This window comes from Meles meles, chromosome 1 (genome assembly GCF_922984935.1).
Source record: "Meles meles chromosome 1, mMelMel3.1 paternal haplotype, whole genome shotgun sequence".
NCBI lineage: Eukaryota > Metazoa > Chordata > Mammalia > Carnivora > Mustelidae > Meles > Meles meles.
Genome location: NC_060066.1, coordinates 160,276,151 through 160,348,239, shown reverse-complemented (window position 1 = coordinate 160,348,239; position 72,089 = coordinate 160,276,151). Strand labels below are relative to the sequence as shown.

General features: G+C 37.6%; 1 protein-coding gene across 1 annotated transcript; it reads right to left on the bottom strand.

The window, feature by feature from the left end:
- Window positions 1-32,271: 32,271 nt before the first annotated feature.
- Window positions 32,272-53,262, bottom strand: RPE65 (retinoid isomerohydrolase RPE65). The gene is made up of 14 exons (XM_046017655.1): window positions 53,221-53,262; window positions 52,070-52,152; window positions 50,310-50,460; window positions 48,678-48,785; window positions 48,434-48,575; window positions 45,527-45,674; window positions 44,259-44,340; window positions 43,900-44,032; window positions 43,653-43,792; window positions 42,564-42,693; window positions 34,833-34,947; window positions 34,655-34,749; window positions 34,440-34,551; window positions 32,272-33,284 (listed from the first exon to the last, which is right to left on the bottom strand). The coding sequence occupies exons 1-14, from the start codon at window positions 53,229-53,231 to the stop codon at window positions 33,133-33,135; spliced, it is 1,602 nt and encodes a 533-aa protein (XP_045873611.1). The 5' UTR covers window positions 53,232-53,262; the 3' UTR covers window positions 32,272-33,132.
- Window positions 53,263-72,089: the final 18,827 nt, after the last annotated feature.

Here is a 72,089-nt window from a genome sequence, read left to right as displayed (position 1 = left end):
GCTTTATCTTTCTTCAATACTGAAATAAAAAGGTAAAAAAACTACAGTCAACCAAACAAAATAATCTTGTACTTAAAAATTAATGGAATGGGGGTACCTGGTTGGCGCATGGGTTAAGCCTCTGTCTTCGGTTCAGGTCATGATCTCAGGGTCCTAGGATGGAGCCCTGCATCAGACTCTCTGCTCAGCGGAGAGCCTGCTTTCCCCTCTTTTTCTGCCTGCCTCTCTGCCTACTTGTGATCTCTCTCTGTCAAATAAATAATAAAATCTTGAAATAATTAATGGAATGTATTAATTTAAAAGTTGTCACTAGTTCTCATTAATTTTTTTAAACTTTGATACTCCAAGTAACTGACAGCATGTAAAGAATGAAAAAAAGACATCCTGAGATGAGGGCAATAATCACAAGCTGTTAGTGAATGAGCAACTCAGGTTAGTCCTATATAATTAATACTTTCTGAGACTGACACCCTGAGCAAGCCATGACCTACTCTGTGGCAAGATCCAGGATTCAGGCATCTTTATGGGTGAGATGTGGGGCTGTCTCTTACCCCCATTCTTATCTCACTAAAAAAAGAGGAGCAAATTCTTGATTTTCTTGTTTTTGTTGATTTCTCTACTACAATATAAACTTCTTGAGGGCAGGAACTTTACATATCTCATTCATAACTATGTTGTTACCACCTAGAACTAAAGGAACATTTGTTGAATGATCATATGGGTATCCAAATGGAGATGTGTATTTAGCATTTGCATCCATGGGTCCAGAGACTAGAAGGTAAATAAAGACTATTTGTGTTTAGATGATCCCTAACATTGCCAGTGGCTTTGTGGATTAATTTTATATGTGGACCTTGTAATTACCCATAAAGGAGACAGTAGTTAAATAAAAGGAAGGCCTGAGTCAAATGTCAGAGAGCTCAGTGAATGAGGCAGAGTAGCTAGGATGTCTGTAAATGATAATTTGGAAGAGAGAGCAGTATAGACGGATATCAAAGTGATAAGTGATTTAGCCTGAGCATGGAAAATTAATGATTTATAAAACAATGTAGAAGAACCATCCTTCCCCTTACCTCCCAGTTTCCTGGTAAGACTAGGAAGGTGGTGGAGGAACATTGTAAAATTAGGTTGGGAATATAAGAAGGATTGTTGGAGGAACTCAAGGGTTCTGTAGAACACTGAGAAGTAGGATAGCTATGGAAAGAAGAATCACAGTGCGGAAGGAACATAGGATGATGGCATGGAACATGTGAGGGAATAGTGGATTACAGAGGCTTGCATTTTGGCCAATTACCAAAGATAGCAGAGATGAGGACCACAGGTACATTGACTGTTCTTAAGGGAAGGACCATACTTAATCTGCAACTACGTCCCACAATGTTAATTCTTTCTACAGATATTTACTGAGGATTTGCCAGCTATGTTCCAGTCATTGTGAATACATAGGAGAGTCAAATGGCTCTGGTCCCTTTTCTGGTGTATGCTATATAGTCTGGCAGAACAGATGGATTTAAACTTAGATATTTATGTAATTGTAAATGCAATAGATTCAATGAGAAAATATGTAGAGTGCAGTGAGAATTTATAATAAAGGAATCTACCTTAATCTAGAGATTCTGGGAAATTTATTCCTAAAAGATACATAATGTTAAACCAGATTATAAGGGCAGAGTCTTTGAGTCAAGACGGAGGAGCTGCCTGCCATTGTTATTACACAGACAGTGTTCTCTAAAATGTAGCGCTCAGTAAAGATTTAGTACTCTGTTATGTATTACAGCATGGAAAAGTGTGATTTTTGTGTTCAGTGTGGTATTAGGTTAAGTTCCTGGTGCAGACATTTAAAGTGCTTGCAAGTACTGTTGTCATTTGTACGTTCTCAATAGATTGGCTTTGACATTTTCCTTCAACATCATAGGTCTGTCTTTGTGACTGACACAGAAAATTGAAAGAATCATTTTTTTAAAAAAAACTTTAAATTGAATTCAGTCAGCTCAATGAAATTACAATGTTATTAAAATGCAATATACAAAAATAAGGAGATGAATGATAATACAATATAACAATATAGTAGGTGTTACAAAACAGTGTATAACACTTGAGAGGTATAAACAAGAGATACTCTAGAGTCATAAGATGGTGATAATACTGTTTCCTGGAGTTGTTTGAGAATGTTTTATGATGGACTTGGGCTTGAGATAGTCTTCGAAATATCTCCAAATAGATGCTATAGCCAGATATTTTGATTTTGAAAAAAACCTCTTAGAGTTTGTAGTAGTTAGGATTATTTTGGTTGCAATATATATATATATTTTGCAACAAAAATATATTGTAGATATCTATATATATAAAATTATAGATATTATATATTTTTATATATTTTATATATTAGATATAAAATCTCCCAAAGTGACTTAAATGAGAAAGAAATAGATTGGCTTACAAAACGAAAAACTCCACTAGTAATGCAGACAGCAAGTACAGTTTGATTAAGGACCTGGTTTTATTTCTCTACATCTTTGTTCTTAGGCTGCTTTCTTTCATGGTTGCTAGATGACCATCCTTTACAAGAAGAAGGGAAGAAGGTTGCACTCTTCTTTACTAATAATGGGGTATATCTTTGCACAATGTTTTAGTGGACAGTTATGCACTATCTAGTAAAATTTGTTATCTTTTTTTTACTTTTATTTTTCATGGAGATGTCTATGTTCTAAGGCAATAAAGTAGACTGATATTGGTTATGCAATTTACTGATTTTTTTTACACATGTATGATATTGTGTAATTATTATCAGAATTAAGATATAGTAACTTCCCATCATCACAGATCAGTTTCACCTAGTCTTGAATTTCATGTAAAAGAAATCATAGTTCATGTTCTTTTGTGTCTTGTTTGTTTCAATAAATTGTCTGGGAGATTCATCCATATAGTTGAATGTATCAGTAGTTCAAGTTTTTTTGTCTATTACCTGTTGATATACATTTAGATAATTTCTAGTTCAAGGCTGTTCAGAATAAAGTTATTTTGAACATTCTTGCATATGTCTCTTGGTGGATATATATCCTCATTGCTATTGTGATTGCTGTCTCTTAGAGTTGGAAGATCTTTAACTTAAATGGGTATTTCCAAACCAATTTCCCGAGTGCTGTTACAATTTATATTCTCACAGAGTATGAGAGTTCCAGTTGCACCATATAATTCCCAAGGTTTTTTATTGCCAGTCTTTTAATTTAGCCATTCTCATGCAGGTTTGATGGTATCTCCTTGTGGCTTTAATTTGTGTTTCCCAGGTGGGTAATGATGTTAAGCACCTTTTCATACACTATTGGTCATTTTCATTTCCCTCTTCTTTGTGATCTGTAATACATCTCAAATTCATTTTTGTGTATTATGGGAGATAGAAACCTGATATTTTTTCTCAAAAGATAGGAAATTTTCCCACTGATTTGAAGTACCACTTTTATTTTATATTAACCAATCATATATGCATGTGTCTTTCTCGGAACCAACTATTTAGCTCCCCTGATTCATTTGTTTATCAATAATTGAATACTGCACAGTTTTAATTACTATGGATTTGTTGTATGTTTTGATATCTGATAGGACATCCTCCTTCCTCCTCCCCTTTCTTTCTCTTCCTTTCCTTTTCTCTTCCTCCGCATACTCTTCCTCTCCCTTCTCTTTCTCCCCTCCCTCCTTCTTCCCTTCCTCACCTCCTCTTCCTCTTCCTTTTTCCTTTTCTTCTTCTCATCCTTCCTCCTCTTCTCTGCAATATTTAAGCTATTCTTTGACATTTCTCTTCCAAGATGAACTTTGGAATCAGTTTTTTATGACAAGTCTTCCTATTCAGAATGCAGTTTACTTCTCTAGTTACTCTAGTTATGTCTTCCATAAAATTCTAGAATTGACTTTAGAGAGGTGTTCATCTTTTTAATTTTATTCTGAGCTACTACATAAAATCTGCTTTAATGGGACCTATTTTCATTATTAACCTTTTTAAAAAGCGAACGTTGCTTCTGTATAAGAAGAAAATATCTCTCTCTCAATCTGTTCCACAAATTTTTTATGTATTCTAAAACTTGCTGTTGATTATCTTGGATATTCTAGGTAGACCATTATGTCTCTTATATGTAGAAATAAAAATCCCTTTACTTTGTAATATTTTGTGATATTTATTTCTTTATATTCTTTTTTCTTATATTTCCTAACACAACCAGGCAATATTAACTACTAATGCTAATAGTATTCCTGTCTTAGATTTTATTAGAATGCATCTACAGTTTAAGAGTTAATAAATATATTCTGCTGGTTTGTAATAGATGACTTTTGTTAGGTTAAGGATGTTTCCAGTATTGTTAATTTACTAGGAGCTTTCATCACATTCATTTTAGAATGTATGTAAGTACCTTTTAATTCTGAAATTATTTTAAACAAAAGGAAAAAAAGAAGTTACTAGTCAGTTTTCCTTGAATTTATAACTGTTCCCATTTTAAAAAACTCCATTTTAATGGTATCCTAAAAGTATTTTAATATTTTAAAGTTTAGAATATAATTTTATAGCTTATAATCTTAGAGTGCTGAGTCAAAAGCTTGAGGATGTACAAGACATGGTTATTAGTTTGTGTTTCAACTTGGAAATATTTTTAAAAAGATTTATTTATTTTAGAGAGTGAATGTGTACGTGAGTGGGGTTGGGAGAGACAGAAGGAGAGGGAGAGAGAGAATCTCAAGCAGACTCTCCACTGAGTGGGAAGTCCAGTGTGGGGCTTGATCTCATGATCGCGAGATCATGACCTGAGCCAAAATCAAGAGGTGGGTGCTGAATTGACTGAGTCACTCAACTCATAAGTTTTTTTTAATAGAAACTGATTTTTCTTTTATAAGTCTTTGTTGAAGTCTTTTGGGGAACTTTTTAGTTTATGTCTGTTTGAGTCTGTTCTTAGGCAGACATTTTTTTGGATGATAAGCATAGTTGTAGAATGATATGTACCATAACATTACTATCTTCAGTAAAAATTCCACAGGTAACCAGAAGATTTTTAATTTTTTTAATGTAAGATTTAAAAAATTATATTTTAATAAATTATTTCTATAATATATTACATTCTATTTATAAAACTGTTCCCTAAAAATCAGTTTTAATATTTGAATTTTTTCTTTCCTTTGAAAACTTATGTATTTTTTCTTACAAAAATATCACAGTAACTTTGAAAACAAAATCAAAATTCAAAGAAAAGGAAAACAACCTACAACAGTGACAAGCATCATTATTATTCTGACATGTTTCTTTCTGATCTTTTCTTCATATATATGTTTATATATTTGTAATCAGAGTTTTGCAGGTTGTATGTTATACTTTAAATCAGTATCATCTGCATTTTTCTAAGTTTCTATGTTATCTTCATTGTCATCATCAATGGCCACGTAACATTAAATTTTATAAGTGTACTATAATTTTCTCAACCATTTTTCTTTTGTGGGAAATTTAGGTTATCCCTAATATTTCACTATAATAAAGCAAATAGGGAAAATTTTTAAAGATGAGATTCTTAACAGTGAAATTAATGAATCAAAGTGTTATTTTCTCATTTCTCTTGATACATTCTTACAAATTGTTTTCAGAAGGTTTATGCCACTCTGTACTTTCACTTGATACAGGATGCCAACTTATTTTAATGAGGGGTATGCCTATTGATAATTCTTCCAAAAATATAGGACAGGACCAGTTTCACCAGATCCTTGCCAGCACTGGGTATTATCATGTTTTTGAAAGTTTTATTTTACTGTTTCGTAAGATGAAATTTTCAGATCTTGACCTTGAAGATAAATATATCAATATAATCTTAAGGCCTGAAAAATAATATATTTTGTTTGTTTCTCTCACTCATTTTAGCAGTATGGTATGTAGTTTTGTAAGCAGGAGCTGCTTACATTTCTAGCCTGACTGAGGAACGTAAAATTGTAAAGCTGGGCCAGCTTTAGTAAAAACTGCTACAGAAGAAGATACTTCTGTTGGAGAACTGGGAGAAGCCACTCTGAATTCATGGTAGAAAAGGAGATGAAAAACAAATTAATTGTTCTCAAAAGGTGATATTCAAAACCCAGGGTAAACTGCAGGCTATTGTGATGGAGACTGAGTAATTATAATCTGAGGATTATATGGAAGGATCAGTTTTTTTTTTTTTTTAAAGATTTTATTTATTTATTTTGAGAGATTGAGCAGGGAGGGTTGGGGAGGGGCAGAGGGAAAAAGAGAATCTCAAGCAGACTCCATGTTGAGCATGGAGCCCAATGTGGAGCTTGATCTCAAGACCCCGAGTTCATGGCCTGAGCCAAGATCAGAAGTCAGATGCTTAACCAACTGAGCCATCCAGGTGCCCTGGGAAGGATCAGTTTTTTCTGATCTGTTCATGTTGAGCATTATGCAATGACTACAACTTCAGTGATCATCCTGGTTTTGGGATAAGACTGGGAGCTTCTCAAACAAAATCTAAAATATTGAAATCATACAAAGAACAGTCCAGGATGTTAGAAATACCAACAAATTGAAAACAAAATAAGCCAGAAAAAGAAAATAAATAATAAAAGCAGAAAATATTGAAATGGAAAACAAGTATATAATAAAATCAATAGAGTAAAAAATTGCCTCTTTAAAAAAACAATAAAATTGGTAAGTATCACATAAAAATTTCCAAGACAAAAGTGAGAAGTTTAAAAAGTGAGAAAGAATGTAAAAGAGGATGTTGAAAAGATCACAGGGGAACTTATGAACAAATTCATGTCAGTGAATTTGGAAATTTAAATAAAATATCCAAATTTCTAGGAAAACAAAACTCACCAAAAGTAATGGAAGACATACAAAATCAGGGAATTCTATAACTGCTAAAAAAACTTAATGTGTAATTAAACACCTTCCTATAGAAGAAACTTCAAGTTGAAATAGCATCGCTAATGAGTTTTTTATAACCTATAAAGGAAGAAATAATGCATGTCACACAAGCTTTTCTAGAATATGGAGGAAAAAAAAAAAAAACCACTTCCCAACTTTTTTGGTGAGACTTGCATAACTTTAATAACAAAACTCAACAAGAGCTTGAAAACAAATAAACAAAAGCCCCTCAGGCCAATCTTTTTTACTGAGTGTAGATATAAAAATCCTAAATCAAGTATTGGGACACCAATATCAAGGAATTTATAAAAAGAATAATAAAACCAACCAACCTGGGTTTATTTCCATTAATGCAAATTTGGAAAATCAATGGAATTCCTCACATCAACAAAATATAGAGGACACATATGTTGATGGACACAGAAAAATCATTTGATAAAAGTCAACATCCATTTATAATAAAAACTCTCAGGAAACCTGAAATAGAAGGAACAGTCCTTCATCTGATGAAGGGTATTTACCAAAACAAACAAATAAACAAAAATCCTATTGAAAGCCATCCCTCTGAGATTGTAGATAAGAATGTTTGGTATCATTACTTTAGCCTGATTCTGGTCATTCTTCCCAGCATAATAAAATGAGAATAAAAAAAGACTGGAGAGGAAGAAATAAGTTATATTAAAAAGTATTTTAAAGCACTTTACTAAGTTATATGAAATACAAGGAATAAATAAATGAAGAGAAATGAAAAGAAGATGGCAGAGGGGCGCAAAATAGAACCAGTGATGAGTCCATAAAAGACATACCACAACACCATATTCTCCCAATCACTGGGACACAAATCTGATTCTAACTTTTCTAGCAACCAGCAGTAAAAGGAATTCGAGTAAATTCTATAGGTCACATAAGATAGACACAGTCTAGTTGTTCAAGAGAAACATGATTTTTTTTTTTTTAAGATTTTATTTATTTACTTGACAGAGAGAGAGAGAGGAAACACAAGCAGGGGGAGTAGGAGTCGGAGAAGCAGGCTCCCTGCTGAGCAGGGAGACCGATGTGGGACTCAATCCCAGGATTCTGGGATCATGACCTGAGCTGAAGGCAGAAGCTTAACGACTGAGCCACCCAGGTGCCCCACATGATTCTTTCTGATGCCAAGACCAGGTAGGATTTTTTTTCTTGATGTAAAATATGCACAAAATATGCACTGCGTATGTGAGGATATAATTATCTTCTAATCTACAGGCTTAAATTTTTGTCTGTGATTTGATGTCTTGAAGTATAGTTTTTCCTGTTTGTAATTTTATTTGGTTCCTTTTCGTGTTAGTGGTGGTATTGACCATTTTGCATCTACTGAACAGGAAGCCTGTAATCAGGTTAAAAATATTTTTCTCAAAGAATTTTTTTTCCACATTAAATTATGGATACCTGAAGAGCCTGTGGAATGTGATGATCTTTTATATAGCCCCTTTTATATAGCCTGGCAACTTAAGATATTGAGTCTCACTAGATCTTAAATTGGCAAGGGAAGAAAAGTAAACGTGTTTTTAGGTGGATTACTTAGAAAAGTGATTAATTATTTTCAAAAATTATGGTGCATTTTGGGCTCCTGGATGGCTTAGTCGGTTAAATGACCAACTCTTTTTTTTTTTTTTTTAAATGACCAACTCTTGATTTTGGCTCAGGTCATGATCTCAGGGTTGTTAGATGGAGCCCCGCCTTCGGCTCTGCACTGAGTGTGGAGCCTGCTTAAGATTCTCTTTCTCCCTTTCTCTCTGCCTGTCTCTCCCCCGCCTGCCTGCTTGCACTCTCTCTCTCTCTCTTTCTCTCAAAAAAAAAAAAAAAATTATGGTGCATTTATTTATTCTAAGTATTTAGATGAGGTTTAAAATGTGGCACTGGAGGCGCCTGGGTGGCTCAGTGGGTTAAAGCCTCTGCCTTCCCCTCGGGTCATGATCCCAGGGTCCTGGGATCGAGCCCCGCATCGGGCTCTCTGCTCAGTGGGGAGCCTGCTTCCTCCTCTCTCTCTGCCTGTCTCTCTGCCTACGTGTGATCTCTGTCTGTCAAATAAATAAATAAAATCTTAAAAGAAAATGTGGCACTGGAAGTTAAAGCTTAGTGATATGGAATGAGTATTCTTTTCATGAAGACATGATATAAATAATTTTGTATTTAATCAATTAGAGGCTAGTGAGTTAGAAGTCTGAGTCTAATATATTTTCAAGCTCATGCCAATTAATGGGATTTTATGACTCCTGCAGATGTGTGATTTTTATCTTTAAATTCTGTTAGTATATTTTAAATACCTAGGCAAAAGAAAATGTTAGAAAAGTTTGAGAATCTATGACTGCCTAGTCCCAGGATTTTCTGGAAGTAGAGAAATAATTAATGGCAGGAAAGGGATCTTTGAAATGTAGAAGTTCTGAGAGGATTTTTCAAGCAGGGGTGAACTCTTAGAAAAAGAAAAACCACTGTAGTCACAAACAGCCTTTGGAATTCAACAATCCTGGTTTTGAATCTCCTTTCAACCACTTATAATGGTTGACCTTTAGTAAGTTATTTACTCTCTAGGTCTGTTTATCTATAAAATGCTTATAGTGATAATGTCTATTTCATAAGGTTATTTTAAGAACTTAATCAAATATTCATGGAAATTGCCTGGCACCATGTTAAAAAGCAATAGCTATTATAATTGGTGGTTTTATAGGTGCTAGAACTCTCAGGCAGAGAATTATTATTATTTGATGAAACAAGAACGAAAACTCCAAAGATTTCTGTCCTTTGGCGTGAATAAAATACATTTGTTAAGTAAACGAATGAGTATCTGGATACAATGAGTTTTTAAACTGTTAATTCTTTCAATAATATATTCAGTGCAGGCTCACTGAATATTTAATATGTGACACATGAACTTACTTGGCAGTGGAGGAGGCAGACCTTAACAATATTAAATTACACGTGAGTTTTTAAACTATCACTAGATTTCTGCAAAGTACACCATAAGGACATTTAAACTAGTTGAGTTATGAAGGCATAGCATCATGTGTCTTTTGTCGATTTTGAATTGGTTGACAGATGGAAGTTGATTCCATCAGTTCGAGGCAGAATGTGGAACAACACTTGTAACAGGTTTTACTCATCTGGGAGGGTAAGAATTCTTTCTTTTTCTTTTCTTTTTTTTTGAGAGTGAGAGTGAGAGAAAGAGCGAGCATGCATGCGTGGTAGCAAGGGAAAGGGGCAGAGGGAGAGAGGGAGAGAATCTTAAGCAGGCTCCACAGCCAGCGGAGAGCCCAACATGGGGCGATCTCACAACCCTGAGATCATGACCTGAGCCTAAATCAAGAATAGGATGCTAAACCAACTGAGCCTGCCAGGCACCCTGAGGGAGGGTAAGATTTACTTTGCAGGAGCACATCTTTCTTGTAAAGCTGAGCTACAGGAGGACAAAGCACTCCTCCTTTCCGCTAAGGCTGATCTTTTCAATTGTAATCTAGATCTAGTTCTTCTAAATCCCATTTTATCAGCCGTGTGAGAAACCTAAGCATCTTCAAGATGCTTACTTCAAGGAAAATTCCTTCAGGGAGAATGATATGATGTACATATGAGTCCTATCCCAGGTTTTAAGAGAGTTCTGCAGTGGGAAACTTCTTTCAGCATCCCAATATTCCATAGCCCAAGTTAAAAATTCAGGCCACACTGAGTGCTATACCAGTTGCTTTACAATACTATGCTTTAGTTCTGTCAGGCAAATTCATTTTCTCCAGAGGAAGCTCATTGTTTCTTGCCTAAGTTAAAAATTTTCAAGGTAATTTAGAGGCAAATTATACTGTATCATGTATCATCATAGATATTTAATGAATATCCACTGTGTAGGTTTAACATGCCAGACACATGATCAATTCTGAGTTTGTAGAGAGGTGTGAGAACAACTGGTTTAATAAATCCACTGTTGTTATTAAAATGTGTCATTGGTTATATTATTCCAGAGGGACACCTGAACCTGTTGGATCAAGAATGAATGATTTTCCCTGATTGGATGTTCTAAGAAATAACTGAAATAGATGCCATTAAAATAAACAGACTTTCAGATGACTCTTTGAATTGCCCCAACTGAGACGGAAACAAAAGAACATGTATTGAATTCTTACTGTGTGTCAGGACCTGTTCTAAATGTTATATATATGTCACTTTATTTAATAATCAGAATAATCCTACAAAGCAGATACCACAATCACCCTCATGTTATGGATGAGACCAAGGCACAGAATAGTTATTTGTCAAGTCAGTGCTAGTGAGTGGTGATGTTGGACTTGAAACCTAGTCAGTCTGACCTCAGACCCTGTGTGCTTACCCAGGAGAATGCAGAAGTCGTAGCAGTAATTGTAGTAGTTTAATGTATTAATCGTATAATGTAATAGGAGGAGGACAGGGAGAAGGAAGAGGAGAATAGCTAGAGGTAGAATTAGTAAAATAGTAGCAGCTGCTGAATGAGCAAAGAGAGGAGCAGTGGAACTGGTGGGTGAGAGTGAAGACTGCAGCTAGCCTGCCTTGATCCAAATCCTCTCTTCTATCCCAACAAGTGAGACCTTAGGTAAGCCACTTAATATCTTTTTTTTAAAGATTTTATTTATTTATTTGACAGAGAGATCACAAGTAGGCAGAGAGACAGGCAGAGAAAGGGAAAAGCAGGCTCCGTGCTGTGCAGAGAGCCGGATGCAAGGCTCGATCCCAGGACCCTGAGATCATGACCTGCGCTGAAGGCAGCGGCTTAACCCACTGAGCCACCCAGGCGCCCCATTTAATATCTTTGTGCCTCCGTTTTCTCACCTGTGGAATAGTTACTGGGGAAAGGTTCAATGATATAATTTCATATACTTAGAGTGGAGCCTGGCACATGATGTGTACTCAGTGAATGTTGTTAATATTTATATTATTTCTGTGTTGTGTCTCCTTAGGAAAGACATGCACAAGGAATCCTTTCCTATTTTTCTTTTCTCTTTGCTCATCTTGAAAATCCCATCACATGATCTTTTTTTTTTTTTAATTTATTTATTTTTATTTGTTTATTTACAGCATAACAGTGTTCATTGTTTTGGCATCACACCCAGTGCTCCATGCAGTACGTGCCCTCCCCATTACCCACCACCTGGTCCCTCAACCTCCCAACCCCCCCACCCCCCCTGCCGCCCCTTCATAACCCTCTGGTTGTTTTTCAGAGTCCATAGTCTCTCATGGTTCATCTCCCCTTCCAGTTTCCCTCAACTCCCTCTCCTCTCCATCTCCCCATGTCCTCCATGTTATTTGTTATGCTCCACAAATAAGTGAGACCATATGATACTTGACTCTCTCTGCTTGACTTATTTCGCTCAGCATAATTTCTTCCAGTCCCGTCCATGTTGCTACAAAAGTTGGGTATTCGTCCTTTCTGATGGAGGCATAATACTCCATTGTGTATATGGACCACATCTTCCTTATCCATTCATCCGTTGAAGGGCATCTTGGTTCTTTCCACAGTTTGGCGACCGTAGCCATTGCTGCAATAAACATTGGGGTACAAATGGCCCTTCTTTTCACTACATCTGTATCTTTGGGGTAAATACCCAGCAGTGCAATTGCAGGGTCATAGGGAAACTCTATTTTTAATTTCTTCAGGAATCTCCACACTGTTCTCCAAAGTGGCTGCACTAACTTGCATTCCCACCAACAGTGTAAGAGGGTTCCTCTTTCTCCACATCCTCTCCAACACACGTTGTTTCCTGTCTTGCTAATTTTGGCCATTCTAACTGGTGTCAGGTGGTATCTCAATGTGGTTTTAATTTGAATCTCCCTGATGGCTAGTGCCATCACATGATCTTTTCTTAGTTGAGCATGCTTCTCTTTCCTCTTATCCTAGGATGAAATTTTCAGGACAATCTGAATTCTTGGCTTCTGGAGATTTATCCCTCACATGTCTAGATATATTATACGTTTCTCCAGAGTGTGGTCAGCAACACATTGAAATACTGAGACAAACCAGTCTTGGCTTACTCCGCATCTGGAGACTATCCTGAGGGAACAAGCAGACTTCTCTTATGGGTATGAAGGGAGAGGTTTCTCAGCTAATTAGAGCAAGTGGGCCTTCCACATGGACACATGAAAATTAGAGTAAGGCAAAGAGAGTGGCTTCAGGGCTGTGCTTTGATCCTGGAGAAGAAAATGTGGGAGTAGAGAGAGGAGATTTTGATTAAAGCAGGTAATATGCTTGTTGAGACTGGGTTTCTTTGTTTACAAACAAGCCAATTAAAAATTCAGTTTCTTAGTTACAGTAGCCACACTTAAAGTGCTCAGTCGCCATATGTGGCCAGTGGTTACACTATTGGACAACACAAGATAGAACATTTCCATCATCGCAGAAGCTTCTATTGGTCTAGGCAGTACTTGGAACAAAGCGGTTGCTCAGTAAATATTAGCTGAGTGAAAGGGTTGAATCACAAAGAATGCTTACCTTGCTGACTTTGCAGAGTGTTTGGAGAATCAAAAGCTCTTTTTCAATGATGAATGATTGGGAACATTGAAGAGCTTTCATTTCTATTATGTCTTCCAAACAAATACTTCAGCGGCTAACCTTTTGTTCTCTGGATGCATGATAAATTTTTATCATTGGTTATGTTTTAGGAATGGTGTTTCCTCAGGGCCACTATCCCTGCAATTAAACAAACTTCCTTTTTGACTACAGGAAATGGGGTGAACTTGACCTAACTGTATGGCCCTGTTTGTTCCTCCTCTTTTCAGCAGGTTCCCTCAACCTTTTGATTGTCTGTTCAAAACCCCTTTGGGACCACTCCTAGGAACATTTTGTGAAGTTAGTCTGTGTTAGGGAACTAATGTGAAGTAAGTGTGTGTGTGTGTGTGTGTGTGTGTGTGTTTGCATGGTGGTAGTGGTGGTGGTTGTGAGCAGAGCTGGCAGTCCAGGATTTGTAATCAGCTTGCAGTGGTTTCCTGAGCAACCTGTGTGGATAACAAGAAATCGCTTTCAACAGCAGGAGTAAACTTGACTTTACTTTTTTGGTATTTCCCTTTAGCTTTTTATTAAGTTTTTAGTATTTAAGCTTTATGCCTATTTGAGACATTTAATACTCTCAGAATTATTTGAGCCAGTGCCTTACATTTAGATCCTTCTCAATTACCAAAGATGTTCATATGTGTCCTCCTACATGTCTACCAACAGACTTAGAGGGCTGATAGGGCAGATATAATTCTTCCGACTCTGTGGACAAAGTTCAGAACAGAGCATTTTATGTAAGTGGCTCGCTTCGGATTACATAGCTTATAAGAAGCAAAACAGGGCTAGCACCCAGGGCTTCTGACCCTTACTCCTTTACCCTCTGCTGCCTAATTTACTTTATGGGGAGACGAAACTATTGATCAGTTTTTGCATATGTAGACATTAACGTGATTCCATCCAAGTTTCTTCTAATACCCTTTTAACTGGGTTGTGCTTTTGCCTTTCTTTTATCTTCACTTATTTCAATACAGTGAAGAATGATAGAAAAGGATGGACTTTGAAGTCAGACAAGCGTGACTCCTCCACTACCCTCTCCTCCCCTCCTTACTAGATGAGTACATTTGGGCAACTTACTTACATTTTATAAACTTTGGTTTACTCATTTAAAAAAATACAGAAGGGGCAGAGTGCCTGGGTGGCTCAGTTGGTTAAGCCTCCAACTCTTGTTTCCTCTTCAGGTTGTGATCTCAGGGTCATTAGAGATCAAGTCCTGTGTTGGGCTCTGTCCTCAGCATGGAGTCTGCTTAAGACTCTCTCTCTCTCCCTCACCCTTTGACCCCCCCCACACTCTTTTTCTCTAAAATAAATAAAAAAGGCTTTAAAAAAATAGAGAAGCAAATAAGGAAATTAGTAATACTGTCTACATCACCAGTATGACAGTCATATCTTGAAACTTAGCAAGCTTTTTATAAATACAGTAGTTGTTTTCCCTCCTTAGAACTAAAAATTGAATGCAGATCTCAGATAATGTTTAGGCAGTCCATAGGCTCTTGAAAGATCTTAGAGTGAACATTTAGATTAAGTAAAATTCCATTGAAACCAGTAAGTATTTATTAAGTAACAACCCTGTGCCTGGAAATGTCCTATGCAAGGCTCTTTGGAATGTAGTTCTTGGGCCCCATCTTTTGAGATTTTGAGTACAGGCTATTGATTAGCAAATAAATACTATTTATTGAGAACTCAGATTGGGCAGTATGTCAAGATGATCTGAAAAAGAATAAAACTTGACCCTTCTCTTGAATGTGCTTTACTTTCTAGAGAAGAAAGCAAGGTATTTAGCACTATTATTCCCATTTTATAGATAAAGATATTAAATAAACTATTAAAGTTTGCAAAGGCAGTATGTAGAAAAATAGGAATTCTGATCCAGATCACCTGACTGGCTCTGAAACCCTCTCTGCTACTTGAAGGAAAATCTGGTATAACTCAAAACCAGTGATTTCAACAGGAACCAGCATCTGTTTAGCACTCCCAAGTCCCAGATACCACTTGACCCTTGACATGCTTTCTTCCTTTATCCTCACAGTAAACGTGTGAAGTTGATACTCCCATTGGCCCCTTTCTACCAATGGGACACCGGGATTAGCTCAGAATTGGCACAGCCAGTACTGAAACCTACGTCTATCTCCAAGTCCCAACCCTTAACCACTCACTAGATGAGAAATTGCCTCCGCCTTCCTGTCACCTTGCACACATGGAGTAGCAGCTCCCTCAGAGTCTGGGCACTGAAATGTGTGTGACATCTTGTCTCATTCACAGTTCAGAATATCATTCCAGGGTGCCTGGGTGGCTCAGGTGTTGGGTGTCTGCCTTTGGCTTGGGTCATGATCCCAGGGTCCTGGAATTGAGTCCCACATCGGGCTCCCTGCTTGGCAGGAAGCCTGCTTCTCCCTCTCCAACTCCCCCTGCTTGTGTTCCCTCTCTCCCTGTGTCTCTCTCTGTCAAGTAAATAAATAAAAATATTTACCAAAAAATATTCCTTCGGGGCGCCTGGATGGCTCAGCGGGTTAAAGCCTCTGCCTTCAGCTCAGGTCATGATCCCAGGGTCCTGGTGATCGAGCCCCGCATCGGGGTCTGGGAGCCTGCTTCCTTCTCTCTCTCTCTGCCTGCCTCTCTGCCTACTTGTGATCTCTCTCTGTCAAATAAATAAATCTTAAAAAAAAAATCATTCCCTCAGATAACCGATGAAAGGTATTTATAGCTATTATGCAGGAGATTTAAGTTATGAAGTAGACAAAGCATTCAACACAAAGCCAGTATTTTGGTTTTTTGTCTTTTCTATAGATGATCAAAATCTGGATTACCAGAGAAGCAGTGATTATTTCTTATACATGCTTCGGTTATAGGTATATGTTCTTTATTCTAGGAGATAGGAATTTTCAGTGATGATTTATAGCAATAGGACAGATTCATCTATGCAATTTCATCTGTATTCTTTTCTGTCAAAAAACAACTAGTAGGTAATAGTTCTAACCATAATGAAAAAGAGACTAGGCTGAATCTGGCCTGATACTGTGCAAATAATGATTCATTTGTTGAAGAATCAACAATGACTCTCCATATCCTAGCAGATAAAACCCCACATCCTCACCCAAGTCCCTCTGAATTTGTCCAGACATATCCATCACTTTTCTCTGTCATGAACCCTGTTTATGCTTTTCAATATCCTTGAAAGGATGCTGACACTGGATTTTTGCTATAAAAATGCCAATTAAAAATTCAGTTCCTCACACACTAGCTACACTCAAAGTTGTTTTGCCAACAGTGACATATGAAATGACTGACAGTCAAAATTTCAAACCAATAAAGGATAATCTTTCCTCATTACAAATTATCATGTATTCCTGGAAAATTCTGTGTATATTGAAATCAATAAAAAAAATATACTACTAGGTTTTTTTTTTTTTTTTGTGAAATTGAGTTATGTTCCAGGCTCTAATAGTTATAAATAAGTTTTGCACTCACCTAGATGTCAGCTTATTTGGTTATGAATAGTACAGAGTTATTCTTCTTTGATCAAACTGTCCCCTAAATTACAGAAAAACTGGATTGGCTTACATGTCATCAGTGTTCATGATGGCCCAATGTATGTCACATATTTCCAAACCCCCCTGGCAGTTGTTTCATCCCTTTGGAGACCTCCTGCTCTAGAGTATTTTGGGCTCTGACATCATGACTGTTTAGATAATGCCTGTTTGGTTCTATTGAAAACTCTAACAGTTCTGGGATGGCTCTACCATGAAAGCTATAGCTGTAACCACAATGCGAAAGGGCTAATATACTGACAGTCAGTTTGCTTCTTAGGATGTTTAAGCTTTAACCTTTTATTTTCTTAGATGCTACTAATACTACTCTAACAGCACATGCTTAGTAATTGAAGATTCCTTTAAGCATTGTAAATATACAGAAATATGGATTATTAGCAATTCTCATGACAAGGGAATAGCAAATGGAGACCGAGTCTATGTTTAGAGAATGATGTGGATAACCTTGTAAGTTTCTTGCACATTTGGCCTTTGGAAATTGTCGAGTGGATATTTAAGGTCAAGAAACTTATATTTAAAATTTTATGTGTGGTTTTTCTTCATAGATACGAATAGCAATTTGGTCTTTATTCACTGTTCATTTATGCATTCATCAATGACAAATATTTAAGTCCTTATTAAGTACTATGCACTGTGCTAGCTCCAGACACACAACGATGAGTAAAACATGGCTCCTATTCTCAAGAAGTTTATAATCTAGTGGAGAAGACAGACAGAGAAACAATTAATTATAAAACAGTAGGTGAGTGCTTTAACAAAAAGGTGTATGGGCATATGGGGACAAAGAAAAGACTTCGCTACTAAGAGGATATCTGTGTGTGTGTGTGTGTGTTGTGGATGGCTTGTTGGGTAAGTCACAAAGGACTTCTCTGAGAAGGTGATGTTTATGCTGAATTTTAAATGAAGGGTAGAAGTAACAAGTAAAATGCAGAGGAATGTGTGGGATTGGGCTTCTCAGGCAAGAGGGAAGCAGAGTGTGGGAAAGCAAAGAGGTAAGAAAAAACATGATCAGTAAGGGAAACTATACTGGGGCACCTGGGTGGCTCAGTTTGTTGGGCATCTGCGTTCGGCTCAGGTCATGATCCTGGGGTCTTTGGGTGAGCCCTGCACTGGGCTCCCTGCTCAGTAGAGAGTCTGCTTCTCCCTCTGCTTTTCCCCTTGCTTATGCTCTCTCTCTCATAATAAATAAATCTTAAAAATCCTAAAAAAATCTTAAAAAAAATAAGGGAAACTATAAGAATTATGATGTCACTGAAAGTTAAGTTTTTTTTTTTTAAACTTTACTTTAAAGCTTTATTTTATTTTATATTTTATTTATTTGACAGAGAGAAATCATAACTAGGCAGAGAGGCAGGCAGAGAGAGAGAAGAGGAAGCAGGCTCCCTGCGGAGCAGAGAGCCCGATATGGGGCTCGATCCCAGGATCCTGGGATCATGACCTGAGCTAAAGGCAGAGGCTTTAACCCACTGAGCCACCCAGGCACCCCGAAAGTTAAGTTTTGAGATGAGACTATGGAGGTAAGCTGTGAGTGAGATTATGAATGCTTGAAATTCTTGTACTTGATCCCGAATGCAGTGAGGAACAATTAAGAGTTTGAAGTGTGAGAGACTATGGACTCTGAAAAACAACCAGAGGGTTTTGAAGGGCGGGGGGGGCGGGGGGTGGGAGGTTGAGGAACCAGGTGGTGGGTAATAGGGAGGGCACTTACTGCATGGAGCACTGGGTGTGATGCCAAAACAATGAACACTGTTATGCTGTAAATAAACAAATAAACAAAAAAACAAAACAAAAAAAAAACAAAACAAACAAAAAAAGAGTTTGAAGTGTGGAATGACATGGGTAGACCTAACATTTCATTGTGTTGTGAGAGCAAAAGACCACTTGGAAAGTTGGTCAAGACTAGTGTGAAGTTAAAATGTTTTAATTTACTGCAGAGTAAATGTGGACAACAATTCTGTATCAGAAGTTTAAGGGGAAAGTTAATCCACTTGTACATTGGTCTCGTGCTTTCTGGAACGTAACCTAAGTAAAAAATTAGTTATTCATGAAAATGTTCTCTAGCCCATAAATTTCAACCTTTCTGCTTCCTATCATAATTTTTTTTAGATCTAAAGCTTAAGATAATTTTTGGTAAATAGGCAAAAGGGCACATTATTATGACTGTAACATTCTTTTAAAAAATTAAATCCTTGTGGTAGTTTATAAATAATTTTGGCATAACCAAAGCAAAAATGGCTTTATTTTTCCACAATAGTACTTAGTCTTCTTAGAATCAAAGTGATCATATACTTAAAAGAATCTTGAGTTTGTGTTTTAAAGTAATTACTTTTATTTGAATATAATATTTGATATTAAATATTGAAAATAATATTGACCTTGATATTAAAATATTGAAAGTAATATTGAAAATATTTTCTTATTTGTCAGATGGACTAATTTACATTTGTTGTTTATATCTTTGAAAATGTCAATTTGACATTTGATAAGCACCAAAAAGAAAAAGTAGAATAAGTAATGATTGGTTAATGCTTTGTCAATTTTCAATATTGGACGTAATAATTTTAATTAGTTTAAATGCATTCTCTTTGAGAATAAGATGAAGCTACAAAATTACCTACCACTGTATTTGAGAAACCATCCCTGATTTAACTCTACTGAATCTCAATTCCATTATTGAAATATCTAAAAAGTTTTTTGTTAGTATTCATGTTACTTTTTGGGAAAAAAATTTTTATATATGTATGTGCCCATTATATATAGATGAATATGCTTGTCTATATAAGCATATACTCACATAAACGTGTAAATAATACATCGTGAATATAAAAATAAACCTGGGTGCCCTGGAACCCAGGACTTTGGTGATGATCTGGCACTGGGGTCAGGCCTAGAGCCTGGGACCATGAATGTCAGCACCTGCAGACCATGAATGTCTGCAGGTGCTGGCCTGGCTTCTGGGACTGTGGGGGAGTGAGTTTCAGTATTGTATCCATTCTTTTTCCATTTTTTCCTTTTCCTTTTTTTTTTTTTTTTTTAAGTAGGCTCCATGCTTTGCATGGAGCCCAACGCAGGACTTGATCTCACAACCCTGAGACTAAGACCTGAGCTGAGATCAAGAGTTGGATGCTTAATTGATTGAGCTGCCCTGGTACCCCTCTTTTCCCATCTCATTGCTCCTCCTAGCCTAGCCTTTTGCTTAATCTGCAGGGTGTAACATGTCTTCATGCCATGCCCTCCCTGGAGATAGTAGGAAAGAAAAAAAGAGGTAGAAGAAGATAAATCACTTACTTTTTGTTAGGGGCAAGACCTAATCTCATACTCTGCTCATGTCCCATTGTTCAGAAGTTAACAAAGCTGGAAGGGAAGCTGAGAATTGTCGTCATTACCTTGGGCAGCCATTTACTTCTAACATTTAGAGAGAGTCTGTGACTTTGGTGGAATTCAGAGATATATGGCAATTCATTCGTTTTTTTTTTTTTTTTTTTTTCTATCTTTATTGTGCCCTCTAGCTTTCCTTTGAAATTTTCTTGTCTTTTAGCAGGGTTTTAAATATCTTTGTAAAAATCTCACATATTTCTTGTTAATTGTGTTTTACTCCATGGTACCTTTTGTGGTGAGTTTCATTTCTTGGTAAAGTTTTGTTACAATTTTCAGCCTTTTTTTCTTCCATCAATGTCACGATAGTCTCCTCTTAGTATTCACTGTTATGGATTGAATTATATCCTCTCAAATGATATTTTGAAATCCTAACCCCTATACCTCTGAATGTGACCTTATTTGGAAAATAGGGTCTTTAAAAGGCAACCACGTTAAAGTCGTTAGAGTGGGTTCTAATTCAATATGATGGCTCTCCTTATAAAAAGGGGACATTTGGGCACAGAAAAAGACATGCGTAGAGGGAAGCTAATGTGAAGATTCACAGGGAGATTGCCTTCTGAAGACTGAGGATCCCAGTTATGCCATCAGGAGCCGAGAAACATCTGGGACCACCAGAAGCTAGGAAGATACAAGGAAGAATTAATTCCCTTTGTAGGTTAGAGGGAAACTGGTCCTAGTGATACCTTGATTTCAGACTTCTGGCCTCTAGAACTGAGATGATACACTTCTATTATTTTGAGCACCCAGTTTGGGGCACTTTGTTATAGCAGTCCTGGTTGAGCTGGATTAACTATTGCATCGGATTTTCCTGAATTAACAATTTTCAGGGGATTTATTTTTGTGTACTTGAGGAGAGTTGGCAGAGGACCAATTCTAGCACACCAGCTTTGTGCCTTAATGATGTTCGTCTTTGTTGTTCCTCCAGAGACAGATAGTTTCCACAAATGTGGCTTGACTGTGCATGTAGCCCTACTTTTAAGCTGATTTTTACCAAATAAATCTAGGAAAGCTTAGATTGCCAGCCCTTCTTACCTTAGTTTTTGCACTGATTTTTGCAAGCATTGTGCATACCATAAAGGCCATGCTAATTGATATGTGATATATTGGATACCAAAACCTCTTTTTACTCTTTTTCCTTCATTTTTTTTGCCTTATGCCCCATCCCAACTCCTTTTATTAACCCTGTGATTGTTTTGGCATCTGGAAATATATACTTTGCTTAAAATGGAGTATACAGGGTTTTGTTGTTGTTATGTTTTCCTGTTGCTTTTCTATGATTTATAGAAAGGGGAATGCAGGGGGGCGCCTGGGTGGCTCAGTGGGTTAAGCTGCTGCCTTCGGCTCAGGTCATGATCTCAGGGTCCTGGGATTGAGTCCTGCATCAGGCTCTCTGCTCAGCAGGGGCCTGCTTCCCTCTCTCTCTCTGCCTGCCTCTCTATCTACTTGTGATCTCTCTCTGTCAAATAAATAAATAAAAAATCAAAAAAAAAAAAAAAAAAGAAAAGAAAGGGGAATGCAGGGATGCCTTGGTGGCTCAGTTGTTAAGAGTATGCCTTCAGCTCCGGTCATGATCCCAGGGTTCTGGGATCGAGCTCCACAGTGGGCTCCCTGTTCTGCAGGAAGCCTGCTTGTCTCTCTCCTACCCCCACGTGTGTTCCCTCTCTCGCTGTGTCTCTGTCAAATAAATAAATAAAATCTTAAAAAAAATAAAAAGAAAGGGGAATGCAGATTTACACAGCCTTGTTCATGGGTGAAGACTCAGTGTGCGCTTTCAAAGCTGTTGGCAGTGATAAGAACAGAAATAGAAGTTACATAAGACTAAGGGGTAATGTGTTTTTCTTTTACCAGACATCAGATTGGAATCCTGGCAAATAATGCTGGCATCTCTTAAAGGAAAAAACTTTGTCAATTTGTGTAGTCACAAAAATATCCCGATCATGTTTTTCCCAAACACACCCCACAGCATCAACATGTAGCAAGTCTCTCACAGGTATGTCACCTTGGACTTCTAAAATGCTGTCAAAAAGCTTAGGTCTTGTCAGTTAATGGGGTTTCTGTGTTTTCTATTTAAAACTTCAGCAAAATAAGTGTTTCTGATACTTTTTGACTTGGAACCCATAGAACCTTTTTGCATTCTTTCCTTCAACAAATATTTACTGAGTGGCTTCCGTATACCTGGTTTTGTGGCTGGAGTAGGAGAAAAACAATGAACAGAGGGGGCATTTCCATTCTTGCATGAAGCTCAATTTAATTTCTTTGAGAAGGAGTTAAAGAAAAAAAATCCCTGATATATTTGTTATCAAAAGCATAGGTAATATTTATATTTTACATCTTTTTTTTAAATTACCTCCATCAATAAGATAGAGTCCAAGTCACCTTGTTACTTAGTCTCTGGAACAGTTAGATATGTTCTTAAGTAAAAAAGAAAGCATGATAACACTCTCATATTTAAGTTTTCATTTTTTTTTCTCTGAAGGCTATTCTTCATGCTTCAGGAAGGTTAAGATCACAAGATCTGGAACTGAATAGATTCAGATTCAAACCCTAGCCGTTCGTGTAAGTAGGAAGTTACTTAGGCTTTCTGAGATTCAAATCCTCTGCTGGGAAATAAAAATAATGATACCACTCTTTCTAGCTTATTAGGAGGATTAAGCATGCAAAACCATGTAAATCCCTCAGCATGGCACATAGGAAGAACAGATTTATTATTGGTATAGTTACCTATGGCACTGTGCATTAAAGTTAAGTGTATATTATAACTCCAGGTATGGCCCCTAAGTGACCTCCTTTGTATGATCCTCTCTTGTACAGAGATTTAAAAAAATCATCTCCTCTAACCCAGACTCTTTTTAAAAATTAAATTAAAAATTTTTTAATTGTTCCAAAATTCATTGTTTATGCACCACACCCAGGGCTCCATGCAATACGTGCCCTCCATGATACCCACCACCAGGCTCACCCAACCCCCACCCCTCTCCCCTCCCAAACCCTCAGTTTGTTTCTCAGAGTCCACGTTCTCTCATGCTTTGTCTCCCCCTGCCCTGATTTCCCCCAACTCACTTCGCCTCTCCATCTCCCAATGTCCTCCATGTTATTCCTTATGCTCCACAAGTAAATGAAACCATATGATAATTGACTCTCTGCTTGACTTACTTCACTCAGCATAATCTCTTCCAGTCCCATCCATGTTGATATAAAAGTTGGGTATTCTTCCTTTCTGATGGAGACATAATACTCCATTGTATATGTGGACCATATCTTCCTTATCCATTCGTCCACTGAAGGGTATCTTGGCTCTTTCCACAGTTTGGTGACTGTGGCCATTGCTGCTATGAACACTGGGATACAGATGGCCCTGCTTTTCACTCCATCTGTATCTTTGGGGTAAATACCCAGTAGTGCAATTGCAGGGTCATAGGGTAGCTCTATTTTTAATTTCTTAAGGAATCTCCACACTGTTTTCCAAAGTGACTGCACCAACTTTGGTGCATTCCCACCAACAGTGTAAGAGGGTTCCCCTTTCTCCACATTCTCTCCAACACTTGTTGTTTACTGTCCTGTTGATTTTGGCCATTCTAACTGGTGTAAGGTGGTATCTCAATGTGGTTTTGATTTGAATCTCCCTGGTGACTAATGATGGTGAACATTTTTTCATGTGTCTGTTAGCCATTTATATGTCTTCTTTGGAGAAGTGTCTTCTAACCCATACTCTTATATACTGTGTTCTTTTTGTTTTTGTGTTGATGATGGTGATTTGTTGATGATGGTGATTAATTTTTCATTAAATGTGTTTTGTTTTGCTTTTCTCTATTTTGTCTTTCACCCAGTGATACCCACAAAGATTTCTTAGAAGAGTAGTCCTTACAGTATAATAGTATAACTCTTTTTTAAAATCTATCCTTCTTACAGGCAGAAAATCTTTCTGGAGACTAAGAGCCCAGCCTTTATGATGGCCGCAGTTACCTGTGCAGTTGTACCCAAGTTAACTCGGTCATTGGTGGTGGTTTTGGCAGCAAAAGCTACACCATGGTAATGGATGTGATATATTTTGAATACTGGGTCACACAGGATGAGTTTTATTGTTTTCCCAAACACTGAACAATTACAGAAGCAATTCCAAATAGTGTCTTGGTTCCATGATTAGTCCAGGGAAGATAGAAGTATTAATTTCAACTTCTCTTCTGGTAGCAGGCTATGGTCCTGCACTCAGAACTACTTCTGCCATCAAAGGTAACAGTAGATACAGTTTTAATAACATCATTGTCAGGGAAGATGTGGGTGATGTCAAAGAAACAAGGCTACTTCGAATCCTGTACTCCATTATAATTCTGGCTTTTTAAGTCAATGGGTGGATTTAAGGGAAGTCATTACATTTTCCCATTTCTTTCATCATCTCAAATGTCAATAAATGTTAGCTTAATCACAGTGCAATTAACGTCATGGACTATGGAACCAGACTGCTTTGTACAAATCTTGTTTTTTTGCCACTTAACAGCTGTTATACAAGCTCATTAACCTCTCGCTGTCGCAGTTTCCTTATTTGTAATGAAGTGATATCTACTTCATTTAGTTATTGATATCTAATCATTAGGATCTTATTGTTGGGATTGAATGAGTTAATGCATGGAAAAATGCATAGAACATAGAAAGCGCATACATAGAAAGTGAGTGAGTGATTAAGTGAGTAAGTAAGTGAGATGTCTCCCATGTCAGCCTGCCTTTTGGTAGGGGTAAAAAAAGTGTCCAGTAAAACCATCATTGCAACCATCATCAGCAAGGCTCAAGAGAGTGTCAGTGTCATCAAGCTAAGTTGCTTTTCTGCAGGACTCCTCATCTCCATCAGTAGGATCCAGGTGTGAGGCCCTTAACTATTCTTGCTTCCCCTCCCTAAACACTAATACCCTTTCAATCACTTTGTGTTTTTGGTACATCAGAAGTAATGTTACGATAGGGGCATCTGGGTGGCTCAGTCAGTTAAGCGTCTACCTTTGGCCCAGGTCATGATCTCAGGGCCCTGGGATGGAGCCCCACATCAGGCTCCCTGCTCTGTGGAGGGCCTGCTTCTCCCTCTCCCTCTTCCTGCTGCTCTGCCTGCTTGTGCTCTCACTCTGTCACTGTCAAATAAATAAGTAAAAATCTTTAAAAAAAGTTTATTTTAAAGAAAAAGAAAGAAAGTTGTAATATCCTTTATCACTATTCATGGATTCCCAGGTCTCTCTTATATTCTAGACTCTAATTCTAAGGTTCTAGGCATTGCATTTTCTGTCCCGATCTCCCCAAGGGCCATCTCTGAAACCCTAGAATTCTGTGTGAGTCATCAGTTAGATCCTTTTTATCTTCAATCTCATTTGTGAACTTTCCCTTTTCCTTTTGCTATAACCAAAACATGGCTCAAAACACCCCAAACACCAAACCAACATGGCTCTACCCTGATAATAATGCATCTCTGCAGCCTTTTCAAGTGGTGAATGCTTCCTTTCCCAAACCCCTCATACCATGGCGCCTGGAATTTTCAGGCCATCTCTCTTTCTCTTCCATAAAAGAAAGACCCCATTTGAATTCCTTGTTAACAGATTTTACCATCATTATGCCTCCTAATGTAATGTTTTATGACTTCCCAGATTGTTAGTCTTTAGTCCTTCAACATTGTATCTGTTAGCTCACTCTTTTCCCATCCAACATCACTCTTGCCATAATTTGGGGAAAATTCAACATTCATTTAGAGGATTGTACATTTGCTTTGGTATTGTAGGTTGCTTAACCTCCTTCACTCTTACTTAGCCATTTATTCTGATGTCCTGTCCCTTACTGCAAACTCTCCATAATCTCAATTGTACATATTCTACTTTGTACGCACTATGTACTGTTTTTCCCTAACAAAATAAGTTGACCTTACATGACCACTGACCTTCTCTCTATAATCTTCCTTCTTCCTGTCTTACTCTGCTTAAACTCTATGACTATTCATTACAATAGCTTTTTTGGTATAGATACTAAACTCCCTAAACTTATCTAATATATATGTACCCTTTATCTCATTTTTTTCATGTCTAGTCAAGGACACTTACCCCGAAGGTTTCCTTTGTTTTATTAAATCATTATGTTTCCTTCTTCTACCAAATCATTCTTATCAGTATTTAAAGGTGCTATAATTTCTCTAACTTAAAAAAAAAACACTTTTTGGATTCCAGTCTCTCCAGTCACTCCCCCTATTATCTTACCCCCTTCTTCCCTTTACAGAGAAGCTTACTAAAAGTATATTCTATGCTTTATATTTTCAATTTCTCCCTCATTCTTTCTTGTACCTATTCCAATCAAGTATCTTTTCCCAGCACAATGCAGAAACTGCTCTTAACAAGTCAACCAATGACTTCCATATTACTTGGATGAAAAGATAAGGCCAATTCTCAATTCTTTTCTAACTTGACCTATTGCAGCATGTGACAACATTGACTTCTCACTTACTTTTAAAACACCTTGCTTCCATAACACCCATATTGTTGATTTTTTTCTCCTAGATTTCTGTCTACTCATTTTCTATTTTCTTAATTTCTTCTCATCCCTCTGATTTCTAAATGTTGGAATGCCCCAGAGCTCCATCTTTGAACCTCTTTCTTCCCCTATCTGTATCCCTTCCCCAGATGATCTCATTTAATTTAATGGCTATAAAAACCATTTATGAAGTTATGACTCCCAAATGTATATCTGCAGCCCTGAGCAATCCTCAATGCCAGAAATTTATAACCAGTAAATTATTTGATGTGTCATGTGGATCTCCACAGACATTTCAAACTCAACATGTCAAAAACTGTTCTTGATATTTGTCACTAAAACAGCTTCCCATAAAGATATTTCCATTAATGATAATTCTATCCTTCCAGGTGCTCAGAGCAAAGATTTTGGTGTTCTCTTGGATTCTTCACTTTCTCCCCCCAGTGCAGTCTGTCAGAAAGTTGTGTTGGCTCTATCTTCACAATACGTCCAGTTTCCACCATTTCTATTACCTTTACCACCATTTCGGTTTCTTTTTTTTTTTTTTTTTTGGAGTTGAAATCCATGATTTTTTTTTATTTGTTTATTTTCAGCATAACAGTGTTCATTGTTTTTGCACGACACCCAGTGCTCCATGCAGTATGTGCCCTCCCTATTACCCACCACCTGTTTCCTCAACCACCATTTCTTTTGTCCAAACCTTCATCCCCTCTCCCTTGGAGTACTGCAGTAGCTTCTTAACAGCTCCCTTATTTCTGACTCTGTTCTATTATGGTCAAGTCTCAGAAGAGCTACCTAAGAGATGCTATGAAAAATGTAGACCAGATCACCTTACACTTCTGTTTACAACTCTTCAATTACTTGTAATCCAAAAGTCCACACAATTTCACCAAATTCCTCCCAGTTCCCAAGACCTTTCTGCCAAGACCTTGACACCTTTCTCTATTTTATTCTATTTTATATTATTTTATCTTACTATTTTTTACTTCAGAAATAGAGAGAGCAAGCGAGCAGGGGAAGGGGCAGAGGGAGAGGATCCCAAGCAGACTCCCTGTTGAGCATGGATCCTGACATGGGGCTTGATCACACAACCCTGTGATCATGACCTGAGCCAAAATTAAGAGTCTGGGGCTTAACTGACTGTGCCACCCAGTTGTCCTGCTATCAGATACATGTTTTTACAAATATTTTCTCCCATTCTGTGGGTTGCCTTTTTACTTTCTTGAGGTATCCTTGGGGCACAAATGTAAAAAATATCTATGAAGTCCAATTTATATTTTTTTCAGTTGTTGTTTATGCTTTTTGGTATTACATCTATGAAACCTTGTCTAAACCAAGGTTATAGACATTTACCCGTATGGTTTCTCCTAGGAGTTTTGAAGTTTGAGCACTTATATTTAGTTCTGTGATCAATTTTGAGTTAATTTTTTAAGAGATTTATTTATTTTAGAGAGAGAGCATAAGTATGAGCAGGGGGAGGGGCCGAGGGAACAAGAAATAGAAGCAGACACCCCCACTGAGCAGGAGCCCAATGCAAGACTGGATCCCAGCATCCTGAGATCATGACCTGAGCCAAAATTGAGTCCAATGTTCAACTGAGCCACCAAGGAGCCCCTTGAGTTAATTTTTGTATATGATGTGAGGTAAGGGTTCAGTTTGATTCTTTTGTATGTGGCTATCCAATTTCACAGCACTATGTGTTGAAAAGACTTATTTCCTCATTGAATTCTCTTGGTAACTTTATTGAAAACCATTTGGCCAAATGTAAGGGTTGTCTTCTGAACTCTCTATTTGATATGTTCATTTGATATGTATGTCTATCCTTATGTTAGCACCACACTGTCTTGATTAGTGTAGTTTTATAGCGGCTTTTGAAATGGAAACGTATGAGTCCTTCAACTTTGCTCTTTCTTTCCAAGATTCTTTTCACTATTCTTGGTCTTTTTCATATGAATTTTAAGATCATTTTGTTAATTTCTGCTTAAAGGAAGCTCAGGTTTTGATGTAAATTGCATTGAATCTGTAGGGCAATTTGTATTATATTGCCATCTTAACAATATTAAGTCTTTAAATCCAAGAACACGGGATGTTTCTCCATTTACTTTTTTTCAACTGTGTTTTGTAGTTTCTGTGTAAAAGTCTTGAAACTCTTATATTAAGTTTATTTCTAAGTATTTTATTCTTTTTGACACTTTTGTAAATGGATTGTTGTCTTTATTTTGGATAGCAAACAGAAATATAACTAATTCTTATATAGTGATCTTGTATCCTGCAACTTTGTGGAACTGTTTATTAGTTCTAATACTTTTTGATTTGAATTCTAATAGTTTTTGATGCAGAACCATGTCATCTGTGAATAAAAATAGTTTTATTCTTCCTTTTACATTTTATTTCTTTTCCTTGTCTAATTGCTATGGCTAAAACCTCCAGTACAATGGTGAACAGTAGTGGAGAGAGCAGGCATCTTTCTTTTGTTCCTGATCTTGGTGGGTAAAATTCAGTATTTCATAATAAATTGTGATGTGAACTGTGGGTTTTTCATAGATTCTCTTTATTTGGATGAACAAATTCTTTTTTATTTGTACTATTTTTTCTTTTTTTCCTCCATGAATAGTTGTTAAATGCTTTCAAATGCTTTGTCTGCATCTGCTGAGATGATCATGTGGTTTTGTCCTTTATTAATACGGTGCATTACATTTATTTTATCTATTGTTTATTTATTTTTGGAGAAAGACAGTATGTGTATGAGTGGTTGGGGGAGAGACAAGGACAGACGGATGGAGAGACTCTTAAACAGGCTCCACACCCAGCGTGGAGCTCAATGTGGGGCTTGATCTCACAACCCTGAGTTCATGACCTGAACCAAAATCAAGAGTCAGACGCTTAACTGACTGAGCCACCCAGGCTAGCCACCCACATTTATTGATTTTTGGATGTTAAACCAACCTTGAATTTTTAGAATAAGTCCCACTTGATACAGTCCTCTTTTATGAATTGTTAAATTTGGGTTGCTAATATTTTACTGATTTTTTTTCATGTAAATTCATAAGTAATATTGGTCTGTGTAGTTTTCTTGTGATGTTTTTGTCTGGAATTACTATCAATATCAAATTGCTATCAATAATCAATACTGGCCTCTGAATGAGTTGGGAAATATTTCCTGTATGTCTTCATTTTGGATATCATCCAAAAGAAGGTAGTAATGTAATGTTGAAATTTTGAGCTACCTCCAGGTAGTAGTTCACTGTGTCCAACAGACCCAGATAGTATTTGGAATTAGATCACCATTCTGTGTGGAAACTTGGACAAGATATTTGACATTATTGAGCTTCACTTTCCTCACCTGCAACAAATGTGTAGATTATCAAATCTACACATAAGATTTTACTAGGATTGATTAATAGAATCCCTGGCATAATAAATACTTGGTATATGGTCAGTATATTTAAGGAGCACTTTTGCTACTAATCAATAGTAAGAGTTACTGACCAGTCAAAGATTTATTGTACCCAGACTTGATGACCAAGTAGTATGATAGTGGTTGTATTTGAAATAAAATTTTCAATTAGTAGGAATATTTCAGAAGTTATCAGAAACCAAATTTTCAAGGAGAACTGTTAGGTTTAGATTTTAGTTCAAGTTTTGCTTCTCATTAAAAGAAGTAACCTGGCCTCCCTTTCCTCATCTTTAAAATGGTGCAGGTAGTACCATGACGGGTATAGCTTTATGAATGACTTCCACTTTTCTTTAAAAGTAAAAGGTAGTCTAAGAGTGCAAGTTTCCTTTCTTCCTGTCTTTCAGAGATTGTTTTCCCACTGACATTGAATTTTACTGGATTTGGTGTTCCTCTGGGATGGTCTTCAGAGATTCTATCAAGACATATTTTCTCTATAATCCCTAATCATTGATACTCTCCCTGTCAAGTTTATGGAAGAAAGCATTCCATTTTATTCTTTAGCCAGACTGTGGGTTGATGGAATTCTTGGAAAGTAGGCTGCCTTTTTGTCAATTAGTATTTTCTGGTTTAGAATATAGCACAGGGACGTTATCTAGATTATCTGCCATAAGACAAAAAATTGTCAGTTTTTAATAAACCTTTGATGATATTTTCCAAAGTTGATGGACATGGCTATGGAAAATATAATAAAAATGGAAAAAATAAAGGTCTCAAACAACTTGTTGTTTTTAAAATAACTACTTATCAACAGTTTTTTTTTTGTCTTAATTCAGTTGAATTTTTTTCTTAAAACAGATTTGTTTGTTTATACATGGGATGTGGTTCTCTAGATCCTCCAAATAGGTAGCTCTGGTTCTTAGAAAGCAGGTTCCTTAATTTTTTCAATCTGCATTTCCAAATTAGTCCTTCTTTCCTGACTTAAGCCTCCCTTATTTTAATTAAAAATTTTAAAGCCCATCTTCCATTTTTTGGCCTTAAAAGGCAGCTCCTAAGCCTTCTTGGCATAATATTAGCAATGATTATATAGAGAATTCCAATTTTGGTGAAATGGTATTGGCAGGATGTTACTTTAGTCAGATCTACCTCTCTTCTGTCTTCACAAACACTGTGGCAATCTCCGCAGAGCACAGTGCTCACAGTGAGATCCTGTACAAGGAAGAGAGGTGGGCACACTAAAGTGCAAGACTTTCTTCATGGAAAATGAATAGGAAGGAATAAGGCAAGGAGTGATTGGCAAATGTAGGAAAGGGCAGCTTTAGGAATTATCTTAAATAGGGAAATTTTATCAAGCACAAAACTTAGTAATTATTCAGTAACTTATTTCCTGCATTTTTAAAAGAAATGGGTAAGTAGCCTTCTCTGTGGAATTATGTTCATGTGCCGTGTCTAGAGACAAAAACTAACAGGTTGATGTTTATCTACGCTCACACATTCCATGTTATTCTCTGGCATTTTCTTTTCTTTTGTGAAATTTCTAATTCTAGCTAGGAACTAGGCACAATGAAACAATGATTACATTAAAATCCATGGGAGGAAAAAAGATAGAAAAGAATAGTCCCCAATCTTAATAGTAGTTGAGCTTAGATGAACTCTGTATGATTTTACTTTATAATTTCTACTTTTCTGTAATTTTAAATTTTTTTTGAGAAGTATGTTTCAGTGAGTATTTATAATTTTAAAAATGAGTTTGCATTTTATTCTAAATAAAGAAATCAAATAGATGCATCAAATACCCTAGTCAGTCTGTTCCTTCAAGCTATTTTTACTTAGTCAAACACAATGGTGATTATCTTAAGCACAATGATGTGTAATACTTAGCATAAAATACATACCAGGATTAAGATATAGAATATAATTTTTTGTCAGTCTCCATTTTTTTGCAACATGTAGCAATAAGAGAATAATTTTTAAAATAAAAGTACTTAAATGTATTAATATCTGAATAATAATTTTAATATTTTCTCTTTTTCTCTCTTTGTCTTTTGCTTAAGTCAGTTGATTGCACAGTGCTTATATATAATTAAACATGAGGCAACATAGTATAACCCCCTGACATTATCTTATACTCTGATTTTAAGTAGAAATTATATTTGTAAGTATTTCAAAAATTATAGTCACTATTATATATAAGTGCTTTGATGTTATGTAAGCTTTTAATAGATAACTTATCTCTGAGATGTTATTTCGTTAGAGCTGTCAGTCAATTAGAGATAGGCTTTCTTATTATAAAATCAGAAATAATCAGTAATTGCCTATATTAAATGGAAATGTTAAAATTCATAAAGCTTGAGAATCTTGGAACAGTAATATATATATATATATATACACATACTTATTACTAGGATTACTCTTAGATGATAATCCCTGGTTTATGAAAAAGTTTGGTCTGACATTTAGTAATTAAGCCTTTTTGCATGGTACTACCTTGCCTTAGGGAAGCCATATACAAATCAGTTGTAGAGAACTTTGGCTTCTAAGTGTTAAAAAATAATTGGAGAAGATAGATACCTAAAATATACTTTTACAGTAGGAAAAAAAAGCTTAATAAATCCACATTTATTTTCTATTTGATTGATAAATATATAAAGAGGTTTTAGTTATGGTCCACCTGTCTCACAGAGAAAGTATGATTATCTAAAATTTGTGCTGCTTTTTTTTTTTAAAAGAATTGCTTGCTAAACTCTGTGCTTTCTGTAAAATATTGCAAAATTGTGTGCATCTGCAAGTTAAAAACGATGTAATACAGCAGGCTAAAATTGAACAGAATTTGATTGCAGACCCGACTGTTTTTCTGGTTTTGTCAATAGAAATATAATGTGCTAGAATGTGCTCAGGATTTTTTGAACAGTCCATGAAAGGTGACAGGGATGTTAATTTCCACTTCAGCCCTGGCAACTTCACTCAAGTCCTTGGCATTCAGAATCAGAAGATAAGCAGGTTTTTGTCCTGCCCCAGGGCTCACCACCACACTCAGAACTACACCTGTTAATCAAAAGTAAGTAAGGCAATGTTAAAAAAAAAAATCCCAGAACCATAGGCTAAATGTCACTGAAATAATATAGGAGGTATTGGCATTGACAAATAAAGAAAACCATATCATTTGATATCTTGCCCTTACTCATCCACCATCTGTCTATACCACCACCCTGAATGGATCTTTCAAACTCTTTATGTTCCCTAGACTGTAAGCTCCAGAAAGGGAGTGACCATCTCTGTCTTGTCCACTGTTGATTTCCAATAGCTACTCCAATTACTAGGACATAGTAGGTGTTCCTTAAATTCCTATTGATGAATAGATCTGTGCTCTTGTCTGTAACATAAGATTTAACATAACCTATTACCAAAAAAAAGGTGTTGTGACAATCAAGTGAAAAAATATATTAAAAGGCTTTGAAAACAGTAAGGTATATTATTTATGTACTTTCTAAGACCTAGCTAGAAGCTTACTTCCATCCAACAAAACGTGAACAAACCTTTTGTAGTTTTGTCCAGATGGGCTGTATATGTAAATATACAATTGTATATTTGTAAATTGTAAATTTGTAAATTTAGCAGGAAATGGCTCCATAGTTCTTTTACTCATTTTTCTGTGGTTTTCCAAGTTTTAATCCCAGAGAGTGTAATCTACCTTCCTGTCCCACCTAATCAATAGTTAACAAAGACTGATGCTTTGTCATTGAATGACTGTGTTATAGGCTATGGATCCAGCTTACTAAAAGAAGAAACCCAAAGCAGAGGCACAAAGCCCCATTCTCATTCTCTTTTATCTGTTAGAAAACTCATTTCTTTCCTTCGAAGTCTATCCTTTTTCAGAAATTTATCTAGGTCAGGAAAGGCAACACCCTAGAATTCACGCTGTTCTTTCTTCATCCTTCCCGCCTTCATCTAGAGCAAACATTGATGTTCCATTATGACACCAGATGGTGCTTTAACATTTTCCCATGAGTAATCAATGAGATTGGCCACAAGATGAAACTTATTTTCTAATAAGCTTAAATTCTTTCATGTTGCATTGAATTCAGTAGTATTAAGGATCATATCCGTACATAAGGGAGTAATCACTGTGACTCCTAATGCACTAGCATATAAAACTCCAATAAAAAGAAAGTGTTCAGACACATCCATTGCTTTCATTACCATCATCTTCCTCCAAGGCATCTGGGTGAGAAACAAAGATAGGTTCTGATGGATATGAATCAGGTTCTTGCCATACCCACGTTTCTTTAGTTTTAACGTTCAGCTTACAGAGCTGCTTGTGAGAAACAAAAATCAGTTAATCAGTTGATGGGCTTTACTTGACTAGTGTATGACTCAAACTACTTTTCTAGTATTAGGTAAGATGGATTAATTACCCTGTCTGGAACAAAGTGATTCAAACCAAGTCCATATGCGTATGTGTAAGGTTTCCCTCCATACTTCTGATAATTGATTTGAGGAAACTCAAATGCTACAAAATAGAGGACATGCTTAGGAAAACTCTGAAAAAATCTCTGAAACAGACAATTTGTTCCCTCTCTAAATCAATCTCACCTTGGCGAGGCCCTGAAAAGAGAACCTCAGGTTCCAGCCAGATGGTCTCGTCACTGCACAGAATTGCAGTGGCAGTTGTGTTAGGAAGTGTGACTAAGTTCTTGCCTGTGTCAGCCTAAGGAAAAAGGATAACAGACACCTCAGTGAGAAGGAAAGAAAAATCAAGCAGCCATGAATGCAGTCTTCCTAAGTTTTGTCTTCTGCATTCTTTGTTTCTTAAGTCAATGTGTAGGGAGGAGCAGTGCAAAAAGCTATAGAAAGATAAGCCAGCAACACAATTGGGAAAACTGGCTGTACCTCTGTTGGTCACTGCCTGTGTATCACTGGGAAAGTCATGTAACCTCTAGACCCTCTAGGCCTTCACATCTCTACAATGAGATTGTCCTTAAAGAGAATGTAGGGCTCTGAGGAAAGGTCTCTGAGAATTTTTTTTTTTTTTAAAGACCAGCAAAGGACTTCAAACTCTTTGGATTCATTTATAGTGTTTATCTCACTCACAGTTAGGATATATTTTGATTTTGCTTGAAAAAAATTACAGTTCTGTTGTCAAAAAGAAAAAAAATTGCATATAAGAAAACTATTGGAGCAGATGTTGTCTAAGATCTCTTGTCACTCCCTCAACCCTGCCTGGTGGTTTTCAGATTCTTCTGTGAAGGGAATGCATACCATGAGCTCTTTCTAAGAATGCATTTATTTTTTAATACCTGTATCAAATACTTGAATACATGTTTTGTGCTTGACTCTATTCTAGATGTTTGGGATAATTCAGAGAATAAGTTTCCTGAAGCTTGCATTCTAGTTTAGGGACATAAACAATTAATAAGGTATATAATATATCATGAATATGGGGAGAAAAAACACAGTGGAGTTAGGAGGATCAAAAGTGTGAGGTGTAGGTGAGTTATAATTTTAATAGGTGTCAGGGTGGGCCTCCTTGAAAAGATGACATTTGGGACAAAACTTGGAGGAAGTAAAGAAACCAACAGCATAGATATCTAGGGGAGAATGTTTACACAAAGAAAACAGTGTAAAGGCCTAAGGTAGGGGGATGCCAAATGTGCTTGAAGAACATTCAAGAAACCGGTGTGGCTGCAACTGTCTGAGCCTGGGGAAGAGAAACAGGAGAGGGATGTAGAGGAGAGATTGTGTACAGCTTTTTAGGTCATTGGGAGGACTTGGTCTTTTCCTCTGAGTGAGAGATGGGAAGCCATAGAATGATTTAGGGCAGAGGATTGATGTGCTATAATATTTAAAAGAATTGCTCTGGCTGTTCTCTTGAGACTACCCTTGGGAGTAGGGGGATGCAAGAGCAGAAATGGGGACGCCAGTGGTTCCAGTGGTCTAGTCAAAAGAAAAGAATAGTTCAGAATAGGCTAGTAGCACTGGAGTCAGTGAGAAGTGGAAGGCAGCGCCATGAGGTTTTCCTGATAGATAGGCAATGGGGTAGGGAAGAGGCATGAACTTAGGACAGAAGTCAGGGATGACTCCAAGGTATTTGGCCTGAAAATTCAATGTTGAAGCTGTCTCAACAACAATGGGGACTGCTGCAGGTGGGGTAAATTTTTTTGGTAGAGGAAGAGAAGAAATTTCGATTTCATCTTATTAAGCTTGAGAAGTCTATTAGACATTCAAACTGAGACATGGAATTCACAGTAGCATATATAAATCTTGAATTGAAAGGTAAGTTGAAAATGTAAATGCTTTAAATCATGAGTCTTTACAAAGGGAAGGAATGTACAAAAAGAAGATAGAATGAAGGGCTGAGTTCTGATGCCCTCCAACATTAAGGGGTCTATAAAAAAAAGAATGAAGACAGCTCGTGGGGGCAAGAAGAGTCAAGAGAAGGATTTTGTAAGAGGGCAAAATAATAGCTTGATATGAGTGACCCAATGAAAAAGAAGGGAAAGTAATGATAAAGGAGAGGGGAGAGAATCACTTGAGTGATATCCTTGAGTGGGTAAGGAAGGGAAAATGGGAAGGACTCGTTCTGGGTGGAATGATAGATAATTCAATACAAGTACAGATGCTGGTGGGCGGGTAGATGTGGTGGCAGGAGTCTAACATTCTTTTTTGATTTCTTTCATTTGTTTCAATAAAATAGGAAGCAGAGCCATCAGCTGAGTATGAGTGTGGAGGTGGGAGGTGTTAGAAGATTGAAGAGGGGAGGGTGTGAAATACTTAACTAGCAAAGTGGGAGAGTAAATGAAGTTGAGAAATGTAGCGGTGAGGTTTGTGGTCATATATTTAAAAATGAACCAATTACCATGATTGTGTGTTTTCAGCACTTAATTTCATCCTTAGAGATACAAGTGTAGAGTGGGTGGAGAGTTGGATTTAACTAGGGGGAATTGTGGTTTTGACAAATGAGTTCAATAAAGTAAGAAGGAGGCAAGAGAAGTGAGAATCTATATAAGATTGAAATTGTTGACAATGGAATTTTAGTTAAGTAACGAGAAAAAGTAAGTTCTCAGGGGAGTGAGGTATGTTGAGAAGGTAGTAGGTTCAGGGGATTGGAGGTTTCTGGTGGGAATCATCGTAGGACAAGTGATCTTGAAAGATAGAAGGTGGTAGTCAGAGCATATCATGCATGAAACTAAGATTATGGAAGAAACACAGTCATAGGTTTTACCTATGATGGCAGGGTCAAGTGTATGACTATGGGGAGTGAGTAGCTGACATAGAATGGAAGACAAGATCAGTGGAAGAGGTCAAGGAACTGAGAGGCCAGGTTATTGGAAAAATCACCTATGATGTGTATATGGAAATGACCAAGAGTCAGTAGATCTGGGGAGTGTGACATTGGGCCAAGAAGGGAAGTGAGACAGTGGTGGTTCATAGACAACAACAGTAATGAGGGGTGAATATATGTATATATCCCTTAGCTATGTAATTAGTTGAAATGAGATTAAAATCGGAATATGTTAAGAGTGGATGGAAGGAACAGTGAATCTGGAAACAGAGAAGTAGAACAGAGAGAATACCTACAGTAACCCCAGGTCAAGAGGTATAAGGGCTATAGGGAGGAGACTGGAGAGATCAGTGTATTTAGGAGAGAGCCAGGTTTTTGCTTTTTGTTTTTGTTTTTGTTTTTTTAAAGATTTTGTTTATTTCTTTGAGAGAGCACAAGCAGGGGGGGAGAAGGAGAAGCAGACTCCCCACTGAATTTGGATACAGACGTGGAGCTCCATCCCAGGACCCTGAGACCATGACCCAAGCCGAAGGTAGACACTTAACTTACTGAGCCATGCAGGTGGTCCCGGGTTTTTGTTTTTTTTTTAATTAACATATAATGTATTATTTGTTTCAGAGGTACAGGTCTGTGATTCGTTGCTCTTACTCACATTTGATTTTAAAGTAAAGAATGTGAAAGGAACATTCTGAAAAGAGGATAGAGGGGATTTTTCTGGGGGTGTATCATTGATTAAGAGGAAATAGAAGATTCTTACGATAGGGAAGGGATAGGAGGTAAGAAGCAAATACAGAAATGATGAGAATTTTATGAGATTTTGTGAAATAGAACCTCAAGGCACTTTGTGGTGTTTTGGGGAAGAAGAGATCAAATGCTTACATCAGACATATTATCTATATACTTGTAAGTTCAAATTGATTATCTTCATTCTATCTTATTGTTTCTATTACTAAATTAAAATTTTTATGTAAGAAATCTGTAACATTATTCTTGCTTTCCCCGACAAACTAGCTCCTCATTTTTGCTACCCACCCACTTTTTTTTAACAGATGCATTTTTCCTTTAACCCAAAATCTCATTTCTGAGGCTCTAATGTATTCATATATCTGTGCATGTATGAAATGACATACATACAAAGTTATTCCTTATCACATTACTGGTAATAGCCAAAGATTGGAAACAATTCTGTTGTGCAGCAATGAGAGACTTGGGTATGTTCACAGAAAGAACACCGTGTAGTTGAAAACAGCAAGATCTTTAGCATATATATTGTTAAATGAAGAAAGCAGGGAAGAAAACAGTGGATATAGAAAATAACTTTTTGTGTATGAGAATGGGAAATAATTTTATATATATTTATTTTTTTCTTATATTTGCATAAACAAACCAAAGAAAAGGAAAAACATGAAAAGTTACACATAGAAGTGCATGGGGATGGTACAGACTGGATGCAGGTGGAGCGTGGAGTGAGATTTCCCAGTGTGTACCTCTGCATATCATTTTGATTTTTTACCATTTAAATGCACCACCTATTCAAAAAAATATAAAGACATATTTTAAAGATACTACCATTATCTTGATTAGTAAACTGGAAATTTCACTCATCTTATACTCTTTCCTCTCCTTAGCCCTTCCCTCAATATCTTTCTTACCTCTCCTCCCAGTTTATGACCAATTTTTCCCTTCCCTGCCACATTTTCCGAAGTGTGGACTTAGAGTGACTGCTCCCACATCCTCCCAGTTGCTGACCTTTGAGTCCTGATTTCTCCCTCTCTCAACCTTATCTGTTGGAGATCACCAAATCTGTGTTTGACTTTTGGTCTTCATCCTTTTTAACTTGCCTGTAGCAAGGGGCACTGATGAAACCCTCTTGCCCTATCCAATGTAGGATTTTCCTCTCTTAGCTCCAGGGAGGGCTATTTGGTGACTTTCTCTCTCTCTCTCTCTCTCTCTCTCCCTCGTTCCTCTTTTTTGTACTTTCTGTAATGAGACATCCCAAACTTCTGTGTCTGGCCAACTTTTCTTCTCTCAGTCTTTTCTAGGCTATCAAATTCTTCGTTTTTAAAATAAGCAAATGTGTATGTTTCTTTTATAAAATTTATTCTAAAGTATGACTTCTCCCTGCTAGCAGTCTCATCTATCTATTCTCATATATTTTTTTTTACTAATAATATTTATTTATTTTTTCAGCGTAACAGTATTCATCGTTTTTGCACAACACCCAGTGCTCCATGCAATACATACCCTCCTTATTACCCACCACCTGGTTCCCCCAACCTCCCACCCCCGCCCCTTCAAAATCCTCAGACTAATCTCATATATTTGATCATCATTTCAACATCAGTAACTATCAACCCTGATTGACCTCACAAGGTCCTTCATTGATGTGTGGAAGCCTATGAGGTATCTTTCGTGAAGATGTTTTGATACTGATTTTGTTGTTGTTGCTGATGATGATAGGGGATATTTATTTGATATTTCCTTTGTGTCAAGGGCTATATGTTTTTTAAGGGCTTTATTTAATAATTAACATATACCAGTTCATGTATCAGCCACAAAAACTCTGTAAGATGGGTATAGATTAGGAAAAGGAAATTTAAAAGGTTCAATGTTTCTCCTTATAGATAGAGAGAAGGAAATTTAAGGTTAAATCACTCAGTTCGTAAGAGGCAGAGCTAGAACTCAAGCCTGGCTCTGTATGACTCGAAGTCAACCTCCTTATACTTTCCCTTCCTCATAGTTCTACACTTCATGTTTTTCTCCATACCTGCTCTGCCTGTTACACTCCAAATGTGTCACTATTTCCAAAAGTATCACTGTTCCTGACATGTTACGGCTTACAGGATCTCTATGATATTTTGCATGTCTAAGATTTAATTCATTCTGCGATCCAATCAAATGCAAGACCCTTTTAATTCCACCTATAGGAACTCTTATTTTCATCCATGTTTGCCTGTTCCTAGGACCACTACATTATTTTCTTGCCTGCCTGAGTGAATTTATTGTCTTCTATCCCAGGGTCCTATCTCTCTGTCCTTTCTACACTTCCAGTATCACTTAGGCACAACACAGACTTATTTTAGAAAGTCAAGTTTTTAAAGGTGCAAATGGCCGTTGTTATTATTTAGTCCAATTTAGCTAGGTTTCAGAGCAGGCAACTGAACTTAGAGTGGTTGAGTGACTTGCCTGGGGAAGCCAGGCATTTAGTTGAAGAGACAGCCATGAAAGTCAGCACACCTGGTACCCATTCCACCAGCTCTGAATGTGGTTTTCTTCTATTCAGAGACTTTCACTGCCAAATAAAGCCTTAAAGCTTTTGAAGACCACAAGTCTGCTTTTTAAAATTTTTAAAAATCCCGCCTCATTTAGTCCACTATGTATGCTTATGTTCTGATTGGACTGCAGTCAGTTCTCTCTGCTCTTCTGCCCCACCCCACTTCTGTCTTTTCTCAGACTATGCCTCCTGTCTTAAGTTGATGTGTCAGTATCTTCTGCCAGAATATTGCAAATTACTGTGTTTCATGAGTCTCTCCAAACAAGTATGACTGTTCATTATCTGAATAGCCAAAGTACTTTATGCCTCCTTCCCACGACTTGTCTCATGCCAACATGTGTTATCATTACCAAATCACCTTCCTCCTCCTCAATACACTAGGTTATGAGTTCCTGGAGAACAAGAGCATATCCTATTGATGTACCCACTGGAATAAGTCATACAATGTTAACAGTGGTTAATTCATAACTATTGGGAGAGAGTGAAAGAAGGGTCTAGGATGACATTAGACATTTTTTTTTTTGTCATTGAGGTTCTCTATTTCATTATTGGGTGGTCCTTCTTCAGGCAGTGATGACTACATATTTATGAAAATCTTTCCTTTTTCCTCTTCTTAGATGTGAAGAGAGTGAAGTAAGGCATATTTAAATTAAGTGATCTTAATTTAAAGATGATTGTGATTTTCTTAACACTAGTAAAATAAAATTTTACTTAAATCATTAGACTCATTCATTTGGTATTTTGTAGACACTCAGCTATGTACTAGAGATCTTCTTCCCAAGGGCAAATTTAGAGTACTTAAAGCCTCATACAATATCATTCTAACCCTCTTTCCAGTCCCTCTGCCTAATGCCCATCTCTCCTTTGCTCCTAATGTACCAGCTCTACCAACCACTTTGTATTTCTATATTAAGTTTGGTTTTTTAACACCTCTCTGCTTTTGAAGAAGCTCATTTAACTACCTACCTAATGCCCCACCTCAACTCCCTCTTCCTTTCTTATCCTTATAGAGCTTACAAACTTGCTTAAGAGCTGTAGTGTCTAGTTCTAAATTGGGTTTATTTTCCACTATATTTAATCTAGCTTTGAGTACAATGTTTTACATTCCATGTAGCTGCCTTACCATTTTGTGTATATATATCTCATATGTACACAAATGACTGTGTATGCTCATGTATCTATTGTGAAAATTCTATTTGTCTTGGTTTTGACTGACATTCTATCACACAAAAACTTCTTGATGTTAATCCAATATTCTAAAAAGACAGCCACTGAATACAAGGAAGAAAAAGTAGAAATAAAAAGATGACTGCCAAAGGCTCTTAATGATGTTTGTCCTCTACTGATATTTTTCGAAGGTTTGCAGAAAATCAAAATAATGGGCTGATTTCCCTATAGGGGTACTTTTTAATCCTTCATTTCTTTAGAATTTCAAATCACTTAAATTATTTGTATTATTGACAGAGGATCCTAAGAATCAGTGGTCGGCACTATTCACTGAGAAAATATATTTTGAAAGGATTTTACAAATGAAAGAACAGCAGATTTAGCATTAAAACCTCGTTTTTATTTTGGCTGTGCTGCACTTGGCTTTTGCTAAGTCATATCACTCTTCTGAGCTCCAGTTTCCTCATTTGTTAAATGAGGGGAGTTGAATTAGTGTATTTTTAAAGTTCCTTCCAGTTCTGAAGTTTCAAGATTTTATGTATAAACATAAGGCAGGAGAACAAATCTGGATATATCTGAAATCTGTGTAGAGGGCAGTTACCTTGTCAATATTCAGAGGAAGCACATATCTCCTCACTTCAGGCTGGGGAGCCTTTCTGGCATTTTTTTTCACCTCTTCCCAATTCTCACGTAAATTGGCTAAATATAAGTAATTGTAAACAAATTCAAATCTGCAAAAGTAAGAAGTCAGACATGAGCACAGACAATGGCAAATAATTCCAGAGAGATGATCCATGCCTTTTAAAAGAACAAGTGCCTGCCTGTTCCTTTTTTAAAAAAAAGATTTATTTATTTATTTTAGAGAGAGAGTGAGAGAGAGAGCGGGTGAATGAGCATGGGGTAAGAGGTATGGGAAGGAGGGAAGGGCAGAGAGAGAGAGAGAGAGAGAGAGAGAGACTCTTAAGTGGACTCTGAGCTGAGCGGAGTGTAGAGCTGAGGTCGGGCTTGATCCCATGACCCTGAGATCAGGACCTGAGCTGAAACCAAGAGTCGGACACTTAATTGACTGTGCCACCCAGGCACTCTAACCTGCCTGTTCTTTATTCTCCTACTCAGGAACTGCTAATGACCCAAGTATATTAGAGCCATTTTCTTCTGTCCATGCTACATGAAAACCAAACCAAACAAAACAAAGAAATCTGCCTCACCGATATGTTTAAATGACAGCAGCTTTTGATACTTTCTGCTCTGTTTCGCCATCATCATTCTGTGTCTTTAGGGGCGACTGTCTTTTTAGTGACTTGGCATTATTCTCAAGAAAGCGTGCCTTTTTCTCCCAAACCTAGAGTGGGTGGAGTTCAAGGCCCCACCAAGGGAACATGTCAAGTTGCAGTGAGGTTAAGTTTAAATTCACTTATCAGGTCATAGCATCTCTTATTTTCAGCTCAGGTTCATAGACCTGATCAGTTTTCAATCACTAGCCATGGTTTTGATGTTCAGTTTGCAAGTGCTTCTGATTAACTAGCCTCCCTACTGCTTTTTCAATTATATTCTGTGACTTAAGCATACTTCTTGCCTTTTTTTTTAAAAGCTGTAATTCATATTAAATATTGAGAGCAGCATCTCTGAAAAAGGCCCCTAATTTCTAGGCATGACTGGGGATGTAACATTATCACATTTCCTTTCTTACCCTTTCCAGCAACAGAGATCCACAATCAGAAACCCATTGTCTTCGTAAGTATTGATGTGATGGAAGAGATTAAAAGAAGAGGTCCTGTATTTATTATTGAGGTACTTTCTTCTTTTTTTGTCAGCGATATGAAGCCAAACCTTGAAAAGTGAGGAAAATATTTTGATGCATTTGAAAAGGAAAACAGTATACATTACAAAACGCCATCTTCGGAATCCTAAACGTGACAAATAAATGCATGACTTACCCCCATCGTTTCATTGGACTCAAAACAATCCATGTAGTTGGCTCCCCAAAGACTCCATGAGGAAAGGAACTTGAACAGGTTAATTTTGACTGGCGTCTCCACAAAAACAATATAGTTGGGAGTCAAACCAAAACTGTTCAGAAACACAAATAGACTTGTGAATGGGAAGGACTGATTCTCAAACCACAAAGAAATATGTGCACATGAGGTATGAATCAACAGTGCCTACATGAAATTAATTACATTTAAATTTAGGTTTCTGCAAGGAAATGTCGTGATCAGGATTGGTATCAAAGGTAGGCAAAGCAGATCTTTAAATTTGAGTTTTCCTGAAGATTCATAGCAGGCCTTCAAGTTACCTATGGACGTAAGATGGCTTGAATCGGTCACTGCAGGGGAATTGTACAACGACCTCTGACTTGCTTATTGGATCTTCCTTGTCTGAAATAAAGCGGTTTTAAAAGGCTTTGGAAAAGCCTCTTTTTTTCTCTTTTAATACAGTGCATTTAGAACAGCTTATGCAAGTAAAGAAATACATTTTCAGATCTTGATTTTTTTTTTTAGAGCTTATTTTCATTTTCTCAGTCATTGGCATGTCTTAGGGAAATTTCATGTGAAGCTGCAGTCACCCAGGAAAATCCAAACAGCAGCAGATTTGGAAAAGTGTACTCAAACAGTGTTGTGGCAGGCAGAGGACAGTGGGGTCGCGTCTTAACAGCTGGTAGGTGCCGAGTCAGCACACAGTAGTATGCTCAAAATGCCTTTTGTAATCTCTTACCTATAAAGTGTCATGTATGTGGGTTTGTGTCTTTAGTTCTGTATGGTAATTCTTATGCACAGAAAAGTGTGTTTCCTACTATGTCAGTGGTCTTCAAACCTTAGTGTACATCAGAATCACAGAAAGAGGTTCTGAAAATAGTAACTGTGGGCCCACACCCAGAATTCCTCCTTTAGTCAACCATGGGTGGGACTCTGGATTTCTAGCAGCTTTCCAAGTGATTCTGCTGGTCCAGGGACCACACCTTGAGATCCAGGCTATGCAATACCAAACAAAAATCCATATATGTTCAAATAATTCTGTCGCCAAGTCGGTTATCAAATTTCTGGCAGTGAATGGAGGATGAATGGAGAATTCTGAAGAGGACTCTCTTTTCTGTTTTAGTATTCTTCCTCCATAATATTAGTATGAGTTAATAGGTTTGTTTGTGGCTTTGAGAATTAAACACACACAAAATAGTTAGTACCCTCTCATATATGTGTGTGTGCTATTATGCATATGCATGTTTGTTTAGAAATTTAATTTTGCCTGGCACATGAATAAGAGCTCAGTAACTATTTCCTGAACTTGAATCTAACTCTTAAATGATCAAATACTGATATACACTACATTTTTGAAACATTGTAGAATACGATTTGGCCACTTGCTTTCTATGTTTTCAAGTTGTCATTTTCTGCTATGATGTTTCTGGTCATTGGTCCCTGGAGGATGGTGCAAGAGGCAATATGAAAGGACTTTAACTGTGCATCTATAGTGCGATCCCGATAGTCTGATCTGGTATCCCATTTCCAGTAATTTTCTCACAATATAGATAACTTGTTTTAAGAAGAGTCAAATTGGTAAACTGACCTGCTTGTAGTGGAGGGATCTTTACAATATTGTAGGCAATTGAAAAATTTTTCCCAAAGCAATTACCAATGTTGTAAACAGTTCCATCACTTTCAATATGGGGGTGAGCAGTGGCTCCATTGACAGACACATAGTTGCAAAGATCAACCTAGGGAAGCAGAGCAGATATCATCCATGTAAAGAGAAAGACTGTATTACCCCTCGGTCCCTAGGTCTGACCTTATGGCTGCCACTTGTATCCTCACCCAAAGCACATTTTCTCTTTCTTTCCATCTCCCTGGGTTCTACCCTCTTTCAAGTCTGCCTGAATTCTTGTTTATAGTGCAGAGCTTTCCTCTGATCCTCATGCTGATTCCCCCACACCTCTGACGTCTTGGAGATCTTCCTGACTGTGTTCTTCTGTGTACCCCATACACTGCTCTGTTTAGTTCCTTTCCTTCTGCACATGCAACTTGTCCTCAAACTGATAATGTGAATCCTGGGATTTCTTTAATCCCCCTTATTGTATTAGATGAATTGTGTGAGATTGCTGAGATATACAATAATTTTTATTTTATGAAAATGGCAATTTTGTACACTATAACCTAAATACCAAATCCAGTGGCTTGCACAGAGTATAAATTTGGAACTGAAAGAAACCCTAGGATTCTATTTAGTATAGAGTCAACCTAAATAGACTTCAGGAGAACCATGAATCTCCTGGAATTAAATGCAAATGTTTTTGGAGAAAAGATTTAGCACTTTAATTCAATTTGGAGTCTCATAAGAAATTCAGAATCACAAATCTAGCATAAATCTCTCTATTTACAGAAAGAGAAATTGAAGTCCAAGAGAGGTCAGGTGACTTTTCAAGGATACAGAGCCACATGCTGGCAAAATCAGCACTAGAATTTCTACCTGTGACCTGCTCAATACAGATTTATTGAATGGATAATTGATGAGGTATATATTTAACCAAAATTCTTTCTATTTGGTTAGGAGAATATGTTTTAAAGGGAGTTTTTAGCATTTTTATTTAAATAATAGAGAAGACATTCATTCATTCAATCATTCCTCATATACTCATTGAACTGCTATGATTACTGTGCCAGGGTCAAGAACGTCAGTCTAGACTTGTGCTGTCTAAAATGGTAGCCACATGTAATTTAATGTGGATTGATTATGATTAGATAAAATTTTAAATTCAGTTCCTCAGTCACATTAGCCACATTTCAAGTACTCAGTAGCACTGGGACAATGATATATAGAACACTGCCATCTTTGTACAAAGTCCTATTTGGTAGCACTGTTAGACCAATAAGCTGGTATATAATACAGTACATTGCTGGTAAATGCAAAATGGTATCTGAAGGGTCATCTAACCCAGACTGGGAGATTAAGCCAGGCTTCTCTAGGGCAATGACTCCAACTAATGTTTGGAAAGACAAGTAAGAGCCAGGTGGAGAAGGAAGACAGATATTACAGGGAGTGGGAATCCTAATGTACAAGCTCTGAATTGTGAAATAGCAGGTACTGTTTGGGGATTATTAGTCATTAAACATGGCTGCCGTGAAAGGTATGCATGGAGGAGGAGAAATAAGAACCAGCCAGCCACAAAGCCCTGTTTGGACTTTATCTTGGGAACTGTGGGGGCCTCAGATAGAGTAACACATTTTTACTTGCATTTGAGAAAAATTGCTTCTACTGAATTAGGGAAGTTGTATTTAAGAGAATCAGGCTGGAGGCAAAGGTACTTATTAGGAGGCTATTTTAGTAATAGTTAATAAAAGAATCTCAAAATCTAAAATTGTATTTTTATTTTTTTTTTTTATTTTTTTTTTTTTTAAAGATTCCATCCATTCACCCGACAGAGAGAGAGATCACAAGTAGGCAGAGAGGCAGGCAGAGAGAGAGGAAGGGAAGCAGGCTCCCCGCGGAGCAGAGAGCCCGACGCGGGGCTCGATCCCAGGACCCTGAGATCATGACCTGAGCCGAAGGCAGCGGCTTAATCCACTGAGCCACCCAGGCGCCCCTAAAATTGTATTTTTATATGAAGTCAAGGCACGGTGAGGCTCACAATGAAACTTGACCCCCTAGTAAAGGCTATTTTGGAGCCTTACATGAACTTTACATTTGCAATTATATTACTATAGCAATTTGAGTACAGATTCACTCATCAGAGTTAAATGAATGGTTTAGGATTCAGTTTCAGTTCTTCTCCAAATGATCTAACGCATACTCTTATATGATTGCAAACATACATTAAAAATAAGAGAGAGCTATTGAAGAGAATATGTTAAGTAAATAGTCTGCTGAGAATTATAAATTAGCTAGTGACATTGAGGCCTAGGGTTGGGGCTGTTTTCCTTTCTGTTTCTACTGTACTGAATTTCTAGTTCTGATCTTAAATTCTACCTAACTTGTCTCCCAGCTATCCATTACCTCTTTTGTCCTCCCATACAGTTTATGCATGGCTTCCAGATTAAATATCCTAAAGCACAGCTCTGCTTATACTATTTCACCAAGCAAAAACTTGCAGTAGCTTCCCATTAGCTAAACAATATATTCCAAATTCTTGTCTTACCTGGGTTGTCTCTCTCTTGATATATTCTTTGCATCTGGTATAAGTTCTGATATATGGAAGGGACTCAATATTTGTGTCACAAATGAATGAATGAATGAATGAATGAATGAATGAATATGTTAGGCATTTTATAAGGTTTTCTTCCAGCCTGTATAATAAATGTTTAAAATTTCGTAGATGAAGAAACAAAGTTTGCCCTGTGTCACATAGTTAGTAGTTGATGACAAAGCAAGGAGGTGAAACTTCATCTATCTGGGTCTCATGTTCTTTCCCCCAAATTGCAGTTAATTCTAAACTGCAAATTCTAACTTCTTGAGCAGTGTTGCTAGAGCATTGTGTCCTACCTGCTTAATTGTCTCCAAAGTCTCAGGATTAATCTTTGTAATGAAGTTGGTCTCTGTGCAGGCATAGTAATCTTCCCCTACTGGGTAGATGTTAACAAGGGCATTGTCAGTGACCTCCACTCCTCGAAAGTAAGAAAAAAACCTGCAGAAGCAAATGGATTTTTCAGTCCAGTAACTTTCAAGCCGTGAGAGAAAAGGGCTAATGTAAAATGTCTTTAATAACGTGCCGTCAAGTTTCAGTAACCTGGAAAATATATTCTTGCAGGGATCTGGGAAAGCACAGGTGCCAAACTCCGTTATGACAATCCTTTTCTCAGTCATTGCCCGGACATAAGCATCAGTGCGGATGAACCTGAAGGACATGGAGACATGGGAAAGGATCATAGGCAGAGACAATCCGTGTGGTCCATATGGAACTGAGAATGGTCATTCCATATGTCCTTAACAAGTTGGAACCATAAATCCACAACATGAAGAATGAAGAGCATTGTTCAGTAACTTTCTCAGGGTGACTGAGAAAGAGATAATGTGCTATGAGCTTAAATTTAAGTCTTATAAACCTCACAATGACATAAGGAAATTGAGGCTCATGGCTTGGACTTGTCATGTCCAAGCAGAGCAGTTAAGCAACTGGCATATGTCATAGAACTGGGTTAGAACTCAAGTTGGCCAGGGCTGGGAAACATGCATTTCTCCATATCACACTATGCAGCCTCTGTGGGTGGTTCACATAGGACCTCTGATTTCCTGTAGCCTATAACCCATCAACCTAACACTGAATGGAGAAATACAGAATATGGTGTGCTGAATTATAGTCCTTTCAATCTCCCTTTTATCACTCTTGGTTTTTTTCCTTCAGTTTAAAAATTTATTTTGCCGGTTTTAAAAGTAGGTGTTCTTGAATCCAGTATCTTGTATAGACAGAACTCTGTAACCGTATCCCATACGTTGCCTAGGATTTCTCATGTGGAAAGCCAATTAAAATCTGATTTTGCATTTCTTCCAAGGCATATAATAAAGTTTAAAATTTCTAGATGAAGAAACAAAGTCACGGAGAAGAAAAAGTACCAAGGTCTTTAGGGGGCATATGAAAGCTTTGTCTGACTTCTTAGCTAAATTTTGGCTTGACCTGATCTATTTCTCTTCTGTTACAGTCTGAATTTTCCTGACTACCTCAAGCCTTCATTTGCTCTTCCTTTTGGTGTCTCTTCAGAATTCCTGATACCTGTGGTGATCAACAAAGCATCTAACAGGTCTGAATATTACAGAAAAAGCAAAGTATTTATTGTGGTGTTAATGGGTACTTGGAGTAATGGTTTAGGCCTTGGAGCCTTTTAGCACCAATCTTCTGTTCTTAGTAAACTTCCCTTGTATCATTATGACAAAATTTAGTCCTTCCCTCTTTGTGCCACCCCAGGGCCTTTCTGATTATTAAAAAAAAGAAAGAGTCAAGAGAACCAATGGTCTAATAATTATAATGATAATTATCATAATAGCAACTTATTATTACTGAATATTTCCCATTTCCCAGGTACTTCATTTAATCCTTGTAATGAACCCTGAAGTAGAATTTTAGAGATGACAAAACCAAGAATTAGAGATTATTATCTTGCCAGAGTTTGCCCAGTTAGGCAAGTGGTGTCTGGTAGATATAAAATTTGAAGCTGAGCATATTGAACCCGAAAGCCCTAGTTCTTAGGTTCTTTTTTAATATCTCACAGTTCCCAGGTATCTATGCAAATGTCCTGGGCCAGCAGATTCTGAGAGGAAGCAAACCTATAAGTAGCCTCTTGAATTCAAGAGGTTGAGGAACACATAGGAGGAGGTGCTGAGCTAGGCCCTACCCCTAGAAGGAGTAGGATCTGGCATTCTTTACCTTCTATGATATGTGACGTGTCCTTCTTTAAAGTCAAACTTGTGCAGGAGGGCTTGTCCATCAAACAGGTGGTAAAATGGTTCTGATCCAACTTCAAAGAGTCCTGGCCCACATCGAAGGAGACTGCCAGTGAGCCAGAGGGGGATCCTGCCTGTGATGAAGGTGAGACATAGAACATTGCTTCTTAGCCTAGCCCTTTGCTGGGCTCATCCCTGGTAAGGGTGTGTGTGTGGTTATATTAGCAGCTCAGTTGGGCAGCCTCTTCATAAAGCTGGCAATGGTTTTCATTCCCAGCTCTCACACTGGGCAGCCCTTCCAAAATGCTTGCTGACTTGACTGTACTTTCACTAGGAGACCAAAGTGGTGGGAAACGTTGCAATGCCTGAGTTTGGATAAAGGGTTGGAAGGAGACAAGGAAAAGCATCTTGAGGAAAATGGGATTCTGCACCCACCAGATTTCCCCATATAGCAACATATTTGCCTTTTTACCATCTCGCTTTTAAGAAAAACATCAAATTTCTTGATGTATTTTGATGGAGTAAGGTGTAGGAAAGGTGAATTAGGAACAGGGATCAAAACACTAAAAAAAGGTGTTTCTATAGAAGAAACCATTTAAATGACAACAAGAATACTGGCTTTTTAAAACCTAGAGCTATACTCCTTTGAGGGTATGGGCTACTGTCCAGATGAAGATTAACCTGCTGAAGGGGAAATTGCATAAGACTGGCTGTCAGAGACCAGATTCTGGTTCAGGATTTGCCATGTGCCATCTTAGGGGCTCAGTGTCCTCGTCTGCAAAATGAGGGGCACACAACAAAGGCCATGAAGCCTTTCATTTTAAGCAGTTAGATATGTGCCCTCATGTCCTTTGAAAAATGCAATGTTTGCTTAATCCTTACCATTTTTTTAAACAGAAGGATTATTTTCTGCAGTTCCATTTCTGCAGCCTGCTTCCTAAGAATGTATGTTTCTGATAAAACCTTTAAGAAGGCATGACTTAACTAATGACACAACATAAATTTGATTGCTAGAACCTATATTGTTAGCATCACAATCTGGCTGAGAAAGAACATTTGGCTCTTCTCTCTTATTTTACAGAAGGAGAAATAGGAGGGAAGAGACTTTCCGTGTCCAAGCAGGGATGTTGCATAGGTCATACGATGTTTTGGATAATGCTAACAATAGTACTAATAATGACCACTTATTGATTGCTTTGTGTTGGATACTAGGTGAATCTTTCAGTTATCTTATTCAGTTTTCACAACAACCCCATGATGGAAAGTTTGGCTTTTGATAGGTAAGGGAACTGGAACTCAGAAAGTTTAAGTAACTTATAAGGTTCATAGCTAGTAAAATACTGGAGCTGCAATGAGCAGCTGTCTGACTCCAGAAGCAAACCAACAGGCAGGAAACCTACCACTCTTTACTGTAATATTTCTAGATGCTTGTCACCAGGTCCTCACTTATCCAGACACTGGAATGGATAATGGAACATGCATTTCTAGGATATTTACTATATGCCAGGCACTGAGTTAGGCTCTCACAGTTTAAAGATGACAAAGATGGAGTCCCAGTCCCAAGGAGTTGCAGTTAGGCAGCATATTTCTAGCTTAGGGAAATAAAAGCTAAATGAGAGGAAATGGGCTTCTGGCATAAAAAGCCCACACCTCCACCACTGAGAGATGCCAATGAATAAAAAGCCAGGGAAAAGGGATCTCAACAAAGCAAGAGAAGATGGTTTCAAGACTGGTGAGACCAACCTGTAACATGAGCTGTGAGCGGCGAGGACAGTTCCTCCACAGTTTCGAACAGTTTCTTGTAACCACCAGCAGGATGTTCAACTCTGAAAAGGTGGAATAATCCAGAAGAAGCCCATGTTGATACTCCGAGAAGTCCCCTGAGGCAGAGGCAGAGCTCCAGGAGAAAAGGCATTCTCTGGTTCAATGTCAGAACCAATGCCAGTCTAGCTTTTGCTGGGAGCACACACTTTGCTGGAGGACAGAAATGTCCTCAGGTTTGCTAGTGGCAGGTTGTGGGGGTGCTGGGTCAGTGCTCTACCTTTGATGTCGGAGGAATGACCTCCCTTTTAATGTCACAGTGGACCTAATTCTGCCCTCTGCAGTCTTCCCATGTTTTGGATGATAAACCAACTAATCCTGCTTCTCTCAGTGGTCGTCCCCCAGAATTACCCTGCCCTGTCGCCACTCTAAGTGCACAGCATCATTGATTCTCTTGCCTCGTCTGTGTCCCTCCAAGAATTGGGAGATGACCGCTTTTTGGGCAAGTAACTTATTCTTTGTTATTCACCTATATTATACCATCATCTGTGCCTATCATCCTATTTCTTCAGCCATCTCCAGGAGCTTATGGTACTCTTTAAAAATAGTCTGACTGGGAGATTTCGATTTCATATTTTTTTTTATTTCTTGCCTCTTCACTTTGGCTTCATTTTATAACCTCTCAGAGTGGGAACCATGACCAGAGTCCTTAATTTTGATAGCTATCTTTTATTAAGCACTTACTATGTGCCACCCACCATAAAAAGAATTTTGCATGCTATTAGCTCATTTAAATGTCACAATACCACAATGCTCATTCTATATATGGAAAAACATAGACTACGAAACGTTAAGTCCAAAATCACACAGCTGAGAAATGGCTGCAACCTAGGCCTGCCTCATTATAGTCTTCATGCTCACAACTGCTTTCAAGGCCCATTCACAAAAATCTCACAGTAATTTAGACCCCAATTCTAGATATTTGCTTCAATATATAAATAGGAAGAAATTCTCCCCTTCAAGACCCAAGGCCTCCCATAAACAGGCCTTCAGTCCTCTTTAGGACCTCTTGAAATAGCCCATTTACCATCGACTCACTAAGGCATTTAAAAACACCTCCCAGAGATACTCACTGGATGGACATTTTCTCTCAGTGGTGGATTGAGAGTTCTGGCACCAAGTGCCGAATGAGGAGGCGAGTCCTCAACCAGGGGCCTTTATATGCCTTCTAAGTCTCTCTGAAAGGACTTAGGGCTTTCCCACCCCCTCAGCTGAGAGAAGGGGAACAGAAGTGGCTTTCAGCCCTCAGATCCTCCTGATGCCGGAGCATTATTTGGGCTTGCCGTTCCCATAACAGTTTTTTGGCTGTTTTCCAGAGACCTCAATCCTTCCCAAAGAGCATGACAAGTGGATTGGAAAGAAAGGAGCTGTGTGGGAGTGGCTAGCATCAGGCCTGAGCTGATCCGGGTCACCCCACTGGAACCTGGCATCATTCTCTGGCAGTCACCCCCCTCTACCACCTCTGTGCCCTCATCTTCACTGTCATGTGTTCATTCACTTCCTTAATTTTTTAAAAATTTTTTTATTTCTTATTTTTATACTTCCTTAATTTTTAACATCGAATGCATATCATCTATGGGCCAGACAGATGGGCACTGTCCATGTTGTCACAGATGTTGTCACTCTGCAAGGAGAATAGTTTGTTAGGAAACTAACAAACTATTTCATAACATTTTCTAAGCGTTACGATGGGAACAAGTATGCAGTGTTATGGAAGCGTCCTGTAGCACCTCCAGCCCCCTCCGTTTGCTTTATTGGCCTCACTCAGTGCCCTAGTTACAACGAGGGGAAGGATTTTATGTCCTTTTGATTTGCTGGGGATGAAGCCGTTTTTATATCCTTGCTTGTCACTAATGCTCGCTTGTTCTGCACCTCACCTTCCTGCTTGTGGGTATGTGTGCTGCCCTCAGAGAGCAGATAGTGCTATTTCCTTCACATTTCCCTAAGCCTTAGTTGTTTGTTAGTATAGACATGGTGCCTCCCAAAGGAGTCCCTGAAAACAGACAAGATATCTACTATACCAGCTGACAACTTGAACATTTTTTGAGAAGCTCATTATCTATTTTGCTTTTGAGAAGTGGTTATGGCTATTCACCCTAGAGCTCCTCAGTAAAACAACCTGAGCATCCCCAAGATAGGAGACAGGAGCTTAATTTCCCAGCCTGCCTTGCAGTGAGGGCACAAACATGTGACTGGGGCTTCACCAATAAGAGGAAGGGGCAGAGGTACTAGTAGTAGCAACTGGTACCCAGCACCAGCTAGGTTTGACCATCCAAGGCTGTCAGAGTCTCTCCAATGGAGCCATTCTGTAGTGGAGACTGGAGTACTATCAGTGACCTGGTGTTCTCCAAACCCCATCCTTTATCAATCTCAGAGATTCTCTTAGTCACCTAATTAAACTGTTTGTGTAGCTGTTTGATTAACTGAAATTGGTTTCATTGTTTATAACTAAAAGCTCTGTGTCTATAAAATGATGCTAAAACAGGGTACAGTAAAATCACATAAGATAAACATCTATATTGGTATACAGAGGTCCCAGAGGGATTTTTGAGGAAGTCTCTAAGCTAAGAAGAATATATAAAGGTTAGCTAGTCAAAGGGCAGGGAGAAGAATGTTCAGACACAGCTTGTAGCATTTGCCAAAGTCTAGAAGTGAATGTGATTTGGGGAAATGGCAAAAAATGAAGCCAGATTTGAGATAACCATTGGCCAGATTTTGTAGAGCCTTGTGAACTACATAAAGAGGTTGAGACCCATATCATGAGAACAGAGGGAATCACTGGAATGTGTTATTCAGGAGAGGGACACCGTCTGATTTGCATTTTATTAAGACTACTTTGATTACATTGTATATAATATATTGGAATGGGAATTTTGGCAAGATAAATCAGAGACCAAGCAAGTGCAGATAACTGATGTGAGGGATGCATTGGGGTTGGATATGAATGGTCTAATTCAAGAGATATTTTAGAGAAGGACTGATCACATTTTGTGCTTGGTAAGTACATTGAGGAAATAAAAGGTAAAGAAAGGATGACTGCTTGGTTTGGGGATTGAAATATGGTACAAATACTTGAGAAAGTACACACTGTGTTTGTGTGTGTGTGTGCATGTGTGTGTGTGTGTGTGTGTGTGTGTGTGAGCATGCATGAGCATGCATCTGAGAGACAAAGAGAAGTTTTAGAGATGTAGAGAGGGTGAATTCTGATTTTGATAAATTTATTAAAGAAAGGATAACTGGGGGCTATAATAATTTGAAAGCTTCATAGGGAAGTGGACTGAGTTGCCATCTGAAGGATAGGCAGGGTGTGGACACAGAGAAGATGGAGAGGAGATCCGGTGAAGGGAGCAGAGTGAGAGAAGGCAGAGTAGGCAGTTTGGGAGGCAACATTCAAAGGAATTTCTGTCTCTTGCACTATTTCTGTTGGATTTTGTTTTCTCAGAAGTGTCTCTTCTTGAATAGAATTTTGGGCCATGTTGTGATACCTGTACACAGTCAGTGCACTGAAGAGAATTTCCAAGAACGTCAGAACCCAGCTGCTTTTCTTCATTTTCACCTCCTGTTGCAAGAGCCAAAACAGAAGGCTTTGTGACAGGCAGGTGTTAGAAAACCTATACTGGCTGAATGATGAAGCTTTGACAAACTGCATTTTCTATTAAGAAACATTTTCTGGGAGATGAAAACCAACCTGACTGGTACCCATGAGTGTACCAAATGCCCTTCATAGGGGTTCCTGTGCAGCCTTAGGTATTTCGGGGCCATAGCCACGTTGCTTAATTGCAGGAATTGATTTTCGTGATTTTTGCATTTAGTTTTGCGTCTGCGGTAGTCTTTATTCTTCAGCCTATTTCAATACTAGACGTTAGTGACTTCAGATCCATTGTAAAAATACAAATCATAGCAATTCATTCTTAGGAGACATACAGACTTATGGATCATGTGAGTCATCAAGTTAACATGCTTGATTAAAGTCAGAATGAAAGCTAATTACTGTGCATTGACCCCCATAGAACCCGGAATTCTTCAGGTATAAAACAAGGAAAACGTGCAAAATATTTTTTAGCTCAAAGTATTTTTTAGCTCAAAGTACTCTCTATACAAATATTAAGTGATATTTACCAATGCTCATTCATAGAGAATTTGATTTGTCTAATCTTCCATCTAACACCTCTTACCTCAGAGGCAACCCATTTTTCTGTATTCCTTATTGGTGTGAAGTCAGAGAACAGATGGGCTATATCATTTCCAAAGCACTGTTTTGACCTCTTGGCTTCTAAAGCCTCAAATGTGGGCCTCTTTCTTAAGTCTCTCTGTTTCTTTCTGTCATTTCATTGTTATACACGGGATCACCAATTTACTCTTACTTTCTCTTTCATCCTGTCCTCTTATTTTCCATCTTAATTTTTTGTTGTTTGGAAAAATCAGATCTTCATGTTCAATTTATGTGTCTGCCAAAGTTTTTTTTTGTAAATTTAAATTTTAGTTAGTTAATATACAGTGCAATATTGGTTTCTGGAGTAGAATTCAGTGACTTATCACTTACATGCCACACCCAGTGCTCATCATAGTAAGTGCCCTCTTTAATAGCCATCACCAGTCTAGCCCATCCCTGACCCCCACCTCCTTCCATCAACCCTCAGTTTGTTCTGTATTGTTAAGAGTGGTTTATTTCCCTCGTTCCTTCCCCCCTTTCCTGTATGTTCATCTGTTTTTTTTTCTTAAATTCCATATGTGAGTGAAATCATATGGTATTTGTCTTTTTCTGACTGAATTATTTCACTTAGCATAATGTACTATAGCTCCATCCATGTCATTGCAAATGGCAAGGTTTCACTTTTTGATGGCTGAGTAATATTCCATTGAAACTGTTTCATTTTTATATGCTTTGGTACATTTACCAAAATAATATTCCATGAATTGAAATAGTAAAGCATCTTTCTTCATGCAGAGATTTCTTAATGGGAACCAATTCCACATTTCTTTGAAGAAACCATATTTGAGAGTAAAATACAAGCTACTTTTTTCATCCTGGCAGATGGCAGACCATGCTGGGCTTAGGGGTCATGGTGAAGAGCTTGGATTAGATTGTATTCTGTGAGCAATACAAAGAAGTTAAGGGTTTTGAGGAGGGAAATGACTGAGGTGATCTTACTTACATCACTCTCCTTGATACTTGAAGAATAGATTTTAAGCGCCTGAAGTGGAAGCAGAGAAAGCATAGTAATTCAGGTGAGGTGGTGATGGTTCTTAGTCTAGAGTGGAGCAGTGCAGATGGGAAAAAAGCGGATAGATTTGAGATCTGTTTTTCAGGTAGAAGTATAGGATTTTCTGTTATATAATTGATATGCCTGGGATGTAAGAAAATGGAGTCATGGGACCTATCATTTATCTACTATGGCATAAAAATTAAGCATCAAACCTCAGTGTCCTATAACAGTCAGTGCCTGGGTGGTTAGCTAGGTAGATTTGCTGATATTGGCTGGATTTGCTCTCTTAATTGGATTTGCCTAGCTGTTAGCTAATCTCCAGGTCTCAGCTGGGATGAGACGAATAAATTGGCTTTACCACTTGTGTTTGTCCTGTAGGTAACCTGGGCATATTCTCCGGCCTGTGGCAGGGATGAAAGTGAGCAAGTACAAATTCAAAAAGCTGCTTCGGGGCTAGGCTCAGAATGATAACACTGTCACTTCTACCACCTTCTGTTAGCCAAAGCAAGTCATGAGACCAGACCATATCTCAAGGGGTATGAAAACAGCCTCTGCCTTTAGTGAGAACTATAGTGTCAAACATAGCAAGGTCATGGATACAGGGAGAGATGAAGAATTAGTGCCGTATTTGTATTTGGATGTACATGAAAACTAAATAGGATTCTTAGCAACTGAATGAGTGTCATACTCTAAGACTACGGGAGGAATGGTTGAGTAGAAATGGGTTTATTGAGAGTTCCTCATTAAATTTGAGATGCTGTAAGAGATTCGTCGTCTCCAGATGACTTACTTTTGCTTTCTTCTACCCTCCTCTAGTACCTCTGAGCCTCCTAACCCTGAAGGAACATACTTGGTCAGTGGAGGTGGGATTCAAAGCAAAACAGTCTGATTTCAGACTGATTCCAGTCTGCATTCTTTTTTTTTTTTTTTAGGATTTTATTTATTAGAGAGAGAGAGCATGAGCAGTGGGGAGAGGGAGAAGCAAGCTCCCTGCCAAGCAGAAAGCCCGATGCGGGGCTCGATCCCAAGACCCTGGGGTCATAACCAAAGGCAGATACTTAACCCACTGAGCTACCCAAACGCCCCTCCAGTCTGCATTACTTCCAGCTACATGTGTAAGTTCTGGTAAATACTATTTTCTCAATTTTATTACATGATCAATAATATTTTAGTGCTCCTTGTAGATAGATGCTCCTGGAAGCTTCCCAGCTAACTTGTTCCTAATCTGTGTCTTCAACTATTCTTCACCAACACTGCTGGAATCATTCTTCTTAAAGGAAAATTAGACCGTGTCCCTTCTTAGAGCCTTTTAAGAGGTCTGCAGTACTTACTGGATAAAGTCCCTGATCCTTGCCTATGTCTTTGTGTCCTCACCTGCCACTCTCTCATTTGTGCTCCAGCAGTACCAAACTCTTCATTGCTTCTTATCAATCATGTACCATTTTATACTTCACTTTCTTCATGCAGTTTAGCTCCTTTGCTTGGAATTCCCTTGCCTCCCTTGCCCATCTGGTAAATGCCTAGTTTCCGTCATAACCCTGAGAGTATCACCTTCCTGTGATGCCTCAGATAGAATGCGCTCTTTTGTATTTTGGGGAAAACTTTTATATAAGTCCGCTTTTGTATATATCACATTATGTTGTTTCATCTGTTAGCATGTCTGTCTTCCACTTTAGTTTATAAGCTTCTTGATTATGGCAGAACAAATTAAATCACCCAGCAAAATGACATTTGGTCAAACCATTCAACACCTGTCAGGATGGAAACTGGAAGCTACCCCAGCTGCTCCCCCAGGGTGAAAACAAATAGACTAGCAAAAGCTCTGCATTCATTTCTGCTGTACCTCCATAAATCATATGTGAGGCAAGCTATCCTGCCCCTCTTGTCTCCCCATCACTGCCAAAACTAAGACTGCCCTGGCATCATTAAAAAAATGTCATGGCAGGTTGCAGGGCGGGGTGGGGGTGGGGCTCCTGGGTGGCCTTTGCCTTTGTCTCAGGTCATGATCTCAGGGTCCTGGGATTGAGTCCTGCATTGGGCTCTCTGCTCAGCCCTCCCACCCACCCGCCTGCCTCTCTGCCTACTTGTGATCTCTGTCAAATAAGTAAATAAAATATTAAAAAAAATGTCACGGGGAAGGAGAGATTCATAAGGTCCCCTGACCATGCACACTCCGTCTTCTCTCCTCTCTAGTAGATATCAGACTGCCTTCTTTCTCGTGGGTCCTCCTCATCACTTGGGGAATCCCCCTTGTTTGCCCATACCTGTGTGAGCAATAGTTTAAGTTGTTTGTAGTCCCTGGCTTGGGTGTGCTGTTTTGATATCTGATATCTTAATAAGTTAGACCCTATATGCTCAGGGCATCAGTATAAGAACTCAGTAAAACTTATTTGTTCAACCAAGTTAGTATAGGTCACTAAAAAAAAAATGTCTTAGTGAATTGAGTACAAGAATAATATTAAAATTGTGCTAATGAATGAGTGCTTAAGGATTTAGATTTGTTTTCTACAAAGAATTTAAAATATTTTCCTTAAAATCTTGATTATAGTCTTATTTTAATTAATTAGCTCTTGATTCGCACACATGCAGAAAGTACAAAAGAGGATCTGGGCCAGCCCTAATGGATTAATGGTGCCTCAGCTATTTAAGGCCCTTTAAATTCTTTGGTTCTGCCAGTTGGTACAAATGCAAAGAAGAATGGGCAGCTGAAATCTTTTAGAACAGATTTTTTTTACCCTTTCTAGGCCAGAGAACTGGTTTATTAGACAAAAGAACCTTAAACGTGGATTAGGTATGACTTATCCTCTTAACTTCAGGCACATGAACATCAGAAAAAGAGCAATTCTAATAGCATTAGGAATCCTAGTTGTGCTAATCTAGTTTATGAAATTTTAGATTGTTTATGGGTCATTCTCAGACAATGGGAAAATAAGCTTACTAATAGAAGAAAGTTGTTAATAATTGAGCGAATGTCCACACATATCTTTATTCCTTTACTTATCACAGTGTATTATCTGCTTCTGTGATTGTTTCCCTACTTAGAGAGTTTCTTGAGACAGTACCCCTGTTTATTTGTCATTGTATGGTAAAGCCCAGGACTTAGTGAGTAGTTACTAAATATTTTATGCTAACTAATCTGAATTTCTGCCCGTTAAGTGCCAGCATATGGAAATAAATTTAATTTTTGTAAACTGATCTTTCACTTTCATAAACTGATCCTGCAATCTTTCTAAACTCATTTACTCTAGCAGCTTTTTAAGTAGATTCCCTCATATTTTCTAATAGAAGGTCATGTTGCTATAGGTAAAGACAGTTTCACTTCTTCCTTTCCAATCTAGATGCTTTTTATTTCTTTTATTTTCTTGTCTTATTGCTCTTGCTAGAACCTCCAGGACCATGTTGGATAGAAGTGGTGAGAGAGGACATCCTTGTCTAGTTCCTGATCTTAGATAGAAAATATGGAGTCTTTTACCATAAAATGTGATGTTTTCTATAGCTTTTTTCATAGATGTCCTTTATCAGTTTGAGTAAGTTTTCTACTTATTGAGGGTTTTGAATCAAGAATGGATATCAGATTATGTCAAATGCTTTTTTTGTATTCATTAAGGTTATCATATGAATTTTATTTATTAGTTATTATGGTGAATTCTATTTATTTTACAGAATATTAAGTCAACTTTGCATTTCTAGGATAACCCAGAGACATATATTGACATTTTTATGAACTTTTAGATTCTGTTTGTGAGTTTTTACATCCATGTTCATGTAGGATAGTGGTCTAAACAGTATTTTTTCTTGTAATGTTTTTGTCTAGTTTATGATGGCTTTGAAAAATGAGTTAGAAATTGTTATCAGCTCTTAACTTTTCTGTAAGACTTTGTACAGAATTACTATTTTTTGTCCCTTCAGCATTTGGTAACTTTATCAGTGAAGCCATTTAAGCCTGGAGCTTTTGTTTTTTATAGGGTTTTTTTTTTATAGGGTTTTAATGACAAATTCTATTTCTTTAATAGAGATAGGAGTCTAGGTTATGATTTTCACTGAGATATCTCATAAGATTTGTTCATTTGTGTCTTTCAAGGAATTTATACTTCATCTAAGTTAGTGAATATACTGGCCTACTGCATGTAATTCCATTTTATTTTTTTAATATCTATAGAATCTATAGTTATGTTGCATCTCTCACTCTTGATATTGGTAATTGTACTTTTTTCCACAGACTGAGTAGTCTGGTTAGAGTTTAATCAATTTTATTGATCTCAAAGAACCATCTTTCTTTTTAAAGCCTATTTCAATTTAATTAAATTAATTGATTGATTTATTTTTTTGTGTTCCAAAATTCATTGTTTATGCACCTCACCCAGTGCTCCATGCAATACATGCCCTCCTTAAAACCCACCACCAGGCTCATCCAACCTCCCACCCTCCTCCCCTCCAAAATCCTCATTTTGTTTCTCAGAGTTCACAGCCTCTCATGGTTTGTCTCCCCCTCGGATTTTCCCCAACTCACTTCTCTCCCATCTCCCAATGTCCTCCGTGTTATTCCCTATGCTCCACAAGTAAGTGAAACCATATGATAATTGACTTTCCCTGCTTGACTTATTTCATGCAGAATAATCTCCTCTAGTCCCGTCCATGTTGACACAAAAGTTGGGTATTCATCCTTTCTGATGGAGGCATAATACTCCATTGTATATATGGACTGTATCTTCTTAGTCCGTTCATCCGTTGAAGGGCATCTTGGTTCAAATTTCACAGTTTGACAACTGTGGCCATTGCTGCTATGAACATTGGGGTACAGGTGGCCCTACTTTTCACTACATCGTTGGGGTAAATACCCAGTAGTGCAATTGCAGGGTCATAGGGTAATTCTATTTTTAATTTCTTAAGGAATCTCCACACTGTTTTCCAAAGTGGCTGCACTAATTTGCATTCCCACCAACAGTATAAGAGGGTTCCCCCTTCTCCACATTCTCTCCAATACTTGTTGTTTACTGTCTTGTTGATTTTGGCCATTCTAACTGGTGTAAGGTGGTATCTTGATGTGGTTTTGATTTGAATCTATCTGATGGCTAATGATGATGAACATTTCTTCATGTGTTTGTTAGCCATTTGTCTTTCTTCTTTGGAGAAGTGTCTGTTTATGTCTTCTGCCCATTTTTTGATGTATTATCTGTTTTGTGTGTGTTGAGTTTGAGGAGTTCTTTATAGATCCTGGATATCAGCCCTTTGTCTGTAGTGTCATTTGTGAATATCTTCTCCCATTCCGTGGGCTGCCTCTTTGTTTTGTTGACTGTTTACTTTGCTCTGCAGAAGATTTGATCTTGATGAAGTCCCAAAAGTTCTTTTTCACTTTTATTTCCTTTGCCTTGGGGGACATATCTTGAAAGAAGTTGCTGTGGCCTATGTCATAGAGGTTACTGCCTATGTTCTGCTCTAGGATTTTGAAAGATTCCTGCCTCACATTTGTCTTTTATCCATTTCAAGTTTATCTTTGTGTATGGTGTAAGAGAATGGTCGAGTTTCATTCTTCTATACATAGCTGTCTGGTTTTCCCAGCACCATTTATTAAAGGGACTCTCTTTTTTCCACTGTTTATTTTCTCCTGCTTGGTCGAAGATTATTTGACCGTAGAGTTGAGGGTCCATATCTGGGCTCTCTACTCTGTTCTACTGGACTATGTGTCTGTTTTTGTGTCAGTACCATGCTGTCTTGATCACAGCTTTGTTGTAAAGCTTGAAATTAGGCAACGTGATACCCCCAGTTTTGTTTTTCTTTTCCAACATTTCAAAGAACTGTCTTATAAAGCCTATTTATATGTTTATGTTTAACACTGAATTTCTTACTGGTGGAATATAGTTTTGTCTTGCTTTTTAATCAAGTCTGACAATATGTGCCTTTTAGATGGGATATGTAGATCATTCATATTTAATGTGACTATTGATGTGGTTAAATTTGAGCCTATCGCCTTATTATTTGTTTTCTGTACATCTCTTCTGTTCTTGGTCCCTCCTCCCCATTTTTACTGCCTTCTTTGGGATTAATCAATTTTTATTGTTATTAATACCATCTATTGTATTTTCATACCCGACGGTGTAGTTTTCATCTCTAGAATTTCTATTTGGGTCTTTTTTATATCTTCCATATCTCTACTTAAATTTTTGCATGTTTTAATATACTTCTCTGGTAATTAGAACATATGTGTCGGTGTCAGTTGGCTGATTTTTATCTTAATTATGGGTTATAGTTTTCTGCTTTTTTGCATGCCTGGTAAATTTTTTATTGATAACCAGGCATTTAAAATTTTACCTCATTCATTGCTAGATTTATTTGTATTCCTTTTAATGATCTTGTGCTTTGTTTTGGGACTCAATGTTTTTGGAAACAGGTCGCTTTGAGTTTTGTTAAGATTTCTTAGGTGAATTGAAGCAGTACTTAGTGCTCAAGGCCAATTTTCCAATACTGCCCAAGTACTTTTCTGTGTGGAAAAACTTTTCTGTGTGGTCTACCAAATTCTCCATTACTCGTGAGATTTTCTAGTCTGTGTCATGGGAATAAAGAGGTCCTATTCTCAGCTCTGTGTGGGTGACTAGCAATGTTACCTCTAATCTAGTCAGGTGATTCTCTTGGCTTTGGGTAATTTGCTTACATAAAAGCACTGACAAATATTTCAGCAGAATACTTAAAGGGGACATGATACAGAGCTTCAGAATTCTCTCTCTGTAGATTTCCACCTCTATAGAACTCTCCTGTGAATTTTAAGTCACCTCCTTCTCCCCAGATTCTCAGCTTCATCTCGTCAACTCAGGGAATCTTCTAGGCTCTGGTAGGTTCACTTTCTGGGCATCACAACACAGAAACCTTTCATAGTATTAAACTGGTGCAATCAGATGGCTTACCTTGTTTAGTGGTCATTGTTTTTTATTGGATGATGTTGAATATCTTGGATACTGTTGTTTTAAATTTTTTTTGTTATTTCAGGCAAGGGGATAATTAATTAGTGCTTAGTTAAGTGCTTAATTTTTAGTGCTTAATTTTTGTTGGTAGCGGAAGTTCACCAATTGATAAATATTTGTTTTGAAATAAATTTCAGGAAACTGCTTGAACTTCTTATAGAACAACTTGGAGGGGCTGTGTTGCATATCTTTGGAAGTGGGAAAAAGATTATGGAATTTTATAACTGATGGCATTAGGTGTAATATGATGGTAATGGAGGTTAGATACGCAGGAGACAAGAAACTTAAAAATGGCCACTGTTCAGACTTGTAAAATATAGTGTCATACACTATATGATGGTGAATCAAAAGACAAATCTCTCTCTTCATCAAACATCATTATAGTTTGCATGAGGACAAGATTGCTTAATTTATTATTTTTGCATTATTTTGCATTGATTGAGTTGTTTTATTTCATTAGGATAGACAATATAACCCTAAGAATATACAACATGTGATATGTATTAACTCACAGATTTATACTTCCCTGTTAGAGCACTCGTATTATAATTACCAATTTATTTATCTGTTTCTCTAACCAGTCTGTCAGCTTCTCTACATCAAGATTAGGGTATTATATTTAGCCTTTTATCCCCATTGTCTAACACAATGCAGAGCGTGTAGCTGGTGTCAGTGAGTGAATAATGAATGGAGAAATAGATGAATGAATGGTCTAAATTTTCTCTATTAGGGTTGATTGTCAAGAAAGTCATTTTGGATAAATGGATCTTTTGGTTACTTTTAGGTTAACTGCCTTGACACCTATCAGTCAAAAATATACCAACACATTTATCTTCAAGTCTAATGGAAGTTGGTGTGTAATAATAATAGGGTAATGTGTTCAGTATATGTTTCTTAAAGTTTTAATACTAGTCGCTATGAGGACTTCAAGGTGTTTTTTTTTTTTTTTGCTTTCAAATGTAAACAAATGAACAGTAGTACTTCCTGAATTCGAATAAGTGAGAAGCTAATTATATGTACACCTGAGCAATATCCAGTATTTACTTCATAATGATCTTCCAGTGTGAAACAATACATAAATGCATAAATAAATAAATAAAATTTTAAGAAGGCAGCAGTTAATTGTGGACCATGTTTGGGCAGCAGGATCCTTGTATGCGTCTCTAGGACCTAGAACAATACTTAGGAATGAATGGCTGAAGAGATGAATGAACAACACCTCATTCTTCTCAAGGTTAATTCACTACATCAATATGACTCTGGGACCATAACCAAACAAAAGGAAAATATAAGCCTATTTAGCAAGGTAGTATCTTTAGCTGATGAGGATGCTATTATCATGGTTTATGAACAGAACATTTTTTAAAAACCTGGCTGTTCAATAAAGTAGCTATTTTATACCCAGGTGGTCTTGGGCCACAGTAGAAAATGGGCAAGCAGATTGTTTTTCAGGGTATTTGTGCAATAGAATGCTTTAGCTCAGTCCAGACTATTCAAGGCATGATTCAATACTCTGAATTCCAATTAAGTTTGTAAAATGAGATGTCAGATTGAAAACCTCTGCTAGAATTAAGTTCCTTCTCAGAAAGTCCTTCTGTATAATCAGTAGAAAAGTACAAGGACATGCAGGGGAAGAGAAGGAGAAAAGCCATGCATAAAAGAAAACATGGTAAAGTTGTGCATAAGTTATGGTGCTTTAATGATATTTTATAATTAAACATTTGGCCAAATATTTGGTAAGTCATCAGATATAATTATGAAAAAGTGACATATCAGGAGAGAATCCATTAAACATGCTCAAATCAGACTTGTTGAATTGCTTATTTTCACACTCTTCTAATCTTCCATAAAAAAAAAAGTTTGAGGGGTAAAAATAACCAAATCAGTAGATACTAATAGCTTACCAAGCTTACCAAGCTTAGTTTGCAAGGCTGCTGATAATGGCATAAAAATGTACATTAGAGCTGTGAGATATTCCATGAAGCTGTTACAATGTCTTTATCTGCATTCAATCATAAATGCAGAAATTCACATTCAATCAGATTTTCTAGCTTTTTTTTTTTTCCACTGTAAATCTCTCATAATCTTTCTTTTAGTTAATCATAACTGCCCGGTTGCATGAAGTTGAGGCAATTATTCAAAGAACCTAATAATTCAAATGAATCACTTTGATTTTTAGTGTTCATACTTCTGAATGAATAAATTTTTTTGTTTGAATCATCTCCAGTTAAATTACTTTTTAATTTTTTAATATTTTAAAAGATTTTGTTTTATTTATTTGAAAGAGAGTGAGCAGGAGAGGAAGCAAGCAGGGAGGAGGAGGAGAGGGAGAGGGAGAAGCAGGCTCCATGCTGAGCAGAGAGCATGATGTAGGGCTCAAACCCAGGACTCCGGGATCATGACCTGAGCCGAAGGCAGAGGCTCTAACCCACTGAGCCACCCAGGCGCCCCTTAAATTACTTTTTAAATATGTTTTTCCATGAAGACACATTTCTGAGCGCCTAATGTATTATTATTTATATTCATTAATTAGATGTGTTTTATTTAATTAGGAATTTCTGGGGCACCTGGGTGGCTCAGTGCGTTGGGTCTCTGCCTTTGGCTTGGGTCGTGATCTCAGGTTCATGGGATCAAGCCCCGCATCAGGCTCTCTGCTCAGCAGGGGGCCTGCTTCGCCCTCCCCCTTTGCCTGCCTCTCTGCCTACTTGTGATCTCTGTCCAATAAATAAATGAAATCTTTAAAAAAAATAATTAGGAATTTCTTCTAATAACCAGTTTGGAAAGGCTCCAGTTACACTGAAATTACATTTTAACTGTTATATTGAAAAGACCTATTTTATATTATTATGGCTGTGAATCTCATAACTAGCAGATCATAGATTTGAAAGAATCAGAATAAGACTCACATATGAAATAGGGTAGAAGAAACAGGGGTGTGATCTGTTAATGCCCTTCTCTGAAGGGCATTAAATTAATTTCTCTACTTTAGAAGAGATGAAACTATTTAATCAGTCATTGGATCACCGGATCCTTTTAGAGGTTCTGGAAGGATAAGAGGTGAAGAGAAAAGAAAGTGACAAGGAGTTCCTTCTTCCTCCCTGACTTATATCCAGACTTGGATTAAGTTGGAAACATTAGCTGACTTTATAGAAATAAATAGATTTGTTGGTCTTTATTGAATTAACCAGTCAGATTAGTATAGTAAAACTACAACTAATTCAATAAACATTTCAGTCATACCAAAGACTTATCATATTTGACTAGACTAGATTAGTATAGACTCAGACTATTATTAGACTAGATTCAGACTCCAAGATTAGAGTAAAGGAGTTTAGAGATAATCTAGTACAAACCTCTCACTTTACATGTTAAGATATTAAAGTTCAAAAATTATTTATCTAACCTATTAGTAAAAGCCCGAGGTCTCAATGCTTTTACTCTCAATTTAGTCAGAATTGAGATGGCCTTGGTATGGAATATAACAACTAGATTTGGGTATGTTAAAGCTTATTTGTTTTCATACTTAATCAATCTTTTCTTCCCATCAGAGAATGTTTGCTTCCGACAGCCCATGTGTGGCCCATATGGGTGCCATTGTAGCACTTTTCTATGTAACTTTTTATTATCAAGGGTGGGGTTTCGGGCCTCGTCTCCTATTTGAGCTATACCCAATAGGGATGCCCAGACTGACTTCACAGGCAAAATTTACTCCTTACCATGGACACCAATTTTCCTGAATCCTGCTTTTAGGACTCTGTCAAGCCAATCAAAATTAGGCTATAATCACACTAGATTTAAATAGTCATGTTAGTTAAAATCATGCTACATGAGAGATAGGGTTGTGTTTGCCAAATCTCTTGAGAGAGACATTCAGACTCATTAGGTCTGAGTTGATAGATGAGACAAGGCTGAGAAACAATGTCTGGTATCAGGGGAAGAAAAGCTTAAAAGGCAAGATCAGAGGTAGATTGGACACAGAGACAGGGAATCTTCGTTTTGTTGGTTAGAGCATGCTTCAAAGTTGAGGTCATTCAAGACATTATTGGCTTGGCCGAAAGGCTCAATGCTCCTAAATTACCTAGTTGGTACTTCCTCTAGTATCGTCTAATTAATTCAAGTTTACTTCACTGCATTAAATTATAAATGCCTGCAGTTCCTGATGTTCCCTGGCTGGATATTGCTGGAATTAAAACAAAAATGGATGCCACAGGAATGGTGAAGAAAACCTATACAGAGGAATTCTTTCCATTAAAGATGATTTAAAAATTTGCCTTTTTAAAATCATTGGCTAAGATTGTAGATGTACAGATATCTCTTTAATGATGGTGGGGCAGCTTCATTTTCTTGACTACTTTTAGCCTCTGAATTTTGTGGGAAAGAAATGCCTTTTGTTGTGACAGGAGGCTATGGAAAATTGTTCATGCCTACAGATGATCTGAAGAGCTGTTCAGTTCTGGCCTAATTCTCGTCAACATCACATGGCTCGTCCTCTGAGATCTTTTTTTTTTTTTTTAACCTGGTGGAAAGGATCTCTTAAATTATTTTACCTTCTTGTGACTTTGTTTCCTCTTTTAAAGTGCCAATGATAATTACACCTACCTCAAAGAGTTCTTATGAGAATAAAATAAGTTATTAATACAAAGTGCTCAGAATCCTGTCTGGCAACAGGTGCTCAATAAATGTGAGCTTATTATTATTACTGTCACTTCCAAAGGAGAGTAGTTATGATCCTGGGGTAAAACAGAAAAGAATCAATGGATCATGTGGAAAGGTTTGCGACAAATGGTGGCCCCTATCCATGCCCCATGCAATCTGTCTTTACAGGTCCTCCTATCAAGAGATGGAGTGTCTTCCCACTCCTTGAATGTGAGCTGGACTGTGACTTCCTTAGAGTGACACAATGCAGTAGAAGACATGCTGTGTCAGTTACAGGCTTAATCCTCTAGAGGTATTGCACAGTTCCACCCTGTGTCTGGGACTTCTGACTGCCATGCAAAAGCCCTGGCTAGCCTGTTTAGAATGTGAGAGGCTAGATGAAATAAAGATGATTCAGCTCAGGTGAGGCCATTCCAGATCAGGTAAGACCAGAAAAACTGTCTTTCTGAGCCCAGCGGAGGTTGCTGAACTGCAGAATTGTGAGCTAAATAAATAGTTTTAAGCTTTCACATTTCAAGGGTGGTTGATAAAGGGGTAGAGGGCTTTTGGGAAGAAAGCAAGTTGTTGGAAGGTGACCATAAAATGTATGGTAAGCAAGAGTTTAATAAGGTTCGGTAGGGTTAGTTAACCAGATTTGTCAGTGCCTTCTCTATTGGTGAGTTGCTGAGTTCTCCTCTTCCTGGCATAGGAAAGAGAGACATCTCTACAAATGGAAATTTTCTTTATAAATGTGAATTTCTTTTACGAAAGGGAAATGTGTGCCCTGAATTTAGGTCTTTTTCTGGGTGTTCTGGTTCTCAGTAGCCTTTAGCTCAAAATAACCCATATGCCAAAGAGGCATATTTTGGGGTGATGTATTCTGGTACTATTTAAGATACTGAAGAAAAAACCCTCAAAACTCCTGGCCTTAAGGAGTTATATTAATTTCTTATTATTACCATACACTTAGTGACTAAAACAACACATATTTATTATCTTATGGTTCTAGAGGTCAGAAGTCTAAATTGGTTGTGTAGGGTCTTTTTCCTTCTGGAGTCATTAGGAGAGAATCTGTTTCCTTGACTTTTCCAGCTTCTAGAGGCTGCCTATATTTTGACTTATGGCCCCTTCCTGTCTTGAAGCCAACTGCATATCATTTTCTCTTCTCTGCTTTTTGCTTCCATCTTCACATCTATCTCTGATGATCCGCCTGTCTTTCTTTTCAATAGGACCCTTGTGATTCCATTGGGTCTACCCAGATAATCCATGATAATCACTGTATCTCAGGATCTTTATTTTAATCACAAATGCAAAGGTTTTTTTTTTTTTTTTAAGTTATATAAGGTATATAGTCACAGGTTTTTGGGATTAGGACGTGAACTTATTTGGGGGTCTGTTATTCAACTGGGCACAAGAAGGTTGCCTTGTAGTAAAGTTCATTGTTATAGGATAAAGCCCAAGTTTTTTAATGTAAGTCAGATAAATTTCTATGATCTTTCTTCTCAGCTATATGTCCAGTGACTCTCTGCCTCAAATACATAGTTCAAAAATCCTGCTGCTATTACTTCTCCCTAACAGAAAAAATATGTTATTTCTCATCCCTGTGATTTGCCTCTATCTACAAGGCCCTGCTTCCGCATACCTCTTCTCAACATCCCAGCACTCTGCCTGGAAAAATACTCAGCGAGGGGCATCACCTTATCTGAGAAGGGTGACCCTTTGCCTGCCTCCACCACTGACTTTGTTACACTGTCTCTGTTTATGAAGAACTCTCTGTTTATGTGTTGGCCATTACTCAAAAGCTCCGTGAGAGTCGGAGTGTGCCACTCATTTTTACTAGCTTCAACACATAGCATAGTACCTGGCACACTATAACAGCTTAAGAATTGTCAAATGAATAAGTGATTATCACTGAAATTATGTATCTATTACTAATTATATGAGGAAGAAAGGAGGGAAAAGTTGAAGGAGTTTTTTTTTTTTTTATCTTGAATTGTTAAGAAAGTTTGGTAAAGAGCAGATTTCTTGCAGAGCTTGGAGAAGGAACAGCAAATGGAAAAGATGAGGTATACATGACTCACAGGCAATGATAATAACAAGAGCCAGAGGCACTGAAGCTTCAGGCCTGCTTCTCTCGGTTGGGGTGTTTTTGATGTGTGCTTGCTTTGATCCCTGCTGTGTAGCTGTGGCCCAGGATGTTCCAGAATGAAAAAAACAAAACAAAACAAAAACAAAACAACTTACTGTTTCCTGTTCCCAAGATCTAGGGTGTGTTACTGAAGAAACACATGGTGAGGGGGTTGGTGACAAAAGAAAATCATCTCCCAAAGGTAAATGGTCTCTCTAACATGGCTGAGAGCTGAAGCAAAAGAAAAGAGGCTGCACAGAGAAGACATTGCAATGTGCAGGAGGAAAGCAGAATGCAACATAAAAGCAGAGACAAAAGTGTGAGGTCAGCAAGGCTGTACTAGTAATGGCAGCAATGGATTACCGACCATAGGTGGAGGGATTTTGTCAGCCTCTTGGACAACACATGGTGCACAGATAGTGATACCTCAAGTACCCTTATACTAAGGAACAGGACAACACGGTTGACAGATCTGGATTGGGGGAAAAAAGACATGCAGAAACACACTGCTACCCCTCCCTGTATGGGAAGCCAGGTGGAATGCCCATTGTGAGTTTATTTTTAGAAGCATAAATTCTGTCATGGATTATGTCCAAGTTAAATCATTCTTATTAAACTTATCTGAGATGTGGATTCAGTTATTGTCAAAAACTCCTTTCTGAAATAGAGCTTCCTTTTTAGAAATGTGTTAAATTTATACAATAGTCAGATCTTATTGATCATCTCAGACTAGCCTATTATAAATGTACTGCTACTTCAATCTTCCCAGTTTGGTAGAGAGAGAGAGAGGAGAATATGAATTTTTAAAAAGGAGGGAGTATGTGAAACAAGCTTTGGGGAGTTGTTGGAAAATCAAGCACTCTCATGCTACACATATTAAACAGTTTAATAGGCAAACAGCTGGGGCTGTACCTAAGCAAATATCTGATGGGACTTGATTCAAAAAGGAAGCTCTTTCTAGAATATGAAGTGTTTTAGAGTTAATTGTCCCAGTCCCCATACCCTGGTATTTGTTG

Coding starts and splice junctions, on each gene's coding strand:
- RPE65 (XM_046017655.1), bottom strand. Junction 45,675..48,433: donor CTTTGGAGACAATTAAGCAG/GTAGGACACAAT, acceptor CTGCTTCCCTAG/GTTGATCTTTGCAACTATGT. Junction 44,033..44,258: donor AAGCCATCTTACGTCCATAG/GTAACTTGAAGG, acceptor GTTTCTGAACAG/TTTTGGTTTGACTCCCAACT.